At 41.9% G+C, this 70,632-nt stretch overlaps 4 protein-coding genes and 3 long non-coding RNA genes across 23 annotated transcripts in view; 3 read left to right on the plus strand and 4 right to left on the minus strand.

Moving 5' to 3' along the window:
- The window catches only part of LOC147756774 (uncharacterized), a 4,061-nt gene extending 2,866 nt beyond the window's left edge, over positions 1–1,195 (minus strand). The window contains exon 1 of one of the 2 annotated variants that reach the window (XR_015324783.1): positions 829–1,195. This is a non-coding gene — a long non-coding RNA (uncharacterized LOC147756774). Of the gene's footprint in view, positions 371–828 lie in introns of those variants that run through there. The other variant, XR_015324784.1, reaches the window with a different exon arrangement.
- A 3,681-nt stretch (positions 1,196–4,876) lies between these two features.
- On the plus strand, positions 4,877–10,595 carry LOC147756775 (uncharacterized). 2 transcript variants are annotated; one of them, XR_015323183.1, is made up of 3 exons: positions 4,877–6,607; positions 6,736–6,968; positions 8,151–10,595. It is a non-coding gene; the product is annotated as an uncharacterized LOC147756775 (long non-coding RNA). The 2 variants fall into 2 exon arrangements; XR_015323184.1 differs by having other exon boundaries at positions 4,880–6,607; positions 6,823–6,968.
- On the minus strand, positions 10,309–14,925 carry LOC111247845 (glutathione S-transferase C-terminal domain-containing protein homolog). 2 transcript variants are annotated; one of them, XM_022799300.2, is made up of 6 exons: positions 14,400–14,925; positions 13,870–13,983; positions 13,495–13,711; positions 12,612–13,175; positions 11,997–12,364; positions 10,309–11,739 (listed from the first exon to the last, which is right to left on the minus strand). In XM_022799300.2, the coding sequence occupies exons 1-6, from the start codon at positions 14,709–14,711 to the stop codon at positions 11,464–11,466; spliced, it is 1,851 nt and encodes a 616-aa protein (XP_022655035.1). In that variant the 5' UTR covers positions 14,712–14,925; the 3' UTR covers positions 10,309–11,463. The 2 variants fall into 2 exon arrangements, with proteins under 2 accessions (XP_022655035.1, XP_022655034.1); XM_022799299.2 differs by having other exon boundaries at positions 10,309–11,742.
- A 1,463-nt stretch (positions 14,926–16,388) lies between these two features.
- Positions 16,389–23,612, minus strand: Set (NAP domain-containing protein SET). Its single transcript, XM_022797217.2, has 3 exons — positions 22,872–23,612; positions 19,491–19,680; positions 16,389–19,308 (listed from the first exon to the last, which is right to left on the minus strand). The coding sequence occupies exons 1-3, from the start codon at positions 23,109–23,111 to the stop codon at positions 18,941–18,943; spliced, it is 798 nt and encodes a 265-aa protein (XP_022652952.1). The 5' UTR covers positions 23,112–23,612; the 3' UTR covers positions 16,389–18,940.
- Positions 23,613–23,835: 223 nt separating this feature from the next.
- On the plus strand, positions 23,836–27,214 carry LOC111246878 (COMM domain-containing protein 2). Of its 6 annotated transcripts, none has more exons than XM_022797223.2 (5): positions 23,836–23,964; positions 25,336–25,539; positions 25,624–25,776; positions 26,187–26,360; positions 26,859–27,214. In XM_022797223.2, exons 2-5 carry the CDS (start codon positions 25,375–25,377, stop codon positions 26,970–26,972), a joined length of 606 nt encoding a protein of 201 aa, XP_022652958.1. In that variant the 5' UTR covers positions 23,836–23,964; positions 25,336–25,374; the 3' UTR covers positions 26,973–27,214. The 6 variants fall into 6 exon arrangements, with proteins under 6 accessions (XP_022652958.1, XP_022652957.1, XP_086838914.1 ...); XM_022797222.2 differs by having other exon boundaries at positions 23,856–24,157; XM_086982788.1 differs by having other exon boundaries at positions 23,856–24,157; positions 25,344–25,539.
- Positions 27,215–29,146: 1,932 nt separating this feature from the next.
- On the minus strand, positions 29,147–38,253 carry LOC111246879 (small integral membrane protein 12-A). 8 transcript variants are annotated; one of them, XR_015323189.1, is made up of 5 exons: positions 35,452–36,914; positions 34,992–35,058; positions 30,773–34,741; positions 29,979–30,195; positions 29,452–29,590 (listed from the first exon to the last, which is right to left on the minus strand). XR_015323189.1 is itself a non-coding variant. In XM_086982789.1 (4 exons), exons 1-3 carry the CDS (start codon positions 37,233–37,235, stop codon positions 34,709–34,711), a joined length of 165 nt encoding a protein of 54 aa, XP_086838915.1. In that variant the 5' UTR covers positions 37,236–38,253; the 3' UTR covers positions 30,123–30,195; positions 30,773–34,708. The 8 variants fall into 8 exon arrangements, 2 of the variants coding, with proteins under 2 accessions (XP_086838916.1, XP_086838915.1); XR_015323185.1 differs by lacking the exon at positions 35,452–36,914 and adding an exon at positions 37,171–37,689 and having other exon boundaries at positions 30,773–35,058; XR_015323187.1 differs by lacking the exon at positions 35,452–36,914 and adding an exon at positions 36,988–37,146 and having other exon boundaries at positions 30,773–35,058.
- On the plus strand, positions 34,973–48,707 carry LOC147756776 (uncharacterized). Of its 2 annotated transcripts, none has more exons than XR_015323191.1 (2): positions 34,973–35,110; positions 48,105–48,707. It is a non-coding gene; the product is annotated as an uncharacterized LOC147756776 (long non-coding RNA). The 2 variants fall into 2 exon arrangements; XR_015323192.1 differs by lacking the exon at positions 34,973–35,110 and adding an exon at positions 43,295–45,574.
- The last annotated feature ends 21,925 nt before the right edge of the window (positions 48,708–70,632 follow it).

Genomic DNA, 70,632 nt, shown 5'->3' on the forward strand with positions numbered 1-70,632 from the left:
TTCTGAGTTACACTCGAGTCAGTCTTGCGAGTCCTTAGTGGCAGTCTAAATCAGTCTAAAACCGCAACAAAATTCGTATATTCTACCAATTTACGCTATGCAATTTAGATATATGAAACAATAACAATGAGTCCTTAAATATTCTCCACTGACCACGATTTAAATATGTTTGATATGTGCAGCTGGTAATGTTTAACCCACTCTAGATCGCAACGTCAATTGTACGGATTGCTAGTACGATGACTGTGGGAAATTATTACCTTTATATCAATCTGCTTCGAAATAATTTGCCGTATTGTGTTCCATTAGATGTTAAGGTTTAATATTTAAATAATACTAATTAAAACGAGGGTTTACTGAATGGCAGGAGATACGTTCGAAACAAAATATAATTTGTACAAAATTGATCTCTAAGACAATGCCGCGTTTGTTTCTACATGTAGATATATCCTACTGCACAAAAAATGAACTTTAAATTAAATTAAATAAAAAAAAAAAAGCTAAAACTAGAAATTTGCTATTAAAATAACGTCGTGGAGCTCTATCCATAGGTCATTTTATATATAAAAAAAGGACGCTTGTAAATGCCTTATAGGTCAGCATCTTAACTGAACCGCTAAACTCAATGCATATTGTTTACTCATCTAATAAAAATTCATTTATTTAATAATCGTCACTGACTCTGAGTATGTTCGTAGGTGACCTATTTTTACATCTTTCATTTTCGTGTCCTGTCATTACCTACCTTTTTTGATCCCGTTCAGTAAATGAGATATTTAGAAACATTAAAACGTATGTTGATATCCACAAATATCTCAAGGCATGTACCTGTCTTTTTCCGGTGGTAGACATATTGGTGGTAGACACTTTTGCTATAATTACTACTATAATTATTAACCAATAGTTTAATACTGGTACTTTTTTTATGAAACTAAGCTAAGAAAACGCCAAAAGGCCTGTGATACATAAGGTTTCCACGATGACGACAGCCGCAGCAATGCACATTAAACATGTTAGCGTGACCAATTTGAGTCAAATACAGATCTGCTCGGCATGGTAGCCGTTATCATCTAGTTGTCGTCAGCGCGACCGAATGGATTCTATTTTCGGCTGGGTCCCGTTCCCATTTGTCGCTATGTCGTCGTTTTGCGTGAAGCCAGTGTTTTCATTCCTGTATACGTTTGTCCTAACGCTATTACCCTCATCTTCGCCGCCACAGACGCTATTACTGGTAGTCCTGTTATTTTTTTGCATAATATATAGCAAGTGCTCCATTCGTATTTTTCCGTAGACAAACCAGGCGGCCGATCTATCAGTATCATTTTGCAAGTGAACCAACTAGCCCCATTCAGCTGCGGCTGCTTCGAAACGTCGTTACAAAACGGCATTCATTACCGAGACTTATAAAGCACTACGGGCCAGCTGAGACCAAAAAGCAGCGGCAGCGGCCTTATTGTTGAGCTGATCATAAAGCTAGATGGGTTTTGTCTGGCAAAAAAAACAACGACATATTCGAGCCACTGAATATGACCGTGGCCGACAGGGGGCTCGTGTTCAATGGACAGCGACACGCATGCATAGGCCACAGAGGCCGAAGGAATAGCCTACGCAGCAGTATCAGTCGCAATATAAGACAATAACGGTGACGGCTAAAACCAAACTGACCAAAATAAAGTGATAACGATCGAAGTATTGGTATCGTTGACATTTCGTTCTCTCTTGCCGCGCCTCGATTGCCAAACATAGCTTCGAGCTCTTAGTCACTGGGGGAACTTTGGAAATGTTCGCGCTACACGAATCATCACAGGGGCAGCTTAGGTTCGCACCCAGACGTAGACACATTGCAATTTTAAATAGAAATCGAATTAATTTGGACGACGATAAATTTCAAGTGAACGCTATTGATTTGCTGTAGAGGCTGTAACGGAAAGCGGCTTTAGTACATACAGATATAGATATAATCTAGTCAAACATGTAGAGACTACACCTTATATTTGGATATAAGAAGAAGGCTCTGTGCTTGTGGGTTCGATAGTAGAGTAAAGGTCCCTTGTAGCATTTGGATTATTTTTAAGCCGAACCATACCGTCTCGTTGTTACGAAGAAAATGATCTGAACATAGGTCAGTGATTACTATCTACTACCACAACGTAGAAAATGCATGCGTACTTTCTACCTGTGACTGCTTCCGCCAACTTATAGACAATTCTTCATGCAATTGATGCTGTGCGCGTTTCACTCATTTATCTAAACACTATGACCTTTTTTCTCTGACTGTAGGCTAGCCTTTCTATTAACTTTGGTTGCTTAAAGAGCTTAAGGAACGATTAAAGGCATTGATTTGTTAGTGCCGGCTATTGGGGTGAGCTGCCCATTAATGCAACGAACCTATGCCTTAAGCCTATTTGAGCTTTTATTACTGGTTAGTTTTTGCAACATAGCAACATGATAAATAGCAAAACACCGTTAATATCAAACGCGTTTATCTAGGTCGACCTTGGTCGTTTCCGTTTGACCAGTAGTTGCCCAAAACGGTCCTTGAAGATATAACTACCAGCATCAAATAGAATGTGTCTATTCTATGACATAGGCAACCAGCAAAAAAGTAAATCTATATAATTTGCGTGCGTTGCATGCATTTTCGTTACCGCTGCATGTTCAACAATCCTTTGAGCATAATCTGCGTGGCAGCTCATTATTTCTTGCAAAACAAATTATCCAGATTAAACGGTCCTTCTATACCGCAATGTGCGCTTCCACAGCAGTACTTACCGTTTATATCCGCCGGTTGGGGATCGAAACAGGCCAATTTCATGCGTAAATCTGTCTGGGTTTTATGTAATATAGATATTTCTATTTCGTACTTGTGACGCACGACCAGCATCTGTGTATGAATGATATATGAACACCAAACAAAATTTCCTAAGTCCATATGGACAATTATTTATGTATTGTCCCGTCTGTTAATTTTACTACCTACAGTTTATCTACACACGTGTATATGCATACATAACACAATCACAGAGGCGATAGTGGCATCATCAAAAATAGCAGGTACTACAATGGATGCATAATAACAGGCCTGCGAAAGATCTCTAGACCGCGAATCATGTTGAGGGAAACGTGATAACTGTACATGAATTGGCCTAAGTGCCGCTTGTCGACATTCGCTATTTTAGGCAGTAACGGGACGAGCTAGTAAAGCTGGCAAGGTTTCAGTTTTGAAAAACCGATGAATGGCCTAAGGTATGAACGCCAATATCTTTTTTTTTCTTTTTTTGGAGGTTAAGGGCAAATGTATTATGCAGACCGGACATCATTGACTGTGCTTTGTCCGGTGCTGTGGGACTCTCACCCACTAAACCCTGGACCCCTTTATCAGCTTGGACCATGGTTCGGGATATGTTTGATATTACTTCGAAACCATGACTTGCAGGAACGGTCATTTCATCATCCTTCCCTTTGAGCCGTTCCAGTCCATCCTTCATTCTGGCTTTCCTCTTGACCAGAAACTCTAGGTCTCGAGGGGGACCATACTCCCTGTACTTATGCTAATCTCAGTTGTTGTGCATCGGGCCCATGATTGTTTCGGGTATGCCCTTCATCTATTCTCTTGCGTCTCATCGTTTCTAGTTGTTCTTGTCTTTTCATAATATCGTCAAAAAAAGCCGTAATTTTGGCCCAGTTCATGCTGTCCTTTGTCATCATATCCACCATCTCCTTGGTACTGCCCTTTGTTGTTACTTCTCTGTGTACCTGTTTATCTCTGAGCACTTCAAGTGCCTGGCAGTGAAGAAGGGTATGTTCTGCTCCGTCCTTCATGCCCGACACGCAGAGCACACAGATGTCCACTTGCGTTTTGCCAATCTTTGTCATGTATGTCTGGAACTGTCTATGACCCGACAAGACTTGGCAGGAGTAGTATGTTAGCTCTCCCTGGCTACCGCGAAACCATTTCCTGACATCTGGTATTAGATGTCGGGTCCAACTACCAGGAGGTTCTCGTCCTCCGTAAGTGCGTGATGAACGCCAATATCTGCTACAGTGAAACAGCCCAATAGTTCCGAAGCCTCAGTTTAGAGATTGACCTCTAAGTTAAGCGGTACATTGATCAGCTTTTATGGTATGTTTACTATGCAGTCAACTTGCGTTGTAGCTCAGCAACGGCGACTTATTAAAACGCATTCAAGTTTCGGTTTCATCCCGACCATACGGTAGCCGACGCTGCTGCTACTGCTAGAATAACAATACAACAGTCATACCAGTTGGCAGTCTTACCCATTTCATTTGGGTCGATGAAGCCAACAAACAATGGCGACTAGCTAATGACATCACTGCTGGAATAGTAGACGTTAACGGGCGAAAGTAGGTTGTGGTTAAATGTAACAGGCAGAGAATCGAAGACAGATTTCTACCTAGCCTAATTTTTGGCAAAAAAAAAGCTAGGGGTAATGAGTCAAACTGAGCCGTTACATGTGATAGGATAGATGACTTATCTATCGTAATCATGGATATTGGACTATCCAAACATTCCGTAGGGAGTTCACATCACTCACTCGTCACTGTAACTGAACATGCAAGCTTTTCAACTGTTGACGGGATCTTATGGTTACATACCCATGCCTTTATGTCGTAATATAAAAAAAAAAAAAAAAAACTATATTTAAGAAAGTGAAAATAAGACTTGCTCTATGCCATGCATTAAGCATCATTTTTGAACTGCACGAATGTTCGAATTGTAAACGAGACACTATTTTAATCACCATCAATAGCAGTATCGAAACGAGGTCGACTAATAGTCAAGAGTCACATCACTACTATGACGAATCTTGTGATGGTAAAGAATACCAAAGCGTTTCTGGCACCACCGGATTCCCGTTATCATAACCTGTACGACTATCTCCTGATGATACGCGAAGCAATCGTTTTATTATTTTCATCTAGGATGTAAGAAAAGAAAATGCTTCATTTGGTCTCGTTTTAGAAACAGCATATATATTACACGTTTGTCCTAAGCACAAAAATGATGCTATCGTTTGTTTTATTTATGAGTTTGTACTAACAGACAGATATAACTCAAGTGGCCTATAATCTAACGCCGTTCGGCCTTATTCGGAACGGGATTGTGGTACGAATTGCGCAGTTACAATAATTCTACCAATGCCACGTCTGAAAGTAATCTTTGCACTCTCTCAGCAGTAGCGATGTGTTTAAATCGGTAAACTTCGGATCGAATAGATACTTCAGTGACCGCCAAGCTTCCGTATAGGGATTCAATATAAAGCACCAAAAATAAGCACAATTTTGAACGATGTTGACTTAATGATGCGATCTAGGTAGACTACGTGAAAGCATGCTACTATGCACCTTTGAACCGAGATAGACATGTCGATTACCGCATTGTTGATCAGCACCCGCTGAGAGTATTCGGCAATCGCTGTTCCACTGGAGCGGTGAGGCTTAGACTTGGGTCCTCTTGCATGGGCTGCATGCTGGCTTATTCTTACACTTTACTTTCGTAAAAAACAGAAGAAGACACGTAGTATTCCTCTATCCAATTTATGCTATAACTAGTTTAGCAAAGAAACTACGATTCGTCAAACAGAACAATTCCTAGAACTGTGACCGATTCTCAATTCGAAGTCAGTGTCTCTATCGAGGGCCGTAATGAGCGTCACAGTCTCCATGGACGAACTACCTTCGATCATAAACATAGATTAGAGTGCCACTCACTTTGCTTCGTCAAAGTTGTGTTGGTCAAGACTAAAAGGCTGTCTAATTTCCTATAATATAGCCAACTAAAATCTGTTGTCGAACCTAGCAAACCAGAAGCTCTCGAGTTAAACACCGATAGTTCTTCACTAGAGACTCCGTATCTTTTATATGTCTTAGCACCTAGATGCTTAAGGAAGTCAGACGCAAGATTACCCTCGTCTGATTGAATTAACCTTACGCACAGGGAAAGATCTCTTGTCGAAAAATAGAAATCCCATTAACGGTTAAACGACATTTTCCAGATAGTTGCTTTAAGTTTGCCCATGAGCCAACATACAAGACAGACAATTTTTGAAATCAATATGATATGATTTGCACTGTGTGAAGGCAATTGCAATGAAACTTTATTAGGTATTTTACAGCTATAATCTTTGAATATTTTTAAATGTCGATCTATAAATCCTAGCCAGCAGACTGGTTTAAGGGTCTTCCGAAACACTGTGACATCGAAGCCATAGACAGTTACACACCCGTAAATACCCAGCTAAAGCATCTGAGCGTTATCCTTACTTGTATTACGCTCGTGAATGAAAAATTTGAATGTTGTAAATCTTAGCTTCTACATCTTCATAAAAAGAAGTCAAATCAACGTATAATAATGATGTTGTACACATAAGAATTATATTTCGAGCTTCTGTAAACATGAGTAAACAGACATAACCGCTGGCCAGTTGTCGCAGTTCTTACTTCTGCTGTCTCCCCCTATTGTTCGTTCTTGTTGTGGCTGCCGCCATCAGTGTGACAATGGAAATAATTAGCAGATTCCTCTCCTGACAGGTCGCGCGCCGGCCTGCATTTTACGTCGCGCTTTCGGACTTTCGTCTGCCTTATGGTAATTCTAATAATAAGTAACAACAATAAGCTAACATAGCATACCGTGATACGACTTTAGCCGAATAACAGTTATTCTAGTAATTATGGCAATATACACGTGAACGTGTTTCTTGCTGATGCCACTAGGCTGTGAGCAGTCGGCACGTTAGCGGACCAACTAAGCCTGGGCAGAACGTGCTGAAGTGTTTCCTTGGTGTTGCCATCCTGTCACAGGCAGATAACCAGAGCGAAAGAAGGAACCGGCAGACCTCAGATTTCAACGACCGACAGAATGGTGGCAAAAGGGTTAACGATTGCATCGGCCACTATAACAACTATGTCTCACAGGCAGTGGCGAAGCGCTGTCAACGATCTGAACGGTTTGCTATTTTAGAGTAAACATCCTTTATGCGGCGGGTAACTGTTTTGTTTTGGATAATTTTTTCATACCATTATGCTATATAATTTCATAACATTTTAGCTGTGGTTTGTGTGTCCCGTGTTCTGTGATTAAGCTCACTTGAGTCGAAATAATACCGATCATCCCTTCACTCGGCAGTTAAGTACGAAGCTAACAAAGTAGTAAATACGATTTGATTTTAACTTATTTAATTTACATGTTAAGCTTTTGCTATAGGCATTATGAAAAAGAGCTAATCGGGCGCCACCATGACAAAAAAAGAGGCTTTTATTCAATTTTTCTTAACAGACGCCCAAAACGGAAAATTATTCTATCAGTTTTATTGACCTAAGCATATTGAAAAAGTGCAATAAAGGACTTCATAGTATCAAACAGTTAATTTTATTTGGTTTCCGATACCGCAGTTTAATCCAGTACACACATTGCTATAGTATCGACTCATGAAGTAAGGACTACAAGGCCGTCAATACCTGGATGGTCACCATAGTATCCCTTGAAATCACTGTACCCGTATGTGAATACAATAGATTGAAAAAGCCGAATGTGGCTTCATAGTATGCTACATAATACCCGACTAACACTTTACGGGAAGGGACAGCCAAAATACCCGCACATTTGATGAAGGCGAAATCTGAAGTATAGATAGCTAAGAATAGTCAATATCTTACGAGCTCACCCTTGCAGGATCACATTTGACCGACAAGTTATGGGCCGTGATACCTGACATGAAGCTTTACTCTAAACCTCAAATATAAAAGAAGCGTACGGACAAAGAGTTCCGACTACGTGAAGAGATTTTTGTTTTAAAGCTAACATGTATTATATTTAATAATTTAATTTTCTCCTATTTGTTTGACAATGGACATGGTAACCAACTTTAGTCTTCGCAAAATGTCTGCAGAAGTATAGAATAAAATTACGGCAGCTGGCTATCTGCCTTTAGCTATGCTTGTACCATTTAGATTATGTGATGGTAAATAGGTTACCATAGTTGACAGTCTACTTGTGATGCGGTATTTCAGTAGCAGGTTCGTTACAGGCCTTCAAAGACCTATTTAACCATCGTAAATCCACGCTTAATGATAAAGCAGGGTCTTTATGTTCTATAATACCTTGTTCTAAAACTTTTTCTGTTTTCCAGAAGGGTGCGGAACTTCTTGCGTGTCGGAGTTTAACAAAAACGCCGTTTTCGGTAACTTGATCTTCGTCCTGACAGCGCTACCATTCATGTTGCACCACCAATCGTTCAAGGCAAATTTGTCTACTGTCGACAAATTTCAATAGCCATGTGGTTAAAAAACGAAAAAAAAAACACGACAATCATCGATTTATTTTAAACATAAGATCAATATTTTTTATCAAAGTCATGCCAGATATGATCAGAGTGGAATACTCTCGATTATGAATTAAATATTTATTATGTTTTTCCAAATGTGATGCCTTAAAGATTAAAACTTCCTCAACCTTTGTGAAAAAGCACGGCAACTCGACGGTTTCACCGCTTCAGAGCATAGCGTATTCAACGCGAACATAAGCTCTACCTTGCTAAGTAAATTTTTTTGCATTACACGCAAGTAGATTTTGTAATCGAAATTAAGTTTACCAGTAGCGGCGATATTGCATAGGATTTCTCTTCAGTCATTCGCATTGTGTATGTCAACAATTGTCAGGCGATATTGTAAATAGTTGGCCGGGGGGTAAACACTTTGGCTTCAGAGTATTCGTGACCTTCTCTGAAAAATCACCGAACTGTCGATGCAATCGATCACAAAAAACCGATACCCCTTTGAGGGCAAATTCATGCAAGTTTTTTATAGCCTTATAGACCGTTCATACCCATCCAATAATGAGCCTTTGCATTATGTTGCTTAGTCACTTGATAAGCTGACGGCCATCTCTAGATCTAAATCTCTGAATACCCCAATGGGAGCATTTACCAAGGTATCTAAAGGTATTGCCACATCTAATGTTTTACACTGAACACATCGATCGATGGATCGATGGGATCGATGGATATTAGGAATAAAGATATAGGAATAAAGACTACGTAATGTTTACGCACATTGCCTTTTGTATGAGTGTAGGCAAAAGACGCTATAGCATTTCGTGGCTAACTGCAACATGTTCTTTGTTTAACGTAATGATTAAACTTAGCACTGTTCGAAGGTGGTACCGTAAAGCTTCGAGCTTGAATATCTTTGATGCGATGCTACATATGCGGAAATAACCGTAACTAAGCACGCTAACAGGTTGAAAAATATGAATGAACTTGCAAAATGTTACAAAAGATATTTATCTCCATTATAAGTACGTATTTCTTGGTGCATTCAATGGCGATAGATGCTCACCAAAAAGTAATGTAGCCCTAAATCTGTTGTTAGTGGTCTGTACCCCACACATAAAATTTGAAACTCATCAATCGTAAACTCATTTGAATGGAGTTCAGAGTGTTTTTCGTGGGTACCCTTATAGCCTTTGCAATCAGATAGGAGTAGAACATAATATGCTTCACTTTTCTTCATAGACCTGTTTACACGCATCCAGAAGCAAAAGCTTACTGCGTTATAGAATTGGACTGGAGCATTCTCCTCCTGGGAAGCTGACTGCCTCTAAGAAGCTAGGTTCGTAAATAGTCGAATAAGATTCTCTGTCATCACAGGGTAAAATGAAAGAGCTGCTAGCAGACATAGACACGGTTTTTACCGTAAATTACAAAAATCTGATGTGTATGCTCGCCATGAGCGTAAAATTATGCATTGATAAATCCATTTATGTGAACGCTTTTACCCAGCTTTCCTATATTAAAGTTGAAGAAGTATATTGCACCAATGTAAAGTCCCTAAGTTTAGTAGGTTAACGCGTTACCACCACACCATCTCATGGACACCTACATATGCGCAAAATCAGAAATGCGCATGCCGGTTAAAGAGTTGAATTGTAGTCTGGAAGTCACCAAATCCTTTGCCACATCGCCTCAGCATTACAGATTTCGTGAAAGCATAGTATAATACTCAGCGTAAATAGGTAGCATTGAATTTATTTCCACGCTGAATGACATAACACCTTTAAAATCGAAGCATGACCAGAACAAATACACTGTTGAAACACACACTGATATCTAAGTTGCGGAGAAACCCAGTCAATTTGAAACAGCCAAACGATGTCATCAGAACAGCAAAACATAGAAGGATCCCGAAACGAAGAACAGCGAAAGTGTGTTTTAGGCTTCATCAGTGTCACATATATTTATCAACAATATATCGTCACCTCCTAGTTATCTAGAAAAAATAAACCTGAAATTTACAGGGCAGTCTATTTTATTTATTTTTCGTTTTTTGTTTAGTATTTCGTATATTTGGTTCCAAACCAAAGATATTTGTTCTCTAATGATAGTTTAAAATAGACGTCCACTCCGTTGATTTTCTCGACGCGCTAGAGAAAGTAGTGAATGTTGTTCGATAATTTAGATTATAATCAGTTCAATAGTCAGACCATATATATTAGTATAATTAGTTCAATAATCAGACTAACTTAATGGAATTAAGTATGAAGCACGTTATATGATTTATAAAGCTTATCCTAAACAGAGTCTATACACAATGAACCAAGTCGATATGTTATTGCAGAAGTCATGACGAGCTATTTCTTAAACGCTCCTTGTTTCAGTTACTCCTTTACCATATATATATATATGTAATTACTGTTTTTCGTGGATAAAAAGATACTTTCCACTCTGATAAATTTTCTATACTTTATAAGTGTATTGATTTTTTTGCGGTATTTGGAATTCTATGTCGAGATTAGACTTCAAAACAAGATGTTGCAAATAAAAAAATGCACTTCCGGCGCTTATACGATTTCGCCTTTTGTTTAAATAAAAAATCCACTAGTGTGCCAGGTATATTTTGCGCCCTATCCAACGAAGACTATGTAAGTGAGAAAACAGCTCGAAGACGGTCCAAAAATGCCATCTTGGACCTCGAGGGTGCGCCCGTTCTGGTCCGCCATACGAAATCAGTGACGAGCGCCTAAAAGCACTTTTAAGGGAAAACAGCTTGACAGCAACTCGTAAACTAGCTGAAAACACAGACCGTGCCTCGATGCACTAATGCCAGTCACTTTTGCTCTTTAGGATTTATTCAAAATCAAAGCTAAATCGTCTTTTTCCACTAGAATGTTGGCCACGAATGTGACTTATCATACTCGCCGATTACTCATTGCAAGAAATTAAGCTAATTTAATACTAGATACTTAATCGGGCCAGGACAGTATAAGAAATACCGTTCATTCATTATAGAATATGTACCACTGGATCAAAACCTCAATTCTTCCGTATCCAAGGCCACCAACTTCGCCTATAGTATCACTAATACTGCCACGGACGTAGCAGATGCCATTTAATTGGGCCACATAAACACTTTTGCTTCTTTAGCCTCCACGGACAAAGGGTGAAATCAACTCAAAGTAAGTGGTTCTTGTTTAGCTAAACGTTTTCGTGCAACGATCATATTATTCTTAGGCGTACAACTCAATGGTAAAATATTCGTGAGCTGCGTCTCGTAGCCATGAGATGTGATGTATCGGGTCCGGTCTGAATCGATTATGCTCATACAAAGAGCACCCTCCTCGCATTCATTCCGATCAGCAAAATGACACAAGAGCTTGTACATCGAGGTGTCATCAGGACCCTGGTTCGGAAATTCTTGGACAACTGCTGCATCGCCAATATCCTGCTAATGATAGAATTATCAAATACACACAATGTATGGAGTTACACGACCCAAATTGTGGTATTTGTTCCACGGTGAATTAAGTTGATAAAAACAAAATACGTTACTGTAGTCCTAGACTGGGTTATCAAAGAGATACTCGTCAAGAGATATCAGAGAGAACAGATACGTAAAACGCTAATACAAAATTCTATAACCATTATTATAAATATAAAAAAAATTGACAGACCCTTACAAGACGTGATGTCTGTACTCACCTTTGGCTGAATTGTTTTTAAAGCATTAGTCAGTGTTTCATGCAATGGAAAGGCTCGACTAATGCCCCCATAACAACAGGGAACCGACACAAATGACGCTCCAGACTGAAGGCATTTATCCATCGCGAGATCCGTGGCTTCCCCACAGGCGTGCAGGGACACGCCAACGTCGAAGTGACCGCAAAATCGGTCAAGATTGCATTGACAAAATCGTACATTATTCAAGCCCAATGTTTTAGCGCGTGCTCGAGCCCGATGTAGCGATTCATACTTGTTTTCGACCAGGACTATTTGGCAATTTGGTAACAGATAGGCTACTGCAATAGCCACATGGCCGCCGCCTGAGCAAAAATCTACGATTGTCAGCGCTGAAAAACCGGTATGTATATAGAGCGAAAGAGAGATTGGTTCACACGTTCATCGTCTCTATTAGTATTATTTCGTTCGATTTGATCACTACAAAGAAGGAGAAATAGATTATTACTTTGTTGGACGCATTAAAAATTATCTAAATAGATAGAATAGAAGTATATCAATATATTCGAGTGATGGCCTTCTGAGGAATCATCAAGCGTAGTAGATATGTACTATAATTGTCAGGTATTTTTCACCTACAGCTTCCATTATCGATGAGTGATATCACGGCGTTAACAACATTGCTAATTTGCTCCCTCTTTCGTTGAATTCGTTTTTCAGGTAGGCCTCCAGATTCTGGCCTTACTTCTTCGGGAAGCTCATCCCAGGGGAGTAGCTGATGGAAGTCCACGTTCTCTTTGATTAGTGATGGACAGTGCTGAAGTACTCGGAGAAGTTTTGAGGCGTCTTTGTGCTTGACGCGCGTTCTTAGGGACATATTCATTTTGCTCTGTGAATAAAGACACGTCGCGGGAAGAGGGAGCTGCGCCACGCGGATCTTTTCTATTCCGTTATGAGTGAGAACAGTGTGGGGATTTACGACTAACTCTGAGTGGATAGTGTCTTTTGACTGTTCTTTTAAACATATCCGCAGTGCCAAAAAGACGGCCAGATTCGGCTTGGTCATATTTAGGTTCAGCATTCTTTGATACCACTTAAATACAAGAGGTATTGTTTGGTCAAACACGAAGCGTTGCATCATTTCTTTGAACATGAGATGCACGATGAAAAAGAGAAGCAAGTCCGATAGCGTAAGCGTAATGCCTGCCAATAAAATGAAAGTTATATTATTTCATATAAATCAATATCGTGATAAATAATATCGTGAGGTGATTCCTCGCATTGTGTTTTGCAGAAATGTCCGTTACACAAGAGTAAAAATATACCAAAAGCTCAACAACAATTGGAATATTTTCACATGCCTTTGAAAAACATGGTAAAAAAGACTGTATAGATAGAAAATACACCATAGAAATATACACTTTTATTCTATGCATACTCTGACCATCCCTTTCTCACTATTTTTTTTTTTACTTTGACAAGAATATTTAACTTTTTAAGCTAAAAGCTTTATAACGGCTACCTTCAACAAAGTCGTGATTAAGTTCCTCAACTTGTAGCATTTGCTTAAGATGCTTGTGATTATGGGTGCGGACCGGAATACGCAAATGATTCTCAAGTAACAGCAGCTCTTGCGGAAACCAACTGGCAATTTGTGCATCCATCTTTTGGGAATACACAGGAAAATTCAACAATGCCGAAGGCATGTCTCGTTCGCAAAATGATGTCCATAGTGATACCTGCCGAGGGATAAAACAAACAATTAGAATGGGAAAAGGCCTTATCAAATAATTAGGGTAACCTACAGAAGCTGAAAAATGTATTTTACACTCAAGCTCAGATATCAAGTCAACACTCTGTCTCCTTTAAACACTCAATGAAAAACACCAGTAGTTACCTGGGCACATGCGGCAAGACACGCAGCTCGAAAGCCAAGAATATCGACCCTACTGTTCTGCAGAAGTATGTATCGTAAGCAGGAGCATAGCCCTGCAATCACTCTCCGTTCTCCCTGGAAATTCACCACAGCAAGAAAAAATTTATAAAGATGTAACTGAATCTGCTATTAACGAGATGAATAACATATACTCAGCACCGTCGAAAAAGGCCGTTTATTAGGGTAAGTCATTCATATTCAAATAACTTATATAATTTAAAATAAAAACGTTATACACTAAGAAAAGCTTAACTGATATAGCCTTCTATAGTGTCTAATAATTATTATTTTAAGAAGATAGACCGTAAACTCTTCTCAAAGCGTTGCCGCATTACGCCTTTCCAACCCGTACTTTTGACCACTACTAAATCTGTGATATCTTGTTGAAAAACAAAGATTGACGTTTCATTGGTCTAGCCTGTGTCAATATATGGTATATAAAGTTCGTAATATGGTAATGATTTCTTCCACAAAGATCTTAAAGTTCTTACCTGAACGTAAACTGCCGGAAGTTCAACATCTCGTACCTCTTCGGGCGCTTCTTCAACAATTGGCACTTTCTGCAGTGCATTATTGTGCAGTGTAAATTTCCGCGCTTCGGCTGAATCCCCTCTCCCTCGAACTAAGACCACTCTTACCACATCTAATACGTTTTCAAAAGCCAAAGCGTATGCGCACATTGCACTCTCTAGCGTTAAGCTTTTCTCGCTGCCTTGTAAATACAAAACAGTATGCCCTGAATTTTCTCTAGTTGCAATTAAAGTACATAATAATTTATCGCGCTGTGAAAGGGACCAGGGCATGTTGGCTTCCTGCGTTCAAAATATAACGTGCCTGATTGAGATCACATATAAGAAACGACCAACAAATGCGCTGCCGCAGTCACATATTTGTCTGAGATACTACTGTTTCGTTCAACCTACAGCATCATGAAAATGCCAACGAAGCTGCACATTATTCCACTCAGCTGATGCTGCTCATATTGCCTTGATATTACTCACAATCGAGTAGCGTGCGCGGCTCACCGGCTGCCATGGAAGCTTCGCTCTCCATCAGTTTCGTAAATAGCGATCTTTTAAGTCGCCATATTTACAAATCGAATATTTAAAATAATAATTAACAATACAATTCAATCTAGTTTTATTTCGATCTGATTGTTAGCGAATAAAAAAATTACATTTCCGAAATTACTGTTCTATCACTTTCACACCTTGTCTCTCATTTATAATAATTAAATATCATTAACTATGGTTCTCTAAATACTGTTTTGTTCGACAGATACACAAGAAGTTTGGAGAGTAACTTGCTTCAATCCGCTATTGAAACTAAAAGCAATAAGTCCACACATCATAAATAACCCATTAGTGGAAGGAATTCGTACTAACAAATCTTTGTCACTATTAATTCGAACCAAGGCGCTACACTTAGACTCGTATCTGTGTAATTTATTGCTTAAAATGAACTCGTAATTCATTGCTATTAAAAATGCGTAGGAAATACCCTTTACTTCTTTCACATCTAGACATCTAAACATTAGAATCGCATTGGGGATACCAAAAAGCTTTTCAGCCAAATCTTGAACTCAGTAAAAGATACTAAACAAACATGTAAAAATATTTGTAAACGTCATTTTTTGAGATACGATGTATGTATGATACGGAAAAGTAGTGTTTTTGACTTACAATCATTTGTAGATAGATCAGTTATTTCTGTGAACCAAATACTTCTGAGTCTACTGTAAAAAAGTACAATCCCGCCACAGTGACATCAAAAGAGTTGTTCAAAAGATTTGTTAACTTCATAAATGCAAAGTGCCATGTGCTCGCCTAAATGCTTTGTGTCAAAAGCCAATAGACAATTAAAACCCAGAGCATGCTTAATTAATTATAGTGACAGCGATTTAACGAACTGAAAGTGTTAACAGCGTGCATATGACAGGTGGAAGTACGTTGAAATTGTTCGAAGCTTTACATTTAGCCAGAGCACTGCCTTGATACTGAAAAGTCACGTAGGGCCAGAAGATGAACAGCTTCCGTTCACAATAACGTACAGTGCAAACCGACACTGTACTCTATGTCAATAAACCAAATGATATTTGACAATACTAATAGCTTTTTTTAAATTATATAAAAAAAAGTTCAGCACTATTACCTACTATAGAACTACAAAGATTTTTATTTAGCATTGTACAAGAATAAAAATAGTATGCTCTTAAATTTCGGAAGTTCTAAAGGTTTGTTGTATTATGAATGGGCTAGATCGCTTAGGAAGGAACAACACTTAGTCAATATTATGATAGTTTAATTTCATATAGAAAATCGGCACACTGTCCCGAGGTGCTTGTTCATTGCTTTACATCAACAAATGATTCATAATGAATTTCATCCAGCAACGTAATAAGGCCGGTGACTTGTTATGTGCAAACATATCTAAAACGAACTATCCGCTCGTAATTGTTAATCTAGAAAAGAAACAAACAATTTTGTCGTGGTACACATAGTCAGTTTATTCTCATTACTTTTATTTGTCATTACCTGTAATCGTAATATTATACATCGCAGTGTCACCCATTACTTGGCCTGCAGATCAAGTTATACAAATCGATCTCGTCGTGTGTGTTTTTTGCTTATTCACAAGTTCATGACCTCGGCTGGGCAGCAGCTTGCGCTTTGTGCGGCGTTAACATTCGAACACCTCAAAACAAACTCGAGGAGACGAAAAAGGAGAAAGAAAAGGAAAAATGTATCTTGGAACGGTTGAGTCGATTGGATGTTCCGCTGGCGTCGTAAAATGTCGCCTTTCACAAATGCTGCTCCGTTAGCTTCATCACAATTATCATTACTAATATGATTTGTATCTCATCATCATTATTATCGCATAAATATATATATAGAGGGAGAAAGTCATTTGAAAAACAAAGTCGACTTAACTAAATTTAGCAAAACAATGGCTAAATAATAAAATAAAAAGTAATAATAACAATTCCTGCTGATAGTCATCTTGCCCGCATAATTACTAAATATGTAACCTGTCTGTGATTAATGCAAGGCAATAAGTATACAATATGCGTGGATAGTTATGATAATACCCTTCAATAAAAAGGTTTATGTGAAAAAATGAAAACAATTCCAAGCCATCGACAGCGATACGCTTTGGAATCCCATTGCGCCGCGCATGGAAACGAAGCGTGTACCTGACTGTATATATATATTTTTCCAAAAAAACGGGTATCCGAAAATCACGTATATTCGTATCACTTCTAAAATACAATGGTTTATACTAATAACAATAATAATAATAATAGTACGTATACAAATCAGTCCATAAACATCACTATTTTTGTAATGAACAAAATGCAATAATAATGATGGCTGTCGAAAAGAAATCCAAGCAACTGCCCATTCGAGTCAATGTAGAAGTTGTCCACTATCTTGTGGAAACGGATAAACTCGTCCCGCTTGTCTCGGTCGCAACTGTTCAAGTTTTTATTTTTCTTTCTTTGCTTATTTGTTTTGTTGGTGCTATTCCCGCAATCATTTTAATGTTGTTATATATTGTTGTCAGTATCATTCGTATCTTCACCACAAATACCTTCTTTCACCTGAATGAACGTGGCTCTACGAAGGATAGTTCTTTCACAACTGGCAGCCAGCCTTCCAGGGATAAAACACTGCAGCGCTGCCAACGCGTCCATCCTCCTTTCGGCTGTTATTGGACACAGGCAGTGGGTGACGTTCGTGTCAGTTCGTCAGGGACTGGTTACATCCGGAGATATATCATGTCATATATCAAATATCGCATGCACCGTACAATTTCACTAGTTCTGGTTACAAGATTTTCTCTTCCCTGATTCCTCTTCTGTGTACTAATAATGCCGTTGACACAAACCAATATGATATAAGTCCTTCGCATTTAAACATTATGGCAAAGTAAAGACTCATTGCCGCAAACATTAGACCCTTGCATCGTGTATTACCACCCTACAGGCGGTTCCTTCTTAAGTGCACCGTTTATCTACTTCACTTTCTTCTGTTGATTATATTGAAATTTTCTGCTCGCCTGTCCTTTTGCGTGAGCACTAGGTTGGTCTTCTGCCGCAGCTTCACCAGTCCCCATCCGACACAATCGGCTCTCATTGACATGTGCCATGTATTATCAGTGAGTCTGTGTATACGTATCTATAGCCAGTTATAAATGTGCTGAGAACATTTTTCTGCCGTATCAATCATTTTGTTTGTTTGCTTCATTCCCGGGTCAGCGCATACGCGCACTAATTTTCAAGCGATTATCATCTAATAGATATTTTTATCCGGCTAGTTCGCTTTTTCCGTTAGTGTTCTTTCTCCTTGTTGCTACCAACCTCCCTTCTCATCAATATATCAATGTAAATTGTCACGAGTGACAGTTTGTCATGTGCGTTTTAGCCGCACATACGCACACCAACCACTATATATTCCACCGAAATCGACGTGCGCGACGAAGCACGTTCCACCCGTCTCGCACTGCCTATCTATGTATATATATATAATCCGAAATACCTCCTTTTCTAAGCGTTACCCCCCAGAATCCGTTGAAATTCGTCAGCGACAACCAACCAAATGTCTTGTTGGATGCCGCTCTTGGCTTAATCAAACCACTTCGAGGTATCGAGGAACGGCCGGTATCATGGTTCACCAATTAATTGAAGACATTTACTCCCTCTAGCCCCGCTCCGTCTGTTACCAGAAGGACGACGACGACGACAACAACAACAACGACCCGATCTGCAATATGAAAACCACGGGCGCTTCTTTTCGTTGCAATACGCCATGCACAACTCGTGTCCATCTGGCCGCCGTGTTCGCTGATGCCAGTCTTTTACAACGATGTCCCGCACTAATTCTTCTCAACGTTGCTGGTTAGTTTTTTCTTGGCGATGATATTACGTAAGTGCTGTTTGCCATTCCTCGATTCCCGTTGAGTCAATCGTCCATTAACGGTCCGTCCAACTGACACTTGAGTGGTAGCGTTGGTCTCGTTTGAGAAAGGAGACTCAATCGTCGCCTTCACCTTCACCCTCGCTGGCTTCCTCCTCCTCGACAACGACGACGGCTTCATCATCGGCCTCACTCTCGTCCTCTTCGCCGTCCGATTCCTCTTCGAGGCCATTCTCCACCTCGATGTCGGGCACGAGGAAGTACTGCAGCGGGTTAGGCCACATATCGTCCTTAATTACCTCGGCAATATCATCGGCTGAGGCGTCCGCGTGGTCCGTGAACCAGGTGAAAAAGGTTCGGGGCTGATCGTAACGCCTCTTGCGTTGGCCGCTAGCGCCATTGTTCTTAGATGCCTCCTTGTGTTTAGCTGTTAGGTCCATATTCGGCTTCCACTTAATAAGGGTTGAGTTCGATGACGGATCGCCTATATTGCGAACAAAAAGTAATGACAAAAACGACAGGATTTTTAACTAGGTCGATATTATCGTGGAAAATCAAAAACATATGCTTGAGATTCAATATGTGCTTTTGCTGAAATGAATGAAAGGCGTTTTTACCGGTTGAATCAGACATCATAATAAGCCATGAAAAACAAATGGAGCTCACCTGATGTTGCAAGGTGGAATTCCTTGACGAGGACATCATTCTCAAAGTACGGATTTTCCTCAAAGTGGAACTTGATCCTGTATCCTGATTTAATATCTTCGAACTCCTCAACCTCAAGCTTGCGGAGATGTTTCAGGCATTCCTCTTCTTCTTCATCAAGGATTGCTGAAATCTGCGGGTGATTCACGAACTAAAAAGCAGGGAACACCATAAAATTTTAATTAAATATCTTGTATGCTCTCGTAGATTAAAAAATGGCAAAGTGTATTTTGATACTATAAGTTCTTCCCTGAATTGAATTATGAGAAATAATACATTAAACTTTGTGACCTTCCCACATCGAGACATACATGAACCAGGTTGAAGTCAACTCACGTCCTTCACAATCGAAAATACTACTGGATACTACGAAAACTGATAGACGTCTTGAAGTTGTAACGTGAAGACATATAATAACTAGGAGCTTAAAGAGCGCTTTAGACTTAAGTTTGTAATACACAATGACAAATACGAGCACCCCAGATACACTAAAGTGTTTTACTTGCAGCAAGATACCTGGTTGTAAATGTTTTATGTTTTATGCTAACCATAGTGAGCTTATAGTTTTAAAAGATCTTACAGTTTGTTATTAAAAGCCAAGTAAGGTTGTACACGGCGGAAACCGAGCGAAGAGAGGTGTGTCAATTAGACGAAAACAATAAGATGAACGGATCCATGAAATTGTATAAGCAACTTGCATATCTAATTATTGGCAGCTTCATTCTCATTAAATTCATTACACGTCGATTGGCAGTGTACACAAACAAAATAAACACTAGGCCTATCCCCGGCGCTACCTCTTCTTCGAATTCTCAATTTTAACTTTCAAACTTGTACTAATAGCATAGAGGCGTGAAGTGTTCGTTTTTCTTGGTACTTCACTATTCAAGAAACAACTGCAGTTGCCTGAATGGTTCAAGCGGCTTGAGGCTTTAAAACAGTAGCCAGCCAGTAATTAATTCCAGATAGTTAGATTGCGTTACCGTCAACAACTTTTGAAACCAAATCTAAAATTAGTCTCGCTGGATCTAATGGCTGCGATACATCCTAGAAAAAAAAATGTAAAAAAAACGAGACAAAAACGGACAGAGTGCGGCTACAACGAGAATTTAGCAGACGACGACCGAAATGTTAAAGGGTGGTTTCTGTCTTCGTCTTCGCTGAAATCGCTTTCGTGGGCACAGTTTGATTGTATTCTACGCATCCCTCTCTATAAACAAGGCACTTCTCAGTCTCCACAAGCATTGCTGCTTTCGGTTAGATTCTACTTTGATTTATTCTGTTTTTGTCGTCGCTGTTCCCGGTGTCCGATTCAAACGACTCAGACAGATGAGGACGGCTCCGACAGTCAGTAAGTGGCCAGCAATTCGGCACCTGTACCGAACAGCCACACGGCACCGACAGCACAACGTCATAAAAAGAACAACTCGAGGGAAAGAGGGACGTTGAACGCGGCGAATAGTGCAGCCTGTTCCGGAGCGCCCACCTGAGAGGTGCCGGTTGTCGTATTGGCACTCGTCTTCAGTTTGCCCATTCACAAATGGTAGCTTGAGGGGAAAGGTTCCCAGTCTAGTTTAAGTGAGAACCTTTCTGCAAGGGTTCACGTTGACCAAAACGGTCACGGGGAGAGGCAGGTATGATTCTCATCTTGACAAAAAACCAAAAACAGCGACAATAGTTATATGAATAATAGTAATAGAACAAAGTAAAAACAGCCCCAATTTACCAGTAAGTGATAACCACCTTTAGAGTATATGCGCATGGTATTAAAAACAAACGTAACTTATTCTTACGCAACCGATAATATAAATGTTATTGTTTAAGCAAGGATAAATAATTATAGTACCTTTAGTTTAGAAATGTACCGACATTATTCGATTCTTTTGGATGCTCGTAGACAGTGAAATCATAGTAAGCAAGGTGAAAACCCGGTGGAGTCCCACTGAGTATTACAATCTGTTGGTTAAGATGGTATCATTGTTTTTCACAAACGTCAAGATTTGGAGAAAATGAAAACTATCAGATTTTATATGAAAAGACAATTATTCTAACCACTAGGAAGCACATTTTTCGTTAATATGCTTTTATGTTGTTTGCGCCATTGAATGATTATGTTGCCGATATCTCAGCCGACGCCTCATTTGCCCAAGACGCACTGCTAAAATTATATCCGCATCGGTCTTGCATGCACTTTACATGTAAGAATAGTAAACTGTACTTTTTTTCAATGCATCCGTATGTCTATCAACAATGTATATGCGCATAAGTTCGGCTACCCCAGACAATAATAGTAACCACTGTTGCCAACAAGTTCATATAATCTGAAATTTTTTCTGCGCCAGGCAATACTCGGAAGCATTTACTTTTCGAACCACACCAATACTGCTACAAAAATTACTTTTCATTTGTGTTCGATATCTGCCTTCCACTTTTTCACCCGATAGCTTGATCATAATATATCATCAAAGAGGACCACACAGCAGCGATTGTCATAGGTCGCCACATCAGCGTTACCTGTGTAAAGACAACCCCCAAGAACTCATAGCAAAGCCTAGCGGTAACACCGACCACCGGCCGCTCGTTGCCTGCTTCTTTTCTATGGCAAGCGCGGCGGCCTGCTGGACCGGACCGTATTACTTCAAAGCTTCTATCTAGTGGCAGGCTACACGATGCCGCTCAGCGCTGTCGGTTCAGCTAATATCACTGTTAGGGGTCTCTATAAGCAGCAAAGAGGCTAGAGCATTGGCAATAATCGACAATAGCGACCCTGCTGTATGAGACGAACCGGACCAGCCACATGAGAATATATATATATACAGCAAACCGAACAGTGCAAGCCAGCACACACAGAGAGCGGCAAACACCACGTCGAGCCATGGCGCAAGCATGCACAACTCGTTCAATTTGCTAGGCCTACTACAACAGACGACTACGGCAGCAGGCCGCTCGCTCACTGGGTACCGGCCGATAGCAGCAGAAACAGCGACAGCAGAGTGTCGCGCCGCACTACCACGACGATAGCCATAGCGCCAATGGGCTAAGCGGTGCGGACCGCTTGTTGCCGTGTCCTAGCTAACCTATGCAGTAAAGTCCAGATATACAGCGCTGTCTATGAGTATTACAGGGGAGCAAGCAAAGCCGGCAACGCAACGATATTACCGCTGAGCTGAGCCAACCTGGCCATGCGTTTACTATGTTATGGCTACCGTACCTAAGACTGGCTTGTTACCTGCTGCTTGCCTAATCAAACGCATAAAGCAGGCTATTGACTGTGGCAGCAATAGCGACTATGAGGGTGCCACAACCGTCATTCATTTGTTTCGTATCGCACACAACACTTACCGTAGTTTCCCAGAAGTTCGGGATCTTGGCGATGAGCTCGTTGCGCTTGTCGAAGTACGGCTTACGCTCTTGATTATACTTCTGTTCGACCTTGAGTATCTCCTCAGACGCTTTCTCGTTCAAGGCGTCAATCTCGTTCTGGCAGGCGTCGATATCCTCGAGCGCCTTCTGCGTCTCCGCATCATAGTCGCGATCATCGCCACCCTCAACCTTTGCCTTCTTCGGGCTGGACGCGGACATTTTCACTTTGCTAATTGGGGGGGAAGGGTGGGTTTACCACTTGATTTACTTACAGCTAGTAGTTTATACGAATCGAGGCGCGAGCCTGTCGTCGTCGTCGATCTCGGTCTTAATGTAAACTGTCGTCGCGCTTACACGCTTTCAGCGGCTACAGCAGTAGTAACAATAAGTCTTCGGCTTTGCCTGCCTTAAGCTCTAGCTCCGTACACAACAGCACTTTCGAAAGGCGTCGACAAGCGGTAGCAGCAATCGTTGACTCTCGCGCAACTGCTACTGTTGTGCAAACTAGCTAAAACCCTACAGGCGAGTTTAGCGACTCAATGACGATTAGCAGTTTCACTCGTAAATATAGCACTCGAACACCGCGGCGAGACTACACGAGATATGCGAGACTTTCTGTCTGACTCCCACGAGCACACAGCGATTGGAGCACCGTGGAGAAAGAAGCTCCCAGCAGTCACCACTAGGCACCGGCAAGCACAGGCGCCCGTACCGGCAAACACGCTTTGTTGTTTGGCTAGCCCGCCAATCTGGCGTGAAGCCATTTGGCGCACTATTCAAGAACAACTTGCGTGCAGATCGGCCCGCAGAATCCTACTTCGACTGGACTAGTTAAAACAATTACTGCGGTTCTAGCAGTAATCGGCGAATGCTTCTTCGGACGTAATTAGGATAGTTGCGTTTCGCAAATTGCGAATTCGAATTTGGCGCCGCCGTTCTGACAGCTACTAGCCCGTTTAGTTGGGGGCTAGATACCGAAGGAAAACATAGTCGCGGGGAGTTTCGTAGCCTTTGCAGAAATTTTCTTACAAAAAAAATTCGTTTGTCCCTTTTGAACTGCCAATTGTAGCTTGTAAGTGGCTAATAAGTATGCGCTATTGTTGGATATTGTTATCGTTTAATAAAATTCGAAACCAGATAAGCGAAGCAGCGTGTGTCGGTACTAGCGTGTTAGCTGTCCGAAGTGCGGACGAGGATAATTTCCTATCCAGATGATCAATGTTTTCGTGCAAAATGACGGTAAATAGCATTGTGCATCTCTAAACGTAAGGGTTAGCAATCATCCCGCAGTAGCAAATGCAAACAAACCTTTCTGACGTACGAAAATTTATTCGAATTTAAATACGATTCATTTTAACGAAACTTGACTGAAATCTTTTGGCAGTAGGTAGTGAGAAAGGCTACGTAATTAGACTGTTTGTATAGGATCTGGAATTACAAGGGTCTGTTGTTTTCACCCATACGCCTCAAACGTGGAACTCCATTTGTATGAATGATTTCCGAGGTTTTTTATCATAACTTCGTATTAACACACCAATATTTTTGCTCTCCTACGGGATTCCATTCAAATAAATCGTGACTAGCTAAGTATATTCAGCTGGTTACAACAGAATGTTTATTCTATTTTTCTCTTTATTGCCAGTAGTGTTTTTAAGATACAACACAGCAATAGAGTAACATATGTATACCCCAATTACGCACTATACCAGGAAATTAAACAAATAACCGAAAGCGCAGACGATATTCACGCAAACACACACAGGCACAACTGACAAAAATAGACAATTCCTGCATCATTTCGTCTCATCTTCATAGTTCTTTTCTATAAACTACTATAACTCCATATAGGACACGCATCTAGAACGGCGTTAAAATACACTAAAAAAAAACTGCGCTTTCGACAGAAGTGACCGTAAGGACATTCAATCTAGAAGATTATGAATCTTATAATTTAATTTCCAGAATGTATCCGAAAGTTCCCTTCATTAAATAGGGGTTTGAAGAGGAGAAACTAAAGAACAGTCAATCGCAGACTTATAGCAAATGATGAGCTTCAAGGTAGTGAATATATTGAAACGGTATCAAGTTCAGAATGATGCTCAGTAGCATTCTACATTACACATGAATATTTATCTAGATCTATATGCCTTACTTGACAAACATACAAGCAATATTTGTCAGAAGTGTATTATACAAATGTATTGCAAGTGTGATTGGTGAATGCCTCAGGTACTTAAATATGATTTTATGTAGGCAGAACAGAACCAAAAAAAAAGAGTAATTAAACTCAGCACGGATAAAGATTTCCTTATTATTAGAATAGACAATTTGGTATATTTATTGACGCCACTTAACGAGTTAACTGATGTGCTCATCATTATAACCACCAATGCTCAATCGAATAAATAACGCTCGTTATTCTACGTTTTTCTTTCATGACAAGGCGTGCAGACAAGAAAGAGTTAACGATTGCTCCACCAAGATGCTGACCCTTGAAACGGTCCACAAATCGCATCTAGAGCAACTTAATGTTTTTGATGCTGATGTGACAGCAAAGTTTTGTAAGCTGGCTCTAGAAACCCTTCAAGTCCATGGCGATCTCGCGAGGAATGATGAACTCTACGGCAAAGCCGCATCAAGATTAAATGTAAGCTCAACCTATTCATAATTATAAGGATATCTCATACATTATATGCTAGGTATATTTACTCGATTATCATTGGTTTTCCAGTCAGATGCAGCGGTTGTTCGACAATGTGTCGAAGCGTTAACAGCCCTATTTAAAATCGCTGCTCGGAGAGGTTTGGCACGGTTACAAGAGACCCTTGTCCTGACCAATTTGTCACAAAGTCTTGTGGACATTATCGCTGAAAGCTATTCAGAGGTGAGACCGATTTCTAATAGTTCTTTTCAGCACAATATTGTTCTTTTTTGGTCACAACGACAAAATATGATTGATTATGATAAATTTTATAATAAATTATTGCCCATATCCTAATAAGCAACTTCCGTTTAATGGGATTTCTCTCTCTTGCGCGTTAAATTAAATGTGCTAAATAATAGAATAAGAAATTAGCGCAACTTTTTAACAGCTTCTATGAAGGTACTTTGTGTGCACTCAAACTCGGATAATACCCTTATGCAGATGCAGTATCCGCATTCTCCACATGAGTTTTCTACATGAGGGAGATTTTTGTGTACTACTGCTTCTATTTACTATATATATCATTACTTGTTAAAATTAACTAGCTCTCACTGACTACATTTGTTCTTTGTGTCGAACATTCGCAACAGGTGCACGAAGCGTTAAATCAGCACCTTCGACTCATTCATCCTGTTCCGATCTCCTACTGTGGACTCGAATGGCGTTTGGGAGCAGTGGTAGCCTCACGAGCAGTACGAGCAACCATGAAACCGAGATTAGTCTTGCAGTTTAGCCTCATGGACTGCAACGGCCAGAATAATAAGGTCTTTTCACTGAATGATAGGTTTTTCTTATAAATAGCTGTGAGTGTTAGTTAGAAAGGTGCATAGGTTAGACAACTTTGTGGTGTCAAGCTTTGTCACCTTTAATTTCATTATGAAATTCAATCAAATATTTTAAAATTTATATGGCAAACTCTTTGAAATTACAGGTTTTTAGTCATAGATTGTACTCCTTAAGTAGCTGTTAGCAGACGTTGGTTACTACCTTTCTAACCTTTCTAGTTATCTCTTATTTTTTTTTGAATAACCTTGCTAATGAGGTTCCTTCCGACATAAGAAATATTGTTTCCTTTTCAAACTTAATAAAAGGACAAGACTTAGTTTCAGACATTTGTAGCGCGTCAAAGATGTTAGTAATGCCGGTGACTCAAAAACTCACTTGGGAGGCAACATGTGTGTTAAGGATTAGAATCCTTCTGTTTACGATTATTATTCCATGTTTAATTAAAGCAAACGAGAGGCATACTTTAATTTCCACAGGTGAACGTGGAATGCAGTGTCGATAATCTTCGGAAAATGCGCGATGTCTTGGAAGAGGCGCTACAAATAGCAAGAACGCGCAAAATTCGAAAACTTGCCCATATGCTGATCTAGATGTCGCAATTTGTCTTCAGTAGCCAGATGTTCAACCCTTCAATAAACGCTGAAGGGGCAATTGGGGGGCACAAATCAATGCTTATATCTCTGAAACCGCCATGGCCTCTATTGTCTAGGTTACCGAAACGACTAGCCATTGCCATGTATTAAAAACACACAGAAGTAATGCGTTGCATATCCTCTAGTCATAAAATATTATTCATTTGTACAAATAAATGAAAACATCAGGTTACATACAATTGCTATGTGTCCCTCATTATGCGCAAGTAAGGCGAAAAACTTTACAAGATACCGCCGTTTCAAATATTGATTCTAAATTAATTTAGACTAAGTAGTAGTAACACACATTCTATTCCCTTGCATGTGGAGGTCGTTTAAATCTTACGCGAGAATAATCTATTTTTTCTAATATGTGACAAGTATCCAACTAGATTATGCAATATATACCAATTTGGAAAAGTTGAAAATACTTCTGGCTTACTCGTATACAGGGCGAGTCAAAAGTTACCGAACAGTTTGAAAAAGCTTCATGACAATTACAAAGTCTTCATTACACATGTGTTGAAGTAACGAGAGTGGATAAAAATGAGCGAATTTGACTATGCAAGAGATTCGTGACGAGAACATTTTTATATTATTTCTATATTCAAATATTACCATTTATAATGCTATAGTGTTTATAGATGTTATTTTAAATTCAGTAGCTATAAACATGACTGCCCTGATCATTCAAATGGTTTTATTGATTAATATCGGAATATTCTTTAATATGTTTTTACAACACGCTATTATAGGAATGAAGAAATCATATTGAAGTGCAGACTTAAATCCGTTTCCAGTGATTTTTGCTTTTTCCTGCTGCGTTAACAGACGTGTGATGAACACTCTATAGCTGTGACAAGTGTTCTCTCAAACAGAAGCGTGTTTCTTTATGCTCGGCTAATATCTGTAGTTGAATAAATGTCAAGGGTCAAATACGATTGACTTGGAAAATGTGCGAAAAAATACTATCGTATGTTACCATTTCACGAATTGCTAATCGCCAGCCAAGGCTATAAATGTGACTGGAAGCTAAAGCTCGTCTCTGTACTTCTAGTAATATTTAGACTTTTCAAACTATATAATAATATTTCTTCTGCATTTCCCTTCTGAATTCTGCAGGTGACTGTTCAGTTGGTTCGGTAGACCATTAATCAAATTATATTTTGTCGTTATTGGATTTAGACTCTAGCTTTTTCTGTTTGGGTAATATCTCTATAAATAAAAAGTCTATGTCTATAGACAGAAATTTATAGTTACCAGGTGTTTTACTGCCTATGCACCGATAATAAGTGAAAAATAATATAAGCGGCAGATTCCATAAAGCATAGCACGCATTTCAAGTAGCTCAATTATGCGATATTTGTTTATGACTCAATCATTATTCTATGAAAACACGGTGCGAAAGAACTGGCTCCTGTCGTTTGTGTTTCTGTCGTTACATTTATATTGCGAAAGGCGCAAAACCGTTGTACTCCAGCCACACTACTTCGCTCGTTTCGCAAGCCTGTGACGCATGCAAAATGCACAATTCAAGTAGTACGACCTAAATCCGGGCGTTGAAAATCAAAGCATCATCTTAAAACTGAAGTCAATTTTGGCTCATAACCTCTGCTTCGATAATATTACTCTATATTTATTAACTGCATTATACAGAAAAGATATGTCTCAAGCAGATATGTATATCGAGCTAATGGATAGCACGGAGTAAAATTGTCTAAGAAACTAAGGATAATCGAATTTTAAGGTAAAGGCGCTAGATAAAGGATTGTCTATAGCATAATCTGCATCTACAGTTACTATTCGGTTTTTGGCAGTTTCTTTTCTAAGAAAGGCCGTTGTGAAGCAACGAGTAAACTGTGGCAGCTTTCAATGCATTGCGGTGAGCTTCCAGGTTGGTCAGCACTAGGGGCGAAGTTGAAACTCGAGTTAATGTGAAAATGATAAAGAAACTATATACTTAGCCTGTCAAGTAAACTCCAAAGTTAAGCACTGATTAAAGCAAATAAAGTTAAGCACCAAACTGATTAAAGACAAATTTGTAAAGACATTGTTGCGTAAATCTGAATTATGTGTCTTCAACGTTTCTCAGCGTTACCTAAAAATTAGCGTTGAAAATGCATGATACGACATTTTGTATATATAATCTTTATTTCTAGAATATCCAGCAGTGCTCTCGCAGTTGGGGAGGCGTTATTATCTTAGTTCTGCACATTAGTTTTTTAACTACGCTTCTGACAGACAGATTTCGCTAGCGTTATTTAATGCTATTAGGGTAAAAACTATACTAACAAATAGGTAAACATCGTAAATAAAAGATCCTATATTATACACCTTTACTTATGCGGTGTTTTTCTCATAACAAAGAGTCGCCTAAATATTATCTAAGTTTCATATTCATTGCTATGATTTTAGAGAAGGCGATATATTGCTTTCTTTGTCAAATATGGTTTTGTATTGTTGTAGTTGTTCAGTTTTGTCATCGTTCTGCAGGTGCCTTTCCACGCGTTGTTCTTGAATAGATTTATTAGTTGGCGGAGTCCGACGCTTGGTCATCCATCCTTCTAAATTATAACCTAAAACAAAAAATACGTTTTACATTTTGTAAGATACTTTTTATGTAGAGGCGAAATGTTCTTACTTTAACCTTTTTTAACATAGCATTGAAAATCTATGTCCATGATCAGCGTAAACAGTTCGATATTATTATAAAATATTATATATAAGATGTTATAAAATAATAGAAGATTAATTATTTCTTTAATACCATATTTTCAACAGGTCAATGGGGAACTCCGTTTTGAATACCCTTTATGACTTTTTAAAATTTCAATTTACTACCTGTTTTGCAAATGCCATATAAAAATGCCTTAATGTGGACCTTGCAAATTGCGTAGGTACATTTTTTCACACTTTTCTATTTAATTATAGATGTAATAGAAACTGCATGTGAAACTTCTATACCTATAGCACCAACGACGGCTGCAATGGGAAATGTGATGTATGGTCCATAGGTGCGTAGAGCCACCCATAGGGGCCACATTTCGAGACGGTGGATTCAGGTGGATGAGAAGTGAGAATCAAGGAGCCTATCCTGTAAAATGTTCATGGCGGATAGAGTATATAACAGGTCCAAAACTGTAGTACGAGGCCAGCACCTCATACTGAGTATCCAGCAGGTCTGCATGAATAATAACATGTCAAATCTTTTATTAAAAAACGCTCACGTAACTTTCTTCTCTACATTTTCTTTACTGCAAATTTCGATATATACAAATATAGATATTATTGATTATTGTATATATATATATATATATAAATAATAGGTGAAAAAATGCCAGGAGTTCGACGTATTTTACAGAGTTCATCAATATGTTTAAACAAGGTCAGTAGTACTGATTTTGAAGGGTAATCATTCTACCTAATCTTAGACAAATCCGGTTCGAGTGTTTCGACCATCGTATAAGACGTAACCTTGAAAACGAATGTTATTAATATTTTTATCATTATTAGCTACTCATCTCTAACATGAAACTGGTTATAAACAAAACATTCAAATCTACTTGCATTTGTACATTTCGATATCTTGAATGAGATTATAAATTGATGGATGAGACCATTATACAAAACGTTTTACTCTGCTATTGCCTTTTACTCCACGTTACGCGCTCTTGTAAGAAAGTAAATCATGCACAGTGAACCCAGCAGTTTTTGCTTTTCCCCTTATTTTTCTCATATAAACAGTTATCACAACTCACCAAGACACTGAAGTTCACGGAATAATAAAAAAAAAAACAACAAGCATATATAAATTAACAGTGAAGTAGATGTTCCAAGGCTGGACGGGAAAGATGTATAGTGACGAACGCGAAAGCGCTGCCATGATGGCAGTGTTCGAATCAAAATAGAAGAATTTGTCGGCTGCTTTAAATGAAACCCGCTTAAATTAAAACTCATCCTCTAAATTATGCAATCGCTTCGGGGTATTAGGTTTTGTAAAGAGCACTTAAGGGATACAACCTCTGTATTGAATCTGGAATCAATGCAGAATTATTCTGCACTGTTTTACCATTCATGTTTTGTTTATTAATAAGCGAAAATTGACATTTATTTAATTTCAAAAACTGAATAATAAGCCATGGGCATTCATACTGAATATGGGGAAGATTGAAGTGTTTTCCTCTATAGAGATTCAACCTCAGACCGCAGAAAACTCTCAGGGACCTCAGAAATAGATAAAGATAATTATATATATATATATAATATAGAGAGATAATTGATAGATTCCAGCTTGTTTACACTTAGGCGATGCGTTATGCCATCATGATGCAGTTCGTTGTCGAATAAATCCTCGTAATTGGATAACAGACAAAGCAAGTAGCAACGGTAGGTTTGGCACTTTGAGAAACTGATAGAGCATTTTATTGGTCAAAAAATGATAAAACGTTTCGTTTCCGCCCAATTCCGATTCAACATGAATTCAGCATGAAGGCAAAAACAGCTCTCACTGCGACTGATCCTAAAAAAGTATAAAGCTACTAATTTAGCTTAAATGGTGTTTCCATCATTCGAATTTGCTTTTTGTTCAAATCGTTTCATTAATATTTTGAGAACGGCCTTACATCACGAGAAGACATGCCCGCGGGTAGGGTACATAGTCCAGCAACTCGAACTTTGTTTAATTGTTTTCGACAATTGCGTGAAGTGCAGCAAGATTGATCTAGCGAAGCTACAGTTACTCTGAATCGGTTTTGCATCTTTCAGACGGCCCGACTTGGTCCTGTAACACTCGTCATCGACTGCTTCAGGTGACTGCTAGCAAGCAATCCACCTACTTATCCGATGAAAATGATTATATGTAACTTCAACAAAAAAGAGCTTACAACCATTATTAATATGATGTCTACCGCTTTTTGCTAATTTACTAAATTTGCCTGTTGTACATGTCATACGCAAATGAGGCAAAATGCAAAACTGAAAAATCGCTGAAGCGAATTTTCTTAAGAAATGTTTTTCAATGGCGGATCTCATAAATAAAGCGCTCATTTGAACAAAGTTCAGGACAATGCATACGGGCGAGAAGAAATTATCACGCGGATTCTCAAAGTTCAATTGTGAATTTAATAATATCAGAGTCAGGTGTATGTTTTCGATTAGGGGTATTGGAATTACTATTAGTTAATTTACCATAGAGCTTTGACAATAAAGTTAGCTCACTAGCCTTGGGTCCATTAAGAATAAAATGTATGAAAAGGCTATCAGGCTTACCCGCGAAATACAGGCGTCGTGATAGCACTGTGAAAAACTTTTATTAATGAAATTAAGTGCCGTGCCGACTCGAGCTCATTCAAATATCGGAGCTTCATTTATTTTCAGGGAACTTCGTAATGTTGTCGAGTTATAATATTGTTATTATTTGCTGCTTTTGTTGATTGATTATAGCCGATGAAATGATAGCATTCTTTTGCGATTTGAAGAAGATTATTATGAAAACCGTATCTAACATAGAAATTCGGCGTAGCTGAGTAACCATCAACTTCGCTTTGGTCTTCCAAGGGACCGCCCATAGTACAAAGCGTTCTTCGCTAATACTATCTTTATTTAGCTAGTAACTAGCAAAATTAGAGCTTGACGAGATTTAGCCAATGAATTACCTCTTAGTTTGCCTGTATGGCCATGGCCTTTTTAAGCACCACGATTATTTCGGAAGCTCTATTTTAAAATATTCTAGCCACCTCCTAATCCCGTTGAGTCGATGCTTTGGAAGAAAAGAACACATTAAAAGATGATTTTACTTAATTTTTCTATTGGAACCAAAGTAACATGTATTTTATGCGCTCAGGGGCTAATGTTTTACAGTAGAATAACCTTTGCAGCGTCTTGCTTCGCCCAAGTTTTTTTCTAGCGTTCTATTTTCTTCATGTTATCCGCCCCTTGCCGAATGTTGCTATGTACACTTTACATTCATACATCTATCTATACGCTTATAGAGAATGATATGTGTTGCGTAAAAGTGTAATCGCATATTACTTCCTTTTGCTGCAATGGCGCCATCAAGAGCGTTCTAGCTTCCCAGGCTGCTACAGCTCGTTGGCACCGATCAACTGGGCTTGAAGCGGCTCTGTTTGCTTTACTGTTAATACAGTTCTCCTGGTTAACTCCCGTTCTCGGTTGGTGCCCTAAAGTATCTCCTCAATCCAAGTGCATTTTTCCTCTATTCTTCTACTTCCTTCGCTTCTACGATGTTTCCCGTCAAGCGATATTTTCTTCCATTGCCGTTCTGCTGCTCTCTCTTGAAATGTTCCCAAACCCCACTTTGCGTAAAGACTTACACCCCCCCCCCCCCATCCCCGGTTTCTGCTGATGCTGGCGGAGCAAGCTTTCTTTGACAAGGTTTTGCGGGGAAGGACGAGGGGTCGAGAGTCGCCTTCTCGAATTCTCTTGATCCCCTTTCCTCCCTGACTCTCCACAATTTTCTTCTCACTTTGATTCTGCCTACTACCCCTCCATGTCGTCTGGCGAGGAGCTGATGCTGGCTGCTCGCTTGGTCATTTCCATTTACGTACATTACAGTAGTTGCCCTGCCGCAGCCCGTCTGCTAGTGCGTCGGCGGGCTTATGTGTGTGGCTCTCGCTATTGCTACCGCTGGTACAGCTATCCGGCCATCAGGGCCACCGCCACGACAGGCCTTAGCCGTCACTCGGCTCACTCGTCGGTACACGCGCGCAGGGGAGAGAAGCGACGTAGGGAAGTGACGGAATGTAAGAAAGGAGGCAGAAAGTAATAGAATGACGCAGACTGACTAAAAGAGACATACATGCTCACCCATTTCTCTGCCTCTTTCTTCTCTTTGTCTATTTTTTATTTACTTATTTTTTTATTTATTTTCCTTTTTAGCTTCCTTTTCCACTTCTAAGTCCTGATTCCTCTGGGTTTAAGTACTGTTTTGGTTGTGGCGGCAGCAGCGCAGTCTGCTGTCGAGAGCAAACCCTGTCTCGTTGCCTGGATGTCGCCGTAAAGGAATCTACGCCGACGGTTTGAGGCGTTGGGCAGGCAACAAAGGCAACAAAAGGGGACTTTGCGAAATTTCCCAGGCCTAACTGGTCCTCCAATGAGCACCAAAAAGCCAGAAGTGAAGTGCACAGAGAACGAGCAAGATAAAAAGAAGCTATATCGGTTGTGGATAGCAATTGATCTCTTGATCCCCGACGCCTTCTTCCCGCGGCCCTCCCCCAACGTAGGGAGACCAGCAGGGCTACAGACGCTTGCTCCGAAAGATCCTTGCTCTTTGGGAACTCTATTCTGCCTGCTTCCCACTCAGTTTAGCGTTTGCACCATTGTGTGACCCGGTCTAGGTTGGGATCGGGCTCTCGTTTTAGGCTTCGGTTCATGCCATCGCGCTTTTACTCTAGCTGGCCGATAGGCCCCTTTGTCGCCAGCCGCCGACTTTCCGCCTCGCCTTTTCCAGTTCTCCACTCAGTTATCCCTATATCGAAGTCGTTCTTCACTATCTTGCGTGCCTTGTTCGTTATTCGCTGTACTGCGGTGTCTACTAGTCTGGTCGCTCGAAAACGCGACGCAGTTACGAACTGTGTCACTGCCTTGGGCGTCCCTATTCCGTTCTTGCCAACATCAAGCAATGTTACTGAGTCGACGTAGCACCACTGCTGCCAGCGCCACGACTCCCGCTACTATTATGTATACGGCGGAAGCAGAGCGAGAAACATCTAGAACAAAAAAGAGCAATCACAATGGAGAGCGTTCTTTTTATTTCGAGCGATCTCGTTGTCCAGTATCGCATCGCAATCCGTTATGTCTTAGCGAAGAGCGGATTCGCCCGGCGAATGCGATAATTTCCATCGGGCTGATTTCATTCAGAACAGCGCGTATTGGTGTCCATTTGCTTTAGATGGATACCCGAAATGATATGTTTCACTGTGATTCGGCCTAGCGCGGATAATAGATGAATGTACATACACGCTTCGTAGGTCCGACAGATTCGGTGAACGGCCTCGTAGCTGATGCTGAAGATCTTGGTGAATACCTTCCGAGAAGAACCGAATAGAGAATGTAAATAGAACATCCTGCATCAAATGGTTTGTAAATTATCGTAAGATCTTTTCGCATATATCAAATATATGAAAATGACTTTCTGCAAGGCAGCACCTGATAATATAAGAAACTCATCAACTAGAAAACCATATATACACGAAAATTAAGCACTATGGGTTGTTTATTAAGAACAAAAAAATCATTTATTTATACAATTTGCTCATCACTCAGGTATCGTATATGTGTATAAACGAATACGGCGGTAGACGCCTAGACAACGGAACGATCCCTGTCAAAAAACTGTTTCAACCATTTCATTTCATTCTCTCGACATTTAAAATCCAATTAAATAACGCTTCATGGCCATCGCGTCATACCTGCTCACCTTTAACCGTTTACCAAAGCGTAACAGGCTAGAATGCACATCGTCAGTATACAGAAAACTACCCTAAAAGAAAAAATCTAATAAGATTATGTAGAAGACTGTTAATGCTTGGGTTTGCGCTTCGCCTTATATGCATATCCAATGTAATTCTACCAAGTTCAGTGGTGCAACCTTGGAAGTATTTGCAGAGCCCAGTTGTATTCGTACGGCAAAGTATAAATCAATTGGAATTAACATTCGTTTTTTACATTAGGCCCAACATTGGCTTCAAGAAAATTGGGCAAGTAAATACTTTTGGTTAGTGGGCACCTAAAAAGGTCCTAGTGTAGGCCTTCAACTGAACGGAGATAACGGTTTATTCGAATCGTCAATATTTGCGTGGGTTATAAGTTTTAGACAGAGTAATTTTGAATTAACAGTGTAGGTGGATCTGATTTAAAGCAAACTTGAACCGGATTACCTCTACATAGAAATCTTACGCGTTTGTTAAAGAGTTTTGAAGGTTAACGAGAGACTGCAACGGTATCCAAGAATCGTTGGGGTTTTGAAATCGGAAAAGGGTTTATAAGTCGGGTGACAGAGCTGCCCACCGAAGGAGGCATCGAAGATATAACTTTCCTCCTGAAGAGATTTACGCTACGGGCTAAATCGCGCGAACATTTAAAGCGAGATAAAATCCAAGAATATTTTCACAGTAGGACGATATTAAGAAAGTAACTAGCGTGAGCGCAGAAAGTCGAATCTGAGATGGGATTGCCAGCTTCCTGGTCTGAAGAAAAAATCTGGTGCATAACTATATACTGTTTGGTGGTTGTGTAAAGATGTTGTTTTATGAAAAAATGAGAAACCCAAGAGGAAAAATAATTAATCGTAGTATTGTGCTGCATTCGTACTATTTTTACGTGTATAACGATAGAATTTTGTAATGCAAGCTACTCTAATAATAGGACGTTTACGTCGATTTTAACAGAAAACTGCTACATATTTAGATTGTTTCGTACATATACATGGAGCGTTGGATTAGTGACGATACTAACAAATTGATATATTTAGTGTTCTCCTTATTATATATTTACCTCCGCATTCGACATCAAGCATCAAAAGAAGAACAATTCCAATAGATTCTATATACAGATGGCACCGTGACTGGAACTAAGCACACGGTCGAAAAAGCTCTCGGTGCAAAGCACTTACCTTTTGGACTATGCTTTTCCTATTCAGCCTTAAACAAGACAGGAATTTTGTTGTAGATTTCCTGCTAAAGAGCAAATTCTAGCCTAAATGAGCTGCGCGAATAGACCCACCACAAAATTTAAGTGGGTATTAAACAATTAAATAAAAATGGCCAGCAATATTTGCAAACGAGTTTTGCAAGCAGGTAAACATTACGTACTATTAATGAAATCAATAAATCTGGTGCGCAACCGATGCACAAACGAACTTTGACTCTCCTCTAACGAACGATATAATTAATTAATATTAAAAATTTTACCATGAAAGGCATCATTGTATCAGATAAGAAAATATTGTGCTCACTTTATCGATGAAGTAAAAAAAAGCATCTTCCACTCATTAAATTTAGGCAGAAAAAACGGCAGTTGATCAACATCTACATAGAAACCTTCAGGACTGAATGCAGGAAGTCGTTCTTATATTAACGTTGCATGCTCCTATTCTTTTCTGGTAGCAGTACCGAGCTAATCTACACGATCCACTCACTTTTCATTAGCTTGTCTAGTTGCTAATGAACTAATGGACTTTTTAGCCCGATTTGTGACCCTCATGATCAGCTTCCCCGCACAACGAAATTGGCTTCGCTTCTCATTGGGTTGAACTAGCCTTTCTTGATGTTCGTGCAGCCACTAGTTATTTCTAATCATCGCTGGGTCTCGTGCAGTAGATTCCACTTATACGAACTGTCGCATAAATACACCACCCTTTCAGGCACCTCTGCTTTATGACAGCCTCTTTACAAGGGACAACATAGAAGTCAGTGCAGAATCTCCTCAACATGACTGGGCTCTGTGGGTTGAGGATAGCTACATCGGATGGACCCGAAATACTTAATCTCGTGGTAGTCATCCTCTAGGCGGTAACCGTAAGACTCGTAAGCGCTTCTAACATTTATGTGTATTTCTACTATCCTGTATATTAGTATATCTAAAGGATTGGTATAGCCACTGAAGAGACCCTATTGCCTGAACGGACGTCGTTCCCGCTCCAAACGCGTAGAAAACGCCGAAGCAAGCGAGAAAGTAAAAGGAGCTGCGGTCTACAGGGAGGGATTGAGCTAGCGTAAAAGAGGAGGAAGAATGCAAACGAAGGGCAGAACCAGTCTTCACTTAAACGTAGACTGGCGGGAGATGAGTGACTGTTACCGAGGCAGTCGCCTATATAAAGGGTGACTATTGGCGTCAGTTCCCTGGCACAGACAGCATTTTTTCATCCCCCGTAGTTAGTGTACGTTGTTTCATATTACTTCGTTCTTCTTCAGTGGATTGAACAGACCGGGGTGAGGTCCATGGCTGATACGGTGGCCGTACTAGTGACCGATTTTAATGTAAATTTCGAACATGCTCTCGCGTTTAGAGAGATCGGGCCAGAAAGCGAGAGAAAGAGGGAAAAAGCTAGGGGGAAGTATACACAAACGCGACTTCAGTCAAACAGACGCGGCAACGGCAGCCGTTTCTAAGAACGAGAGCCAGGGACAGTGAAACAGAATCGGCGAGAAGTGCAAGCATAGCTGGAAACAGGCGGCTGTACTAACGCGTTTCTGTTGCAACGACGTGCACAGCAGTCGTCTGGGCGCTCGACCGCTCTGCCAGCGACTCGCAGGCCGGAAGCGACGACGGAAGTAGGCTTCATTTAAGTGTGCTGCCCAGCTACGATTCCTTTGCCACATCACAATCATAGCAGATACACACAGTTCCCGACTCTGTACTACCCATACCGACCGTCCCGGAAGACTTACCGCCAGCCTTGGCGCGGGACACTAAAGCACAACGAGAAGCTTCAGCTATTGGCTGTCTCTGCCAGTGAAGTCACCGTCGAAGTCGCTTTCTCCGCTTAAAGTCTAGCTGACATTGAGCAGTTAACGTTCAATGGCCGTTATGGATGGCGGTCGTCGTCCGTAAAGCAATGACGTCTATATTCTATCCTCTTTCGCTCCTTGACTCGTGTCAGCGTTGGCTGCTAGGCAGGGCTAACGCAAGCATGCGTGTAGTGTAATAGCATTAATAATAACGCTGTATAATTATGCATATCAAATCATGATGGCTAGTCGCTAGGCAATAAATTAGAGGAAAAACGATTGGGCTTGTTTACATGAGGTACGTCCTAGTTTGCTGCTATAGACCATTTAGCTACCAGTGACAAGCCACCCATCGCGGCAGTTTACTAGCAAGGGACAACCTCGCGAAGCCTTCACAGTTAGACACGTGGTGCTTGTTATTGAAGGGTGTCTGACAAATGCTGGCTCTAAAAGGCGCCAAGACGCCTGAATGCATGTAAAATTGGAGAAGCCACAGCACCTATTATGGCCTTCATACGTCCTTGAAGATGTTTTGCTACTAGTTAATACATTGTAAAATTGATTTTGACAAACGGTTTTAACCAAGCATTATGAAGCGACTAAGACAAAGCCGTCTGTGCATGTTAAGAATACTTCTTGACGGCTTACCCGTTAGCGAAGCCAAAAAAAGCCATAACAAAGATAAACTATTTTGTAGTTGGCGTCATATATTACTGAGAATTTCAATGATTCAATAACATGAGCGTTAAGGTGTGCTTGGCCTACGTTAACTAGTTTAAACGCTAACTTTATACTCCTTTATAGCTCTAATTCGAACTGAATTATTAGTAAGTTAAATATATATACATATCTATTTTCGAATCACATTAACAAGAGCTAAATCGAATACGCATAAAACTATAGGCAATTTTCTGTAGAATTTCTGCAGAAGGGAGGCTCTGCAAATCTCGTGCACCCTGCTGTAGTCTCTGGTCGCGTTACGTCTTTCTTCTATACACATTCAATTTGCCTCTGGATTCTGCTCCTGTTTAGATTTAGCCAGAGTTCTCGGTGGCGTGATTGTATCAGAATCAACAACAGTAACAACAACAAGGTAACTGGCTGCTTATTCCTCGTCTTCGAGTGATGCTGGCCTGATATTCAGCCTAGCAACGTCTCCTATCGGTAAAGAAGGGATTGTAGGATGTTCTTTCGCTAGCTCTCAGATGGATGAATAGCTTACTTAGGAAAGAGAGTTGCTCGCCGATTTGCTCGGCAGTGACCGACTTGATTGGCCACAGGGGGGCCACTTCGTTGCGGATCATCCAGCCTATCAGGCACTGTTGGCCTCGTCCGCCGCCGCTCTACCCCTGAAGCTTCTCATGCCTCTGGTATGTTTCGCCTTGCCGTTGCAGTATCTCCTGGAACAGCACCGCAAGTATCGCTATCAGTCCTGCGTGGGAGTACGTGTCTGCTTTTCGTTTTAGCGGGGGCACTCAGTGATGCCAAACCGCAATAGCCTTAGCAAATATAAGAAATAACCAGCCCAAGTCATAGAACTCTTTCCAAAGACCTTTCAGCATCGCATTGCATTGCTTGCTCCTCCAGTCAGACCAGAAGGCTCTCAATAGGAATACAGCAATGGAGATAGCTAGCGGTCGATATAGGGGCAGCGAGTAACGTCGTTCTCAGTGGGCGGCGTCAGCGGCAGTACGCTGAGCAGTGGGGAGAGTTGCTGCAACCGATGGAGCCGCGAACCCGAATAGCACACTCGCTCGCGTGCGCGTTCAGTAGAAGCCGGATGCAATGAAAGGACTGAACACGCGAAAATCAAAGGCATTACAACCCTGAAACCGCAAAAGTAGCACCGGTTATAGCAACAAGCCTACGTGGACATCTTGTTGTATCGAGAAGGCCAGAGCTACTGCTTTGTGCAAGTAAATGCTATACTCCCGGAATCAGTAGCTGGCTTGAATTTTTCTTTTCAGCTTTGATTCGTATATGCTCTACTTTTGTATAGTAAATGTTTATCAGTATATACAGGCTCTCTTTCTATTAGGTGTGGCAACCCAAAGCCGTATTTTTCGTTTGATTCAGCCAACGCTTTAACTAAGTTGGCTTCATCGTGCGCATAGCAAACAATATTGTAGGTGAGTTCAGTTTTTCTTATGCAGTTACGAACGTGTTACAGCAAAGCAGCATATTTAAGCAACGTATAGCGTCTGGAGAAGACGTGTGCATATGTACATATACATAACCAAAATATTACCGGCGGGAGGAGCTAAATTTAAATATAAGAATGAAAGATTGGGCACGAGATGCTCTGTGCACAGTTGCACACAGCTACAGTACGTAATACAAGCTGATGGTAAAAACAAAAATAAGAAAAGAATAGAGAACGTATGTTTATGAGGCTGTCTCACATTGGGGCAAGGATAACTGAAGATCAATAGTCAACACGAGCATGTAGCTAGTGCAGGACAAATCCCTTAGTCAAAATGTTATGAATGACACACTAACTCCTGTGTATCGATAACGAGAGAAACGCATTAATTTCAGCAATATTTATCATCTATCTACCTATCGTATATAGAATTATGTAGAATGTAGCAGCTCTTTTAGCACCACGGAGGACCTTTACTTCTTTACCTCCGACGAAGCACTACACTTCCCTCAGCTTGAGCTCTGTTCCTGCCGGGCGTGATCGTTGTCTGTGCTACAACATCAGCGTCAGTATTGCTGGCGGTACCAGTTGGGATACAGGACGATTCATAGCAAGCGTGTAGCAATGCAAGCCCCAGCGGAAGCTGCAGAGAAGTGAGCGGAGGGCGAAATTTTCTTCGACGCCGGTGGCCTTTTTCGTTCGACTGCAGATCCCCGTATTTTTTCCTTCATTGGTCCCTACCCGTCCATTTCAGAATTGTGCGTAGACCCCTTCTGCCTCCCTACCAGCCCCAACGTTTTCTCTTTCTCATACCTTCGATGTTCTCCTATTTCTCGCACTCTACCTGAGTTCCCGAACGAAGCCCCTGCCGCTGGCGTCAACGGTGGCAATTACGAATATTCCTGCCTTCACCAAGACCAATGGTTCGGTTGCCACACAACTCTTGCACGCAAGAAGACGATGACGGCAGCGGCCAAGGTGACGCCGACGCCGACGTCAACAACGGCAAAACCAGCGGCGACGGTGGTGGCAGCCTTATTGTCAGTGCCATTGGCCCAATGATGGCATTGGCCCGGAGAACATCTATCTATGTCTGGCTGGGCAACTGGTTCTCTTTTCCTATCTGTCCGTGACAGGCAGGCGAGTTTATTTATTTATATTTAAAATTTCCCCATCATACTACTGCCGCTACTGCTGCTACAACAACGGGTTCGGCACCAATAGAAGCAAAAGCACTACTGAATTACCAGTAGTTGTAGTAGTAGCAGATTGAGCTAAAAAGCGCGATATTATTGTGTCTGAGGCAGTGAGGCGCGACAGCGGGCCATTTACTGTCGCCGTTGCTGCTTCTAGATTGCGTGCGTAACAAACAGCGTTTCCCTTTACTTCGGCGCTCAACACTCCCTCTTTCTTTCCCCTGCTCCTACTCAGCCTGTGCGACTAGCTCACCAATCTAACACTCCCGAAGCTCTGGCAATTGCCCCTAATAAGTGAGCTACTTCTTTTTCACCCGATTCTTAGCTTCCATCTGCGACTCCGATGCCTCGATTCCCGCATTCCTCTCCGAGTTAGGAGCGACCAGCTTCGTACCAGTCTATCATGGCTCTCCTTCTGCCCTCAGTTGTTCGCTACCGCTCACTCAACCTATTCACCGACTTGACGCTATTGTTGTGGCGTCTGCCGAGCCCTTTTCCCATATCCTCTTCTTCGCAGCCTTTTCGATAGTTGTTCCGTGTCCTTTTTGTTGTTCCCGGCCAGGCGGTCCTACTAGCTCTCCCTGACTCCACTTCGGGTTTGCCTTCTTTCCTACTTGCCTGACACTTTCTCGCATTCACTCTCGGCTTTCGGTTTCTATTAAATGTCCTTGTGGTAGCGATAGCCTTGTCAGTGGCGTGCAATCGAGGCCCAGACAAGCTTGCAAAAAAGCGAGTTATTATTGGGCTTTTAGGATATCGTAGGCATACACACATGGACGCACACATTCACACAAATAAGGTAAACATCAAAGGAAGAACTAGTACAAGCGAGCGTGTGTTGATTGTATATGTATGTTTCGCCGTGCCTAGATTAATAGAGAAATTGCTTTCGTGTTTAAGTTATAACAGTCAAAGGAAGATAGCGTACGGTGCGATGATACTTGTTAATATTTGAGTGAATATCTTTTTAAGTACCTAATCATTCTGGGGTTGACGGACATGGCGTTTGCCAGCGGGGCATTTGTACCTATCGAAGTAAATAAAGTAGCCGAGATAATTTGAAACCTTAAAATGCAATTCTTCTGTCCAGTGGTTATAGATATAATCATGAATGTTGTTAGCCAACGACAATTATGTCGTTTATCTAAAATGAACTGTGAAATTGAATATTATTATTATTTTTTTCAAGGATACGGAGGGCAACTGTTAGTCCTTCTATCGCCTTTACGAAATATGCTTCCGACGATTCTAAAAGTAATAAACACAATGCCAAATTCAGTTTGCCTGCAGAACTTTCAACATAATGCGTAATATAGCAGTTTCGCCAAACAAAGATCTAACTTGATCCTGCAAGTTGTTCGATTTAAGAATGCCCCATACATTTCGAAATGTACGACTTGGTACGGCGACATGCTTCACCGGCTAGCATAAACTTACGCTGACATGCGTTAACTTCATATGCATACTATCATATATACGCTAGTATACGTATTTTGTGTCAGGCTCAATTATCATGTCCACGTGTTTTACTGGACACGTAATCGTGTGCGTAGCCGCTCGGCGTGAAATCTGTTTAGCCAGTAGCTGATCTGTTCTTCATAACGTGACGCCAACAGGAAGCTGTGTTAGTTTGAAGCAGCTTAGGTTTGTTCAATAGTATTAACGAGTCGTCTATATGTAATTTCTTCAAAGAGAAGATTTTTGTTTGCCATTTTTCTGTGACGGGACCGCGGTTCATGTTCCTGAATAGACGTGCGCTTGGAAAAAAGACTACATGACATATTGTTAAGCTACAGTGAGTGATTGCATCACTGCGACCCTCTCTAGCACGGTATTCTAGTCAGAGCTGAAGACGCTGGCTATGCAGTTCTACTGCGACCAATCATTGTGACAGCCGAATAAATCGAAGAGAAGCGAGACAATAGAGGAATATTAGATTCATAGACGGTGACAAGACTATGTCGAGAAGACTGACGGCAAACAAGATGTATCAAAAATCCACTATCGAAACGCTTCTGGGATCAGCGTCACGTTTTCGCTTGGAATCAGTGTTAAATCATTTACGACAATCGAAGATAACGCTGCATGAAATCCTGGCTAGCTTGCGGAATTTGCTGAGGTGGCGACTCAAATTCAAGACGTCTCTCGAAAATCTGTATTAAATTCTTTGATTACTCTGTAGAACATACACGAAATGCGTATAGCATCATGGAAAACAGTATAGGTTTCGTATGACCGGAAATCTTACTCTCAAATGTCGTGTGAATCAGCTGTTGAAGCACAGACATAATGAGCTGTTCTTAGAAAATTCGTTTACTGACGGCCGTTACAAGATAGACTCAAACAGAAGTCCTGTGGATGCTGGATATAAAATAGAGACAAGCTTATTATTTAATGTGTTATTGAAACCATATAGTCTGTTATGGTAACAGATACATATGGTGGTGTATATGTGGCTGTGTGTGACACATATAGGGTGCGGCAAAAGTTTTTCATAGTTTGAAACAAGCTTATCTAACATCTCGAGTTATTCTTTCACATCCGTTAAAGCAACAGACGATGTTCCAATTATTGCAGTAAAGAGCAAATTGTACTAAATAAAGAGTTTCCTACTGTCAAGTAACTTTTGCTCAGTCCACTCATAGTTATGTCTAAGAGAGGCATGGTCTTAAGTCGTTTTATTGACTTAGAGTTTGCAAACCTCGTAGGCCACTACATACTCGAAATAGAACGATTCATTAAAAATTCGGATTTTTCCTTTATTGGCTTGGAAAACGGTGTCGCAAGCTTTTAAACATTCCGAAGATTAATTCGTTGAAAAGAACTTCTGTGGTGCATAAGAAGCTTTCTACTCAGAACCTTTGAAGCCCTCGTATTCAGCCGTAATTAAGTAACATTCATTTGTATGCGTGAAATGCGTTTTTAGACAAATTTCCGTGGACGGCGTGCAGCGAGATAACCTTTTCATCCACGTCCACACTTATGTTTACAGTCTGTCGTAATGCCCATGACAAGGATAACGAGAAAGACTTGCATATATGTATGTTTCTGTCCATGTGTGCACGAGCGAGTAAAACCTACATAAGATAAATATAAATTGCCCTTGTTCCTGTTTCCTTGGATATGCGATGGGGCCAATTAAGGGGCTGACACGGCCACCACAAGCAAAGCGCCATCGAGTGCAAACAGGCGACAGCACAACGCGAAGATCACGGGCAAACAACAGTGGAGTGTGGAGTCCGTTAACTCTATAACATCATAGATCTTCTGGGTGCGTAGCGTAACATTGTTGGCGCTTCGTGTCGTCTCGAATTCCACGTGGCGCGAACGGAGCTATACGTATCCTGCTAAAAGGGGGGCTAGCCGTTACTGTCACGCAAGACACGTTCACGCAATCGGTATTATTCTCATTATTAACGTGACAATATGTCACTGTACGGTGAGAGAAGCTGTTCACGTATAATCTTTGACGTTATTCGAAGTACACAATGTTGTTAGAGCCATCGTTGTATGAAGTGGCAGACTAGCGTCGACTGGATGTTTTCTCTTTAGCCCCTGGGAATAGTGTAATCTGTGAGACTGTGGTGTTCAATTGACAATAAAAGCACGAGTTGTTGACTTGATTGCTGTGTCCCTTTTAATAGGTGATCGGCCGACAGGTAGATCGCAATGCTACACAAAGTTTTTGTTTTTGCCGTGGCGTTCGTAGCAACGGCAAGCTTCGTTGCTTCCTGTAAACGAACGAAATTTGAGGTATGTCTTTAGCAGAAGACGTGTATGTTAAGCTACGAAACTTCATCATTTAGTAAATATATCTAATAATTATATCAAAGATGAGATAAGTCGTTTGAAAAGAAACGCGCCGAATCAACTACTTGAAATCACTATAGGGGCATCGTTAAGGGTATCTGTAAAAGGTTCATTAATCATTCAGATTTGATTTGACGTAACGATAGAACAGATACGCTCCAGCGTGTTTAAAATGCTGCCTCGAAAATAGGCAGATTTGTCCTTGGAACTACTGTTCTTTTTTTTGCGAGAATTAATCCGTCGGTTATAGAAGCAGTGGTATTGGTATGTGGCTTTTGATTTGCCTTATTTGAGTTGTTTAATAACTTTTTCGTGACCGTTCGTTTTCTTGGTTTTTAACGGCGATTATGGAATACGCAAATACATGTACGCTGCGTTTGTTTTGACACAAAACGCTTATTGATCATCATATTTGTTATCGCAAAAGTTTTGATACACATTGTTTTAGGTCTGTGCAGAATCAGAATCAAATGTAAGTAATAAAAACCTTTCCTAAAGGTATATGCTTTCTTTTTTCCTTAATAGAAAATATCTAGATGTAATTCAGGCGTTCGTTGCATCACTACTGCTACCTAACTATGCAGACCTGTTCCCTCTGTTGCCCCTAGAATAAAGTGTTTCTAATTAAATCTTATTACTGAATGGCATTGCGAATTAAGGCCAGGGTTTCACACTATAGAACATGTTTGTTGTATGTAAGGATATCTGTGCGTTCAGAGCTACCATGCAAAATCAGTTTGGCTCCTGGGTTAACTAATGCCCCAGGGTAGGATGTAGTCGCTGTAAACAGTTGGCTTTTCATTGATCTGAAGCTGGGATAGGCAACACGATTTGTATTGTAAATAAGTTATTAGTAAGTAAAGTCAGTCGTTGAACGGCCCGTAAAAACATCCCTTGGATACCATTTCTAGCTAGAGACAATATAATCATTTCGAGCAGCACATTCTATTCTACAGATTCTCTTATTTGAACGATCGTACGACATTTCGTAACTAGCAGTACTGCCAAGCGTCTTGCGATTACGAGCGTTTAGCTGGTCTTGCCTAATTGGTAATAACTATCTGCGTCGTAGTTAAAAAAAATTCAATACAAATCTATCCACCAGTAAAACAAATCTAACATAACGAAAATAAGTCTTTTAATCGGCTATCAAAATGGCATAAAATAAAAAAAAAATACATTTTGTATGTAAGCGCAGTTGGCCTATGTGCGCCGTGGCGTGTGGTGATGTAGAAATAGAAGCTTCCTTTTGTCTAGAACGAATGTTTTATTCGCCACTGATATAAGTAAACGTTCCTCGATTATCGCTACCCGATCATACTAACGGTCTTTATACATATATGTATGTATATACAGCTTTGTACTCCAAATGTTATAAACCACGTTTGTGGTAAGGTTTAGTTCTACCACAGATTGGTATTTTTATGCCCTATAATCAAATATTCAGTAAATGGCCACCGTGCTTAGATCGAGAAGGATATATTTCAGAAGGGTCGCGAAACTCTGCAGACTTAATACTGGCGATATGAGTTTAACCCATGTGCATATGAGCTTTCCACAACTCAGATCGCTGGCTTTATTTATCTCTTTTACTAGCAGAACATCACACGCTAGCACAACCAATGCATCGATGAGTCTAGGTCGGTTTGCCAAACCGTGGTCTTCGAAAGATGCGCGGTTATTAAAAACAGTTTAAAGAATCCGAGTTGCAAATCGTTGAAGAACTCGTTCTAAACAAACGAGCATGTTCAGTCGGAATTTGCGATAAAACTCCGAAACTCTCAATTAACGGAAGCAATTAAAACTTAATAAGATATGATATAGCACTTATTGCAGAAACTAGGGAGCCATGCATATTGTTAGTATTCAAGTTTACTCGTAACCGCGAGATATAAAGTGCATGCTTTTCTAGAATTTCGGTTCTATTTTGTCTTACCAGATAGTCAGGTGACACGTACGTATCGCCTTGCCTAATGGCAGACTAAAAAGACTGCACAAAATAACAACGCGGGGGGCGGATAGGAGGGTAATTTAGGTTTATCTAGTACAATACCGGAACCTATCTACTATCATGTTTTTAAAACTTCTTTCGTCTTTCTTCTTTTGAAAGCCTTTTTCTGAGGGAGGTAGTGTGACCATTGTTTTACTCATGTTTATCGCGTCTTATAGAATCAGTAGTCGTTAGTGTAGTTGAGACATGACAACCATGCGCTATAGTATCGCTGATATTATCGTAAACTTTTTGTAGGTCTGGGTAGCCCTAGAAAGCTATAATGTTGAACATTCGAATGCTGCTTCGGCAACTCGAGGGACTGCTATAGTAACATCGATTGGCGTAGAGGAAAATAGGTCCCAAATTAGTCCTAAGTAATAGTCAGTTTCTTATCTTCTACACCAATTCACAAACCTTGCTTGCATCACAACTACCTCATTTCGATTTAACGACTAGCTTGATTAACTGAATGTGTTTCAGGAATGCGATGATTTAAATCTACTGAATGTTACCACGTGGCACACCTGCTGTAGGGGCACGCTTATTTGTAAGCGGATCCGTCTTGCCCGTACCATTGTGGGGCTTTGTCATCCTCCGGAGTGCCTCAACACCATCGGAACCGTCCTATGCCCCTACATCTGGGAATACAACCATTAGCAACCCACTTTTGCATCGCACTTCTCACACTTCGGCCTCATATCGACTCATCATTATATGCCGGATTCGTTTTGGGTCACTTAGCGTCATTGATATTTTTATTGCAAACGGCATAATACACAGTAGTCGTTAGCATTGTAGCAAAGAAAAAGATTAGCTTTATGTAGAAGCACTCAGATAATTTTAGGTGCTATGGCCGGGCGTTAAACTTCTGGACGTCACAGGACATAAAGGCTCTAAAGTCTTGGTGAAATTCTAATTGTTGCAAGTTACTTGTTGTCATAAGGGCTGTTCCCAGGATACATGGATCCCATCAGCACAATTATGTACACCTGTGCTCTGAAGCCTTTCTAGCTATGAATATATACACAACAAGTGCATCCACTAAATCTGTACATATGCCAAATAAAACAAAAAACATATTTATTTCAAGTGTTAAAATATAATTAAGTACTATTAAATTGCATCGTCTAGTGGAGATTCGTATTTCACTGAAGGTTTGTGTACGAGGTAGCCAAATTCGTTTGGGACCCTTTCAAAGCTACCATCTCAATTGTATTGCGACTTCACTCTGCTTAAACTTCAAAGTAAATATGAAATGGAAGTATGATGGGTAAACATACTTTTGAGTAGATTTTGGTGTTTTCTCAGTAACTCATGTACACATAGAGGGATTCGACGTAAAGGGGTTGAGTGAGCACATCTGCAAGGTACGCCCGAACAGGCCATTTGCCTGAGGATCTTTGCTTGACTAGTGTTGTTGGATCGCCTTCATAGCGTACGATCATTTTGCACTTGAAAGAAAGTATATAGAAGAGGCATCGTAGTTGAAGATAGACCGGCCTGAATACGACAAAATACAAGCAAGCAATTATATATTTTGTCAAGACATATCTAGCTACATGTGCATATGCAAAGCTGATTAAACATCAACCCACGAAAAAGGTTGGCTTCGATCGAAGAATATAAGTGGGACTTGTCTAACAGGCGCCCAGGCAAGATTTAATGTTGGACAGGGCCTGCCTAGCAACTTCGGACTTTTCGTCCTACACCGTCGTATGCCTCCTCTCTTCACCACCTATCATAAAACGGCAAATGTCATATCGACGAATCTCTAGAGGAGATACACCTGGGATTTTCCTCCCCTTGCTACTTCTCAAATCGAAACTAACAATCCTACTATCCTATCTGACTACAGCTATTCCTCGGTTGGAGTGAGTGTAGGATAGGTGAACGCTTCGAAGGGAAACATCCTATGGCCACAATTCTTGGCCATAAATCGTGTCGTTGCCTCCAAATCTGAACGAACAAGCGAAGAGAGAAGTCCATTTCTCGTTCTACTCTCAAAAAAATCCAGATGCGTCCGTCGTCTCTTCTTCTTTAGATGGCTATGGATATTCTGTCGTTCTATCGCAATTTTTCCTCGGCATCCTTTACCGCCCAACTCGCCTCGGTCTTTTTTTCGCTCTACCTTCAAGTCGAGTGGTGTCCAGTGGCACGCTGGTCTGGAGCGGGTCTCCGATCCTTCAGACTGTTTCAAGAAACCCGAAGAAGCCTCCGTGCTACATGCCATGTCCTGGGCCCAAGCTTGCCACCTGACTTTCATGCTTGGTCCGCTGCTCACCGTTCGCTACAGAAGCGAGCTTTACCCCATAGCGTTAGCTGTCTGAGCCTACTGTGTCCTGGAAGGAATTGCCTTGTGAACCTCCTTGTGCCATTGGCGGGAAGCGACGGGCGCCCAATTCAGAAAGGGGCTGCTCAAGGTTAAGGGATATGCCCGCAGACGCCTGCCACTGCCTGTGGTCCAGTACAGGGATTTTCGCAATATAAATAGCATTCTTGAAATATTTTTTTCAGCTATTGCTTGCCTCTCGAAGGCTTGCGGAGTTTTAGGATTGAAAAAATACGGCCAAGCCACAAGAGAGGAGGATTGGTCAACCTGGACGTTGCTGCGTTTCTTTATCATCTTGATACTCATCGGCTCTTTTTGTCTAAATAAAAAATGCTGCTCTCTTGTTTTATCTAGGCGCCACGTTGTGCTGCGCCGCGCCATAAGTGTCAATGCTGGCTCTCGGCCGCTACCGTACGCTGTCTGGTGAACAGAAACTTCAAGTAACCCTGATACACTACCACCTCAGGGACGAGCAAACTCCTGAATATTTTGCTGTTTTACATTCGCCTAGATGCATTAGAAAGTGTAAAAGGATTTTCAAAAAGATTCCTCTCATGTACCCATATTTCACTTATACGTGGAAACGTAGTATTAGATTTTTTTTTTCTTTATTGGAGCATAAAGGAGATAAGTCTGCACTTTCGTGTCCAGATTTGTCCAGAATAAAGCCATTATTATATGGCTCTGTACCCTGTCGACAGCTGACAAGGCAATTTATCGTAATTTTTCTAAAAAATTACTTCACATTTTTTGAGCATACTAGAACAAGCACAATAGATATGGAGAACGGATATTATTAAAATATATACTTTTCAAACATGTAGATCTGCTTGTTAAAAAGAAAGAAGGAAATCTTATATAACACAAGATTAGTTATTTAGTAAGCGGTTGAAGTGGCTGCGAGGGTTACCATGAATCGGATACGAATATATAGGTTGAATGATTGTATTTTATGCCTATTTATTGTATATCTTCACACTAATGCTAAACAGTTCCAGTACGATTTCCAAAAAACATCAACCTATTTTCTTCTAATGCGGGCCAAATTGCATTTTGCGGGAATCAGCATTGCCTTGACAATTTCATCTCTTCGGATGACTTGTAGATATTATTGATCGGACTCATTCCTCTCTAAAATTGTACAAAAAAAAAAAGATAATTCTATCCGCTTTTTACAGCCTCGTACTCTGAGGCAAGCGCGAAAAATGATTGAAATTTGATTTGACCACGGTCAGCGCAGCCTGACGCCTGTAACGCATGCGAGGGAGCCACGAGTAGCATATGAGCAGCAGTGGCGGTGCGGCCACTTTCACAATTTGGCATTTTCAGCTTTTTTGATGACAAGTAACGATAGTGACAATGATTTATTTCATAGCTTTGTTCTGTCCCGGTCCGCTCAGCTACCTAGGGGAGATCTCTTCTTTGAGTTCTAAAGGGAGCTTCGTCGTCACCCTGCGTTCCCTGTCGGTGTACACCCACATCGTAGGACTGGAGGCAGCGGGGCGAATGTATTGTTTGTATTGCACCAACTAAATTGGGGGTGGCTGTGGAGAACGTCCTGTTTGGCCTCCTTGCCTATCTGTGCTGGATGGCTGCGGTGTAGCCAAACCAGTTGCCACTTTTCGCCCCTATTTTCGGTCTGTAGTCGACTCCTGGCCGTCTGCCGTTCACCACCCATTCACGTTCGTTTAGAGCTCGATGCACTCGTTTGCTCTGCCGTACCCCCGAAAAGGATATCTGCTCGGGCCGCTCTCCTGGTAGCCTCAGACCCATCGAAAGACTTCCCCAATCCGCTCGTCGCTTCGACGATTCCCCGCTGCCACTGCTGCAGCCGTTGCCTGGTATTCAAACTCCAGCCCTCTTTGTCCTTTCTGTTGCTTCTTCTTTTTCTTCTTTTCAATAACTGTGTGCTGTCAAGTGTGGTGTGACTGGCGGCCTGGCTGGCTGACGCGAAAGAAGGATGGCGGCGCGGGGCCATTGGAATGAAACGGACCGAAATCTGCTGCAGCAACGGCAGCAGTCGTAGCTGCCCCAGTGGCAATCTACGAACAGCCCTGCTGTCAGCAGTAGTAGTCGCCGCCATCGTCGCCGTAGCGCAACATTGGCTGTCGTCGTCGGCAGTGCTAAACTGCGACAATAATAAAATCAAGTAGTGAAGCGGATGATTTTTCCACCACCTCGGGTTTGCCGCTCGTAATCAGTACGAGTCGCTCCGGTCACGGAGTTCCGTTCGTGCCGCCCCAGGCAGGCCTTCTGTGCCCGCTTCAGTACAATAAAAGTGAGGGTATTATGAGTAGGGATACATCGCAACAACGGTAAAAAAACCGCAGCAACATCTTCCTTTCCCGCAGTAGCTGGGCCAAACTCTTCGACACTTCAGCGTTGTGAAGCTCTCTATCTTTCCTCTAGTCGTTCTTTCATCTTTTCTCTTGTTCATCATTCATCGTTCGTTCCAAGTTCTACTTTTCCTTTTTCTCATCGCCCTCTCTCTGCTAATCTCTACTAGCGTAAAGATGGCTGCTGCAAATGCTGTCAGCATCGAACACGTCGTCGCTTCAATAAGATCAGCAGCGTTAGTAGATGTCTATTCGTTGGTCGCTGGGTATCTTCGACGGCAAAAGTGAGAGAGTCAAAACAGACAACAGAGATGGGCTGCGATAGAAAGAGAGAGGAATACGCTATTTGAACGGCTTTGAGGGTGTTCCAAGAATTGTGAATTTGTGCCCATGAAGGACGTCGATAGGCTGTAATGAAGGATGTAACAGCGGGACACAGCGTGCTCATGGGGAGCTCTTGAGGGGATTTCCGTCATCAGACGATGAAAGAAGCTGAGTTGTGCGAGGGGATGAAGAAGAATTTGCGTGAGATCAAGAGAAGATCCAGGAAAGGGAGAAGTGACGAGAAAAACTAGCAAGCGTGCGGGTAAGGCAATCGAATCGACGTGCCGTTCGACCGCCATTCTGATCAAGATAGACAGGGAGCCAGCCACCGGCGTCGGCTTCCGATCCACAGATGGGCAAGGACGATTCGCGGATCGGGGCTTCTACCAGTCAGAGGAATGCTTGCAGATCTCTATGCTGGTACTGCCCTCAGTACCTTTTGAGATGTAGTGTGTTATAATAACGACGACTATTGGTCACGGAGAAAAGGGAGAGAGGTGTATAATTTTATTGAAAAGGGGAGGCGTGCACGGATCAGGAATAGCGAACAATTCTGGTGGCAGTTGTGATCTAAGAAAAACCCGATGGCAGGCACCATGCTTTAACTTTAAACTTGGCGAAGTTTTTATCGAAATTGAATAACAAGGGCATACGCCTTTATACACCTGGCAGGCCTAAGCCAAACGTACTGTATAGCATCCAACTGGTTGTACTACGAAACTGTTGGCTATTGACGAACCTATTCGCTATTCCGTTGTCCTAAGAATCTCCGGTATATCAGAGCTGCGGTACGCTTGTCACCATATATTTCATTTAGACCTAACGCCTTTTGTCTGACGTTATAATGCTAAGATGCATTCGTTTTTTTACACTTTTATCCTTATCTGTTGTTATCGTTCCCAGTAACAGCCATGAAAACTACTGTTTCTAGCTTTGCATCCGGTATTTCCATTAGGCATTCCATCAGAAAGCCCAATAACAGCTATGACCTCTCAAAATACTGGTTTCCTTGCCGATGCAGAGCATTAGGATAATAGAACTTCCCTACAAGAAACTTTAAAACAGTTAACTTCACCTGTAGATATGAATTTCGATGCCGCTTTCTGTATCTATAAACCTTAAAATTCACATGGATTTTCCATAGCTATTTATGAATATATAATAATTCGTTATATATAAGCAGAAGCATTGCGTTCTATCTCGTATTTATTATGTTTGCACTAATACTAGTCTATCCGGTGTACTAGATGAAATAAATGAGAAGAGCTTAAGTGGTAAAGGTATTTTTTTTATAAAGCATACTGCTGTAATTTGACTTCCATTTTATAAAACCCGAAAAAGTAACATGCGTTTCGCAAACATTCTTTTCTTCGTCAGGTTTTTTGGCAGATGATATTTACCACAATTTTACTTCGTTTGTACGTGTATGAAGAACGTCTCTCTGGCTCCTTGTTCGCCAAGTACAGCCACGACCTGTGTATGATGGCACACCCGTATCATCAGTCGTGGATTGATAGCATTTCTTATCAGCTCCATAAAGCAGCTGATTAGGGCAGCCCCGAAGATACCGAGAACTAGGACCAAATGCAATGTTAACGGAGTCGCCACATTAACTACCAGTGAGGCAAAAAAAGGGGTCTTGGAAGCAGCTTCCTTAGCTACGGCAGCTTTCTCCTGCTCAGCTGACATAGCCATCTACTTCGCAGGCCCACATGGACCACTAGATCACGCTCAGAGCGACGACGGGGGAGCCTGCCACCGCAATCGGGCTCCGAGAGGGAAAAAGAAAAGACTCTACTTAGCCAGATGCCACTGCTACCACAGCGCTCGTATCAGCCTGCTACTACTGCTGTTGCTGCAAGCAGCGAAAAAACCGCGAGTTGATTGCCCATCGAATCAACAGTCATTGGCTAACTCATTACATTGTTAGAGCTGTATGAGTAGGTGGGAAACGAGGAACTGTCGTGAATCGGTTCTAGAAAAGGACAACGAAGCATCTTGAGACAGTAATCGTCAGAGGTATCCAGTCTTGGGGAAGTCAGGAGTAGCGGTTGATCACCTTACTGCTAACTTCAGCCCTCGTTCTTATTTAAACTAGTCACGAAGGCAGTAGCAGTTAAGGCGGATGGCTGGATAGACGGACGGACGGACGGACTTGTGGGCGGCCGGGCGTAGGAGCGAGCGAGCGAGCGAGCGAGCGAGCTGTTCGCCTGTTCGGCAATTGTACAGCCGATTGTCGAAATGAGCCAGTACCCCATCTCGTGAGAAAAGAACACCTAGGCCAGGGATCAAGAAACCTTCACATTTATGTTTGTTCGTCAGAAAAAGGAGTTAGAGGGAGTGTGATACTTACTACTTTCGTTTTTCCTTTAGTATAAATGCACATGTCTATACAATACCTAGAGAACATATGAACCGGATAGCGGTTATATAAGTTGTGTTGGCAGCGGAACTATAGTGAGAAACAGGGGCCTCTGTGCGAGTCAGCAGTACCATCGGCCCAGTCCAAGCTCGCCTAGATATGGCCGTGGAGTATGAACATCGCGACAAAAACCGAGATGCATAAGCTAGTAGAAGGGAGAAAGTTGTCTTGGGACCAGTTCTAGACGATGGGCAAGCACGGAAGAAGACCATCGGGGAAAGTTGAGAAACACGCCAATTTCTGACGAAGATGACATCAACAGCGGTAGGCAGAGTAGGCCGCAAGTCTTGGCCAAGAGACAAGACGATAGCTTAATGCATACGTAGGGGTGCGGCACATTTGCAGAGACGAATACTCAACAATGCCCACCACGTCCATCTGCCCTCTTTTGGGTCTCATCTGTCGAACAGCTGTGTCCGCAGCCACACTCTTATGTTGTGCTGTGCGTCTCAGCCCTTATTGCTTACCCATGAAAGGTGGATAATTGGAAGGAAACGACAGGATACTCTCACACAAAGGGTAAACGCACGCGGGCTGACGCATGACCGTGCACGCTAGGAAGCAGGTACGAGAGCATATTTCGAAGTGGAAGCTAAAGGAAAGGAAATCAAATGATACCATCGACCTTAATACGTTACACTGATAGTGATGCTGCTGTTCGTGGCAAATCTGATCAGGACAATATTTGAGGACCCACTTAACTGCTGCTCCTTCCATTAACCGCGACTGATTCCACACCACCAAAGTAATGCGTATAGTGACATGTATTATGATGCAGATTAGTTGGCTGAGAGGGAAAGGAGCAAACGGAGCATACAATGATACGGTGATTAGGATGTTCATTGGCACAAGGGAACCCGATGAGCACGGTTAGAGCCACGGTAAATGGAAAAATAAGCTTCGGACAAAGAATAAGTTAAAGGTCGGGCAAATATGGAGTCATCTCGTTCCTAATGGCCTCGTCGAATGTCTCCGTTGGCGCCCAGTCAATATGATGCTGAAGCTGTTGAGTCGAAGGGAGCAGGAGTTGGACAGAGTAACCAGAAAGATATTGTTTAATACTTTATATCAACAGAAGGACTACCCATATTACTAGTAGAATCGGCGAAAAAATAGTAAAATACTCAAGTTATCCTTGAATTAAGAAGGTTTGTAGCCGCTGACGCTTCAGTTTAAAAGCCCGTAGCACATATTCCGAAAGCACAGGAATACTTAGGCTGAAGCAGTCTAAGTCTTTAGACATGTTGCAACTTTGCTATATATAATTATCGAAGAGGATCATAATCTTAGCTGATATCTAGTCGGAGCGAAAGTTTGATTTTAAATATTACAAACATCCCGGGGGTGAGCTGATAAAATTGAATATATAGCTACCAAATGTAAGTTTACAATTAGGAGGAATGGTATTTCCTTACCATGACGTTAAAGCCACTATTCTTTTTTAACGGGAAGCTAACTTATTACGTCTATGCTACATGTTGCATACTGAATATATTTGCATATTCGTGTGTGCTTTAATGACAATAATGTAAATGAAAGCGTCGATCCATGCTTCGTACTCCCGAAAGACTTCAAAATCTAACGTTCGTCAGAGGTCAAAGGAAGAGAGCTATAGAATTGTGTGAACAGATGAGATGAAGAAACTACCGTCGATAATTAGGTCAATTCCATACGATAACTCGTATATAGATAGATAGATATAACTCGTGTATCGGTAGAAATATAGATATACTATATGTATTCATTTTTTGCCTTATGCAATAATGGGAATAACGACTGGAACGTCAGGTTGCATTAATATTATATTGACCTCAGTCATTTATATGCTACCGACAGTGCGTATGAGAACGCGTCAACCGAAGCCGATTTTGCCCTGCGGTTATTTTAGCGATGCTTGGGGAAATAGCCCTGTTGAGGCCGTACCGTAGTCACAAAATTAACAGCATGATGTGAATTGTGACTGGATTGCCCCGCGTGCAACACTAACAAGAAAGCTATTTAGTGCAGCGGGATGGCTAATGCCCATTTAAAAAGCCCACTTCTTCGTAGCTTCGATTTAATTAGTGTCGATCACGTACTTTAAAGGAGTACGGCCCAATTTAGGCGATCAGAAGGAGACAGTGTTAAGCGGGCGTGGATACTCTTATTCGACATCCAAAGGAAAGCTTTGAACTTTTATGGCACCATTCTGGACTAACAGAATTATTTTTTTAAATAGAGCGCTAATGAATTGTTATAGCCGTCGGCTGTGGCGAGACGTTGAATTGACGGATTTTCTATCCTGGCAGTTCACTTTGTAGTATATTGTATTTTATAAGTGGCTAATCATTAAACTCCGTCCTAGAGACCCTATTTTCTAGCTTGATGTATTTATGTCTCTGTGGCGAAGATTTTGAATATCTTACAAAAGGAAATTTAACGAAGATGACCCAATTGCCTTAAGCAGTACTATTTAGAAAAATGAAACGTGCATTGCTAGAAGATGAAAGATCGGTTGACTTTAGCTTTCACACTAAAGTAGTTAGACACTGATAGAATGCTAGGCATGATTGCGGTAGATCCTCACCTTCAAAGGTAGTTCCGCAATTTCCGATTATATTTCTACTCTTCCCTCTGTTATAGAAATCGTGAATTGTGTAGCCCCTGTTATAGATCGCCTTTTGCCACTTAGCGCACATGCAACAAGTGCATGTTGAAACGGCCCGCCATTAGTGCTAGTACTACCACCACCAGCATTAACTGGAACGACAAAGCACTTCGTGGTGGAAGCTGACTACTGCTTTTTACGAGAATGAGACGTCTGGAAGGAACTTAGCCGAATGGGTGGTGCCAATAGATACATGCACCATAGCTATCGCACGGTCGACGACAAACAGCGCAAGCCGCTTACCCTCTCACCCGCAAGCACTCAAGAGTGGCACGTCCATCGTCGTCCGACAATTCTCCACTCTTACATGTGGCCTCCCCGTCGTACATAGCACAAGTTCACTTACATTAAGCACTACAAGTTAATACGAAGCTATCGTCGCGGCTGCAGAACCAGTCATCGAAAGTAGAAGGGAAATGGATGTAATAGTCCAGGCTGTTGCCGGCTAAAGAAAGAACCACTTATCTCTTAGCGGCCCAGAATTCGATGAGTCCGCCTCGATCTCATATTGTTGGCACTTGCAGCGGGTGAATGTAATAGTGGACGGGTTTACGCTTATGCGCAATGCATGTTAGGCACAACACCGTGGGCGTTCGACGGATGGCGACAAAGCATTCGCCCAACAAACCGCTGCCTTACAACGCCGCGAACGAGCAGCGGAAGCGGTAGCAGCGACTTGCGCGCAAAGCCAATATTCTTTGGCCCTGTCTTCTTTTAGCTCAGAACGGACTCCCCTCTCTCCGCCCCTCCTCCGCCGCTGGAGCGACATCGAGCCCAGCCCGATTCTCGAAGCTCACTCACTTAGCCACTTGTCTACCCCCACGCCCCCACCACCAGAGAATGTAGTTGGTAGTCACGATGTTGTACGAGACTGAGGAAAGAACGTTGCTTGTGTTGACGTTGCCGTGTGAATAGTGTTGGTCGAATACTTCGGTACCATAGCAGAGGCTAATACACAACGTACCGCCCGACGGGACACTGCGGGACAGTAGCACTTTGGAGGCTGGCGCGGTGTTAAGGCTCCCAACTTGGCATGCAAGGCAGCAGTAAGCCAGGGCCTAGAGGGGGCCGCCTAACGCATCTATGACGCTTAGGCCTCTTTACTGTGCTCCGTGCCAATATACTTTCGTAGAGTGCGTGTGTCGACTTTTTTGCCGTTGCTATTCCTTCTACTTATGCCTTTACCGTAACACTGTAGAGGATTTTGTGATGAACCTACATAGAGGGGCAGTTGCGGCGATGGCCACAGTCTCGGCCGCCCGCCCAGCAAAAGCCTTTCTGTGCGGCCGATCAACGGGCTATGGCAAAAGATGCAAATACAACCGCACCAGATGGCGCCAGCTTAACAGCCAGGCGCGCTCACATGAAGGCTGACAAGCTCACGCACGCATGCACACAGAAGCTCACACTGATGCACACACATACGCACCTCACCACGTTCCCACAAGCGCATGCACATGGTGTACTCGTGGGTACCGTCCTCGACCGTTACAGAGCAGTACGAATAGACGACGACGACGGAAAGCAATGAGCACCGAGTCCTATACTATTCAACACAAGTTGAAAAAAATCCAAAAGAAGGTGTATGGGAATCTCTGAGGGGTCTCAAAAAGAAATCTACTAGAGCTCTGCCCTGGATGAACTGGCCACACACATACTTTAGCAACGGAACCGTCCTCGCCTTTATGTATATATATGGAGGGACGGGTGTATTTTGGTTTGTACTATGTACTCGGCAAGCACTAGTCGTTCGCCGTAACTTTATACCTATGGGTGATCTGTTGGTTATTTTGCTGGCGTCAAGAATTCTTTCGATTACGAGCAAGCTAAAGCTGAAGAGTTTGAAGGAATCTACGGAACTGTTCCTATCTATATCTATTCGTTTTCTGTATTTGGACACACACCTGCTGCCAAACCAGTACGAAATATTGCAGGACCAGCAAACTAGATTACCAGCGTTAGAGAAATAATCGGCAACAAGACGGTACGATTCAGTACAACAATTGTGGGAAGAGCAAGACGACAAGAATCCAAAATAACAGATGCTTTGCACAGGGAACCTAACAATCTCTACAGGTTGCTCTACAGGTACACTCAAAGCAGCAGAGGTCGTATATTGACAAGCGATAGCGAGAAGCACGATAGCGACAAAATGGCCAGTACTCCCACTTTCGACCAGAAGGGAACGAACACTGATGCTACGCGAGCACTGAAACAATGTTGACACATGACACAGTGACCATGTGACCCATAGTTACTGTCGACGTTTGACTCAATCGCTACTGCGGGTGTTGGGATCGTCCTCGTCTCCGTCTTCAGATATATTTGGCCTAGCTACGGATCGGATTGTCGTCGATCGTGACTATAGATCGGATAATATCGCATGCCGTTGTATTCTTGCATTTGGAGTTCGCGCATTCTAGATGTCGTCTCTGTAGACACGCATCTGAAGGAATCGAGGGGGAGTCACATGAATTGAGGCGGAAATAGCGTTGTTGGCTGTAGTTGTTATTGTTGTTTTTCCTTCTGCTGCCGACTTCGCCCCACTGGTAGCTGTTGCGGCGCTCGATTCGCCTCCATGGTTCCATGTTGGCCTGTCGGTCCCTACGCTTCGGCAACGATCAGCGCGTCGACAAAATAGGAGGGTAGAGCAGCTGCAGTCTGTCGACGCACACGCCTACAATCGAGATAAAGAAAGAACGAATCGAAATGATAGTTCTACATTGAAAGGCAGATGCCAGGTCTGCAAGACACAATCTGTGAGACGATCTCTATAGTGGACGTGTATAAGCTACATTTCGTGTGCGCGATGGCGTTCCGCTGCCCAGCCGAGTTAACACATATTGACGCACTTCCCATGTCGGTGTTCGCTGTCTAACGCTAACGTTTACACAACGGCGAACGGCCAACGTCCGAATGTGGCAGTATGTGTCTTTGTCGTGCCTACGCACATACACACACTCGGATACATACGGAAATGGACGCCCACACAAACATACAAATACGCGCGCAATACTATTTTTCAATAAGTAGTTACCGCTGCTACTGAAGTATCGACTCTGACAGCAACTATTCTTGGCTTTTTTTGCAGTCACTGCTGAGGCCGTCCTCACCCTGTCGCTTCATCTCGCCTCATTGTCTTCCTGTTCTTCTGGCTGACGAAAAATATACAGCTCCGGTCATTCACCTTCAGGAACAACTGCTGGTACCTTCTTGGCGTTAGGCCGACTTCACGCGGGGCGTGGCATCGGCCGCATGCGATAGCTGTTATTTGTTCTATTACTGCTTTTCCCTTGCTTCTTCAGTATGTCGTCCAATGTACTCTTCGGTGCACTACCATTTTGATGTTCCTTAGTAACTTATCATTGGGTTGTACTCATCCCCTGTTGCTTACCCTAGACGGATGCCGTAGCATTGCATCGGTGCCTGTAGCAGGCCTTCCTGTTCAGTTTCGCTCAGTTCGCTGGTCGCTCGAACGGCGGTGTGATAGTGGGCCCAGTGCACGACGCTAAGAACAACAACAGGGCAAGCGCGTAAGAACAGGCCATTTCAGACCGATGCAGCAGCAATACGATGTGGACACACATAAAAGATAACGGCGATCAAGAACGCAGGAGAAAAGATGCACGCCAAAAACGTTATCACAGGACAAAGGGGAATACCAGTGGCGGATAACGCAAGCAAATGGACAACGAAGGGAGGCCAGACGAGTAAAGTTAAGCCCGACCAGTCTGGGGTGGTGGGGGGAAGAAGGGAGTAAAACGAGTGCTGAAATTGCCGGTTTGAAAGTGAAAACGACACGCGGCAGAAACAGCAGCGGCGGCGGAAGAGTGGAGGCGAACCAGCTGAAATATAGTCAAGGAAGAATAGCAGAGAGAGGAGGGTGTAAGGGCGTGTCGCTTCGGTTGGCTGGTGGAAAACGTGGAAAGCGAACGGCGGAAAATAAAGAATCGCAAGCGCGAAGGGAAGCTGCTGAAAGCACGAGTATAAAGATATAGAGAAAACAGAAGAGTGAAAGACAAAGTGAACGAGATCCGGGAGTAGATGGATGGACCGGACGGTTAAATAGACCTGGTAGCGTGAGGGCAGCCGAATAGCGGAAGATGGCGGCCGAAGAGATTCATTTCAGCGACTGAGTTCTACTGCTGATACTGTCCATTCTCACCACTACCTCAATCGAAGCGAATGTCTCGCGCTTCTGTCAATGTTCGTGGCTCTTTTTCTGTTCCTTACAACTTTCTGTCCTTAACCTGGGGATCAGTCTACGCTACTGTGGTCCACCATTGCGCCTTCACCCTTGTCCGCACCGCTTCTTGCTGACAGAGACTGACCAACTGCCAACCGGCCATTTCAGTCCAGCCCGGTAGCCCAGCGCGGTAACCGAGTCCGTTCCAGACGACAATGAGGCAGACCTGACTGCTGCCTTTTCCACAGGTTGTGGAACTTTAGCTCGTATCGGTCTCTGTTATTTCTAATGGAAGCTGGTTCTCTTGTTACCGGCGCACTCCCTGCCCTGCTGTGTGTTCCTAGTGCGCTATCTTTGTATGCTTTTCAATATTCGCCGCAAATGCAGCGAATCGCCAGCTTTGGGCTTCCAGCTCAACTCCTGACCGTTCGGTTCACCCCAGTCCCTTCGTATTCGCTCACTCATCGCGTAACAGCTACAACTTCTGCTCCCACTGTCCTGCCGCCATCATTGCCGCCACCGTCTTGTTGTCTCCATCGGCTGCGTCGTAGAGGCTTATCGAAGATTCTGCATTTACGAAAACAAATGGCCAACGGCAAGGAGCATTTGCAGAAGCATATGATGTGGGTCCAAGCTGTGAGCTTGGCCTGTTCTCGCGAATTCCCTAACCACACACATTTCACCTAATAAGCCATACCCCCGTGCGGATGTTGACTGATTGAAATGAAAGAAGATTAATTACTTATAAGACCTAAAACATTGACTTATATGAATTAGCGTTTGTCAGCGAGTCACGCAGATATCAGCTAGTTATGCACCGGCTGAACGGACGATGCTCAGCTCTTAAAATTTTAATTTAAGAGGGGGAATTCGTTAAGATTATATTAGTTTGCTAGCTAAGCAATCTTCAAACTTCAGAATGATAGTGCGTTGCTGTTGAAGCCGTAATATCTTTTCAGTCGGTATTTTTTCTACGTATACTTAGTGCTGTCTTAGCGTTTTGCTATTACTCATATTTAATCAGTATTCCCGAAACAACTTTCGGAGTTTTCTTATAACTGCTTGTTTTCACCTATAATTGGATAATTTCATTATTTGTAGACGAGTGTATAGATATGATGCCATCTATTTTTAATAAAATTTGCGATCTTCTGCGGCCGAGACGCAACCGCACGTCCGACCGAGCAGGGACAATGGAGCTATATCGTTCACGTAGCTGAAAATGCATGTACGGTAACTATCGATTTGATCGTATTAATTGTTCGACCATTTTGGTAACATAGAAAAAGCAGTGTTTGTTTGGCGATAATGAAAAAAGGTACAGTAAGTAGAAGAACCAGTTGCGTCCGTACTACACTGATATACACCGTGATACATTGTTACAATCTGAGAGTTTTAATAACAATGAATGAGTAATTTCCTATACTAGTAAACTACATGGATTAAAAGAGTATCCAGGGAATGACATTATTGTCTATCAATAGGTAACTTTAAAAAGTTGTATTCTTCCCACAGGATAAGGAGTTGGAACTCAGGACGTCAAAAACACAATGGGTTCCTCCAGTCAGTTAAATGTCATTTATTCAAAGAAATTTCTTTAGTCCTAACAACGCCATATACTAATTTAGAGTCGACGAATTTAGCAGTGACAATGTTATTGATTCAGCTATTGTAAATCATACATTAATGTCATTAGCAGAAGTCCTAATTGTTATGCAATCGGCAATGTGCTATTAGAACATATACAATGGAGACAGCAAAAACCTTAGATGTTCAGTGGTGCCTTTCGAAGGTAACACTAAAGCTGATAAGGCATCAACGCTTCCTATACTAATTTGCAAGGATTGGAAATTATTTCTAAACAACTATAATCTGTCTGAAAAATTTAGGTAAACTAATATTTTATTAGGACGAGTGACTTATAATTAAGGCCAACTCAACCAATCAAGAATTTCATTCAACCACAGCAAAGAATCATCGTGCCATTTCATTTCCACTTACAATAGTACCTTGTTCACACGAGCTCGTTAACAACAGACCATAGTGTTGCCTCTGTAGAGCACCTTTTCGAAAGGCCCATTCAAACCTTCCTCTGTGTTTCGAGAAGAACTGATCGTGCTATTGTTAAATACGGTAATTCTATTATGCTGGCTCTACACGATAGACGTTGACTATAGAAGCATCTGTTCTGTTGGAGAAAGAAGAATGTGAAGAACATAAAAAACAATCGAATGTGTGCTTCCTTCATCCCGCCGTTCTTAACCCCGGCCAGCCCTTTCTCTTCAGCCGAATCCAGCTTCAAATTCGTCGAACAGGCTTGACATAAGTGGTAATCAAGACTTTAGCTCATTTAGCTCTTGGCCTTTTTTCAACCGGCTTTTATTTCTTCTTCGGACTGTTCCCCCAAGTCGCTTTCTTCGCTCGCTTGCTTCCTATTCGCCCAACGAACGAACCAACCGCCGCTACCCATTTTCTTGATTCGTTTTTTCACCGCCTCGCGTAGGCGTCATTAAGCGATTTGGCCAGTTTCCTCCTGCAGTGGCATAGTCGCCGGACCACCCGTAAAGGCAGCTGAACGGATTTGCTCTTGGACAATCAAGCGGAGACACACGATGACGGAAGCAAGCAGTACAAGCATCGTCTTGTCCCACCACATATAGCAGCTGCGACGCCCTATCTTTCTCCACGAATTGTTCTGTAGCTACAGCAGCAGCTATTAAAGCAGTGGAACCAGGAGTGCTCTGTATAGCATCATCATGTTGCTAGTTTGGGACGGCCATAGCGAACTACTACGGGTTCAGTTACCACTGGCTGGTCCCAATGAAAATTAGGTTCCCCTGCATCAAGGTCCTTTTCCTCTTCTGCTCCTTCCACTCTATCTATACATTCGCAAGTCGTTCAGCTCGACCAGCCCTGTCCCTCCCCATTCCCCCGTCCGCTTGGTCGCCTAGTCGGTCACCAACTAGCGTTGTCGATAATCGTGCGAGGAGCGAAGAACCGCTTCTACCGAAGAACGCTAGTTTTGAGAGGCGCAGAGCGTTTCGGTTAGGATCGTGTGGGGCTGCGTGGTGTTGGGCGTGGGTATTCATGAATGGTAGAGGAAGTGCTTCTGCCGCTTCGAAACGTACCCCTAACGCCGATGACCCCTTCTGCCCCCTTCACCAGTCCTGTGTCTGAGGACCCTCTGTAAGCAGGATTCGTTGGCGACACTTGCATAGTTCTCTGTGACGACACCATTAAAGTGAGTATAGCTTGCCGCTGCCGTATTGGCTTTCGATGCCGATAGTTCTCCCGGTTCCATCATAGTCCTGCGTTAGTGGTATGTTCCAGCATCCCGCCGTTTACGTGGCCCCACTAGCACCTCTCTCCCTTTCATTTACTCTCAAACTCCCCTTCTCAGTCTTCTATCCATCGGCATCGGGCTCTCACCGGAAGGAGGAGTAAGACATCAATGGCCGAAGCCCGACATCGGACGGCTTTCGACGCCTAATCCTATGATGACGAAGACTAGCTCGGTAGCGAACGAGACCCACATGCACCAAACCAAAATCTCCTCCGAGAGCCAATCAGCCCAACGATGCAAACTGAAGCTGCCGCTTGTGAGAACTACAAGCGCGTTGCTGCCGCTGTCGGATTTACAGAAAGGCATCTGTAGCCTTGGAGAATCAAAATTGAAATCAAATTTGCACGAGGCGAAGAATTAATACAAAACTAAGTTTTTTTTTTCCTACGTGGGGTTCGCTTAAGTAGAACGTTTTTATGTAATAAATTGAAATTGGTATTAGTTCATGTTTTTTTGCTGACTAATGGAATCATCTTACGTATCGTCATCGTTAATATCAAAGATTGCCTTTATTTATACAAAGCCAAAAGAATTGCCAAAAAATATCGAAGCTCTTCTAAAATCATAAGGCTAGTGATCTATCAAGTTTTAGCCTTCCACATGATTTAAACTTTTGCTCAAGTTCACCTATTTATTTGATGATTCCATAATGATATGTTATACTTGGGCCGTGCACAGGACCTGCAGCCGTGCACATTTATCAGCATACTTTCTTGAACATTTTAAACTACCAAAAGCTGTAGCGTCGTTACGTTACAACTAGCAAAAAACATCTTTTAGAGAAGGTTTACATGGGAACTGGGAGAAGAATACGGAAGTACGAATTCTAAGATGTGGGTATTACGTGTTATCTTATTAAATACTATAGTGTACAAAGGTTTTCCTCGTCCAACCTCTGCTTCAGTTCTTCTTCGTGGCTGCGGTTATGAGATTGCTGGTGAAGGCGTCACGGAGAAATACCAAAGCTCTGTGAGTTAATTAGTGGGACGGGTTGACACCCTTAGTAGCGTATACAAAGCGTCTTCTTCTACGTAGCTTGTCATACAGCTGCCTTCCCTTAACGGACTTTCTTCGTCTCATGTCCCCAGACTCATACGCGCCTTAGGCCAATGGCATGTACCGCTTGCTCAATTCTGCCAGCCTAATACTTCCTTGCCTGATTAGGGCAGGCCGTGTCAGCTCTCTGCTTGTTTTCAGCAGCGCTTTGGGAGCAGCAAAGGAAGCGACTCCGGCATAAATATGCAGATATATCACCTTTGTACACTATCGAATATTTATATTGACCGTATCTCCGTTGAGGTCTCGAATATCTTACTATGCAACATTTTTTACATAATATTAAAATGATAGGATATTTTACTGCTTTTCTAATATCATCGCTCTTCTATAATATAATAAATACAAGTCTCATAGTGTCTACACAAGGCAATAAGATTCTCTCAATGTGATGCTATACAGGCGTATGGGTTTGAAGGGTAATACAAAGTACAATCCCGAAGTATCCCATAGAAGCACTATTGTTGATGACTTTAAGAATAAGCTGTACAGAAAACAAAGAAAGTTCACCCGTAATAGCGGTAGTAGTAGTACTAAAGATTCTAATCTACTAGGTAAATGATACGGTAAAGCATCTCAGATCCGAGTGGAGGGTGTATTTCAGTTGTGCATTGAGCTGGGAGCACGGGAATGATTCATGGGAAAGTGTTAAGGACAAAAGCCGATATGGAGGTCGGCACAAGGCAGGGAGAGTGGCAGGCACTGAATCATGGGTGCGGATCGAAATATAAGGTGGCTAAAAAGAATGGCAGATCTTTTCACTATTCGCGGTACTTTTTCTAACGCCTCGTCGTCCTTTGCTTACTTGAGACTAAGGAAAAGCTAAGCATATGGACAGATGCAGACGCACGCAACCGGCAAAATGAGGGAGGAGCCTTGGCTTGTTTATCCTTTTCCTTCGCGTGTGCAATAGACGGCTTGACCGCTACAATAGCAGGGATCAGCAATTGCGTCGGGTTGGCCATCCACTCGACCAGCACCAGGCTAACGCAGCTGGGGAGGCTAATCTTTTTTCCCCAACAACTTTCATCGGCTGGTTAATGTCATCGAAGGCACTATTTACGTTGGGCCGAGGGACTGAGGAGCAGTACAGTGCCTGTCAGATGCGCGCTGTCCAGAAAAGGCCCATCGAGGGCATGGGCTAGTTTGGTTTACTCTGTAGAGCCATCTAAGGGTGCGCATAAGGAGATAGTAGGACACTGCGGTTAAGATTATATAGGGGAATACAAGGATAGCACAGCACTTGTAAGAACATGCTGGAACCATACATGCTCACGCAAGGATAGCGCTCCAGGTCTGGCCGTTGGAGGCCAAAGCGAGTCTTGCTTCTGTTCCTGAATCTACTACAGGATTGGCCGACGTGCAAGCATCGCCTGCGCACAGAAGTTAGCTTAAGGCAGCGTGCCCACACATGCGTCTCTGTAATAGTGAGAAACAATACACCCGATCTCATAGGTGAATAAAGCTGAAAACGACAACGACGTGTTTATTTAGTTCTTTTGAATGAGAAATCCTTAGGTTCTGAAATAAATGTGTACGCTGATTATCTATGAAAGAAAACAAATATCGAGAAATTAGTTTACCATATCATATTAACATTAGCACTTAATTAGTTTACCAGTCAGAATTGACAAAATGGCATTTCTAACCAACCATCCTGTTGTACGAATCCAACGAATCCTGTTGTATGTCAGTTAGTAGGTGGCTTTTTAATACCAATTTCATGTCTCTGTTAGCTTATACGTTTTTATTGCGAAAGGAACACGTACTTTTGTGCTAGTCCTAGAAAAATGCTTGGCTTGCTACACAAGGTAACGTATACTTAACTAAGTTGATCACCTTCAAGCCTGTCCTTTGCTGGTAATGACAACATTGCTAAAGGATTTTAAGGGACAAAAAATGGTTGCCTTTATCACAGAAGCCAGGATTAATAATAACTAGATGGCTAGTCAGTCATAATCTTAATTAGCATAAAAGGTTACACGGTAATTAAAACGATGACCATGCAAATCACAAAAAGAAAGGGGCGTGTGCCTTTCAGGCCTTCTAAAAGTTACGTTCTCTGCCAGAACGCATTCAGTGACAGTGCGTTATCGTTTTGCAGAATACGCTATTTGTTCTTTTGATATAGTCCCCAACAAATATTTTTTTTGTACCTTGAAATACCCGCCTTCTAAGCATGCCCAATTAAGTAATTAGTTAGCAGGTTTTACCTGCCTGGTGGGTGAAAGCCTGTAACCTCGCATGCTTTTAAATTTCATTGAAGTCTGGCTTCATCATACGAGCCCGAATTAAAGCGGCAAGATAAACACTGTCATTTAGATTTTTACGCTATCATATTAGCGTACAAAGGTGCGCTCGTGGAGTTAGTCCTCTCTTACAAAAACTCGAATTCTACGCGGCATGAAACGATTTCTAAATAATTAGCAAACTGCCGATAAGTACACGTCAGTACCCCAGTAATGTTGTTTTTACACGCTTCAAGCGAGGAAAAAACACTAAACCACTTACGGTTTATTTCTTCGCCACCTTAGACATCAGTAGGAGTAAATCTGAAATGTCCAACCGGGAAAAGCTTCAATGAAGAGAAGCTAGGGGGTCGCTTGAGCTTCTTTTGCCGTTTGGGGCTGCCCTCTTTGGGTCGCTGCGCTGCGAAGCACCTTTTACTTTTTTCTTGAAATGATAAACGGCAAAAGCGAGTAAAAAATCCATTTCTAAAATTGAGACTTTGCCGTTAGCTGAACAGGAGGTGCAGCTAAGAACGAACGGAAGCGAAGTAGAAAATCGGCGGAAGGTCTTCGAAGTGCTTTGCTGGTCGAGAAAAAGATTGAGACTCAAAGAAAAGATATAGGATGGTCTTTGAGCAAGCTTAGGACCAAGAGGGAAGAAAGCTATGGAGGGTTGAAGTCTAGCGAAGATGGCGTTTACTGCGAGCGGGCGCTAATGCGGACACAGACAACGAGCTTTTCAGTTGTGAAATGAAGCGCCTTCGGTTTCATTTTCATTCGAAAAAGACGAAATTCTGCTGTCTGGTGGGATTTTCTCGTGGTCTGTTCGCTTGGCCATAGCAGGCCCGGCACTCGAAAGCGAAGCCGCGAAAGCGATAAAAGGTAACGGCTGCTCCCTACCAGTAGCGGCGCCAGGGCGAATGAACCGCTGAGAATGGCGTTAGATCAAATCCTGATATTTAACCAGTGGCCAAATTGTGTAACCTGTGATATAGGTCTTAAGATCGGCTAGAGTTGCGTAGAAATTTGTTAAGTAGACCCAAACAAAGCATTATATTTATATAGTATTACCAGCGAATATAAATAGGTTAGGCCGCATTCATTCCCATCGTTATGGTCAAACCACACGCCCTTTTCTGTTTACGAAATACGAGATAAAGAAATTACTGTCTTCAAATAACCTGTTACAAGCGGAAAGCGAAAGCACTTAATTCCCAAGCGACCTAGAAACGGCCATTCTTCGCTAAAGCTTAGGGTTTCCTCAAGACGTGTACCGGTAAAATGAAGGCCTGCTCCGTGCATTTGTCACTTAAAGATATTAATTAAGAAGAAGAAAATATACATAGAGTGTAATTCTCTAAGTATTAAGCATTTTCAGGTCTTAATAGTCGGATCGACTAAACAGGTAATGAAAATCGCCTCAGGGGTACAGCTAACATGGTGGAACTGTGCGTCAATAAAGCGTTGTTCTTTCTTAAAGTTCTGCGTTTATGGAAACGGGTACAGTTAACTTTGGCAGTACCATAAAGCAAATAGGTACAGAAATAAGATCAGACGCAGATGTATCGTCACAACGGCTGATTTCGGGGTTCAGGCGTCCGAGTGCGATCCCCGTGAGTACAACCATATGAATGGCTATGTTCGGTCGTTGTGTGCACACTTATATTAATGCATTTACATAGGCTGATGCAGAGATAATCAAAGGGCCTACCTTTAAACTGCATTCTTAATTTATACTTTGAAACAGCCTTCAAATGTATGGCTGATAGCAAGGATAAGGATTAGCAATAGGTGATCGAGCACGATACAGCTCTGGGAGGCTCTTTCGTCGGTTTATCCTGCCCGGTCGGAAGCCACTGAAGTAATTCTTACCTGAAGAAAAGCCGGATGCAGAACTCAAGATATTAACTTCGATGAAAAGCGTACTATTTTGGCGTAGCTTTATTAGCTCATCACTTTTTCCAACTTTCTACTGTTGCTATAGAGCAATTATTGAATTAGTTTCTAAATAATACATCCAAGTTCCTTATGCAATTATGCTTATAAGACACAGCTGACTAAATTAAATTAAAGTAGTGCTGGACGTCTATAGCAATGCGAACCAGCCACGCCAGCGAGGTATGACTGTACATTTGCC

Source organism: Varroa destructor, unplaced genomic scaffold (assembly GCF_002443255.2).
Source record: "Varroa destructor unplaced genomic scaffold, Vdes_3.0 BEIS01000003.1, whole genome shotgun sequence".
In the NCBI taxonomy this organism is placed as follows: domain Eukaryota; kingdom Metazoa; phylum Arthropoda; class Arachnida; order Mesostigmata; family Varroidae; genus Varroa; species Varroa destructor.

What these genes read in the sequence shown, in the direction of transcription:
- LOC111246878 (XM_022797218.2), top strand. Translation starts at nt 24,111, where the DNA reads ATGTTTTCGTGCAAAATGACG. An exon ending in TGTTTTCGTGCAAAATGACG is followed by an intron (nt 24,132 to 25,335) that starts GTAAATAGCATT and finishes TTTCATGACAAG; the next exon opens with GCGTGCAGACAAGAAAGAGT. An exon ending in TCGCTGAAAGCTATTCAGAG is followed by an intron (nt 25,777 to 26,186) that starts GTGAGACCGATT and finishes CATTCGCAACAG; the next exon opens with GTGCACGAAGCGTTAAATCA.
- LOC111247845 (XM_022799299.2), bottom strand. Translation starts at nt 14,711, where the DNA reads ATGCCCTGGTCCCTTTCACAGCGCGATAAATTATTATGTACTTTAATT. An exon ending in TAATCACGACTTTGTTGAAG is followed by an intron (nt 13,176 to 13,494) that starts GTAGCCGTTATA and finishes TTTTATTGGCAG; the next exon opens with GCATTACGCTTACGCTATCG. An exon ending in TAAAAACAATTCAGCCAAAG is followed by an intron (nt 11,743 to 11,996) that starts GTGAGTACAGAC and finishes TTCTATCATTAG; the next exon opens with CAGGATATTGGCGATGCAGC.
- LOC111246879 (XM_086982790.1), bottom strand. Translation starts at nt 30,057, where the DNA reads ATGTGGCCCCTATGGGTGGCTCTACGCACCTATGGACCATACATCACA. An exon ending in AGCCGTCGTTGGTGCTATAG is followed by an intron (nt 29,591 to 29,978) that starts GTATAGAAGTTT and finishes TTTTTGTTTTAG; the next exon opens with GTTATAATTTAGAAGGATGG.
- Set (XM_022797217.2), bottom strand. Translation starts at nt 23,111, where the DNA reads ATGTCCGCGTCCAGCCCGAAGAAGGCAAAGGTTGAGGGTGGCGATGAT. An exon ending in CGAACTTCTGGGAAACTACG is followed by an intron (nt 19,681 to 22,871) that starts GTAAGTGTTGTG and finishes CCTGCTTTTTAG; the next exon opens with TTCGTGAATCACCCGCAGAT. An exon ending in ATTCCACCTTGCAACATCAG is followed by an intron (nt 19,309 to 19,490) that starts GTGAGCTCCATT and finishes TTCGCAATATAG; the next exon opens with GCGATCCGTCATCGAACTCA.